The following is a 72,089-nucleotide window of genomic DNA, read 5'->3' on the forward strand; positions in this document are numbered from 1 at the left end:
CCAGGCTCTTTGGCCTGATGCCGGCTAACACGCTATGGTTCTGGTATGCTAGAGTGGCCCTCTCCTGAAACTTCTTGACTTGCACTAATAGCTAAAAGCAAAAGCAACACAAACAAGAGGCTAGCTAGTAGAGCGGCAGCGGTGAGTGAAAGTTCGCTTGTAACAAAAGCTTCCACCCCAGGCATATCTTCCAAAGACGTATCTCGATCCTGTAGTCTTTTAACCTGCCCCAAAACTTGGGGGATCTCTCTGTGGTGCCTTGAAATTCCTGGGTTTTGACTCCAGATGTTCCACATGCCTCCTGAGTCCCCTTCGCCCGCGAAAAAGACATGGAGGCAGTGATCGGGAAATACTACAGCGAGGCTTTACTTCTTGTATAAGCAGAAGCAGAAAAGACGAATAACCCGGAAGAGGCACAACTTAAATACACCCTAGAGTGACGTGTTCACTTCTGATTGGCTGTTCACTCATTACCCATAATACGCCCTGGGATGGGCAGTGATTTGGCGTGCTTTTTGCCTTTTGCACCTACGCAGTCAGTTGTTTACTAGTGGGAGGACAGGATGCCCACGCCATCTTGGAATGACGGAATGTATCACCGCTAACCATGGCTTCCTACACTTGGCTTTAGAATGAATGTCAGCTGAAAACCATCCACTCAGATCTTTTCTCTCAAAGTAAATAGCCAGGATTATCTATGAGACTATAGGTCTTCAACCCCATAAGAAATCCAGAATGACCGAGTTAACTGAAATTTGGGGAGCACTAAGCATAGCTTCTAAAACTTATCCAATTTATAGAGATTACTGCTTTCTTTATATGCTTTCTTCAGCATTTGTTTGTATTCTACTCTAGCAGATATGAAAAGTGCTATACCTGCTTAGTTTGAAACCTATTCTCTCGATAGATTTACTTCCATCCATATGCATCATTTATATATCATGTCCAGACAGGTATACTTCTAGGAGAAAACATCCAGTTAGGTATAGTTTTTCAACCTAGTCCAACAACATATGTGTCATTATTGCTTAATTGTGGTAACAAAAGGTTATTAAGTAATGAAGACACTTGATACCAACAGATCTGAATTCAGTAGCCAAATCCTAAATGACAAAAAGAGAAATCAAGTCCAAGTTGTCCTCTGACCTCCACAAATATGCCATAAATTATGTGCAGTTATAATGTAGACACACACAGAGAGACAAAATCACACATTCACCTCCACACAGAAAAAAAAGCTAACTAATTTACTACAATTAAATAAAAATTAAAAGAATTTATGAAAAGGAGAGAAAGAAGTAGAAGAAAAGGGTACAAAAAGTAAGAACGCCCTGTATATGTTAGAAAAATATTCTATTTCTAGAGTACTCAAAACAAATTGCAGTTTGCTGTCATCATCAAGTCAGTGCAAAGAGAGTTATGTTTGACACTGGGAATTCAGAACTATAAACATAACTCTTTTATATTCAAGCAAATTGTTACAGAATGAAAAGAACTATAATAATGAGTTCTTTTCTGCATTTGCATATACAGGTTTTTTTTTCATAGAAAAATACATAAGGATTTGAACCCTTTATTTTTTCGTGGGCTTTGCAAACATTTTCATGAGTGTTTCAGGTACACTGGCTCTCAGAAGGAAGTGCACAGACCCAGGGCTATGTGTGGTACAGACAGCTGTGAGATCTCAAGGAGGTTTTTGTAGAAGGCTGAAACACTGTGGGAGAACCACTGTAGACTTGTTGACAATAATAATCTGCCAGGTCTTCAGCCTGCACACTGCTGATGGTGAGAGTGAAATCTGTCCCAGATCCACTGCCTATGAAGCGATCAGGGACCCCTGATTCCCTAGTGGATGCCCAGTAGATCAGCAGTTTAGGAGACTTCCCTGGTTTCTGCTGGTACCAAGCCAAGTAGTTCTTACCACTAGATAAAAGGCTCTGACTGGACTTGCAGCTCATAGTGACCTTCTCTCCTGCTGACACAGCCAGGGAGGATGGAGACTGAGTCATCACAATGTCCCCACAAGTACCTGAAATAATGAATAGACTGTGAATATGAATACATACAGAAGCATAGATTATAATAAGAGTTGAAATTTTGTCAAGGATCCTTGTAATGTCATATTGTCAGTTTGTCCTTATGTATGAAATATTACACACTTGCTTACATTGTAAATTTCTTATATAAAAAATTGTGACTTTGAAATGATAATAATACTTTTAAATTTCTTACCAGACACCAAGAGCAGCAGCAACATGAGGACCTGGGCCTGCGAATCCATCTTGCTTCCCCTGCCTCTCTGATGCTGCTCAGTTCTCACTGGCTTATAAATTCTGTACAGCTAGGTGAGGGTTGAGGTGCCCATGCAAATCAGTCAGCAATACAAAAGCAAAACCTCAGGCAGTGTGTGCAAGAGTAGCTGTTGTCAATCAACAGCCAAAAATACCATCACAGAGAGTATGAGTGACCACTAAATGATACTAATTAATAGATCAACAAAAATGTACTAGGTGCTAAGATAGCAATATTGGATTAAAACACAGGAAAGATTTTTTTTCAATCATTTGACATTTGTAAAAACTTTAGAAGAGCTATCTCATAATGACAGCCCCAGGAAAATAATAAGATTTGCTCAGAAAATCACAACAACAAAAGAAACATATGGTAAATTAAGGGTGGAGGGTAGAGACACAGAAATGAAATGCAAAAAACTGAGGTAATTGGTGCTAAATTTGTTCATTATCTCCCACCTACAAAGCCTCTTAGGTCAATGAACAGTACCTTGGCTTCTGTTTCAAGGCTAAACATGGGACAGAGATAAAAAGAGAAGCTCAGATTTCATTCTGTCAAAATCCTGGGAGACATTAATCTAGTCTAGGGACATGAGAAGATTTAAGTTTGAAGCAAAGGTTAAACCCAGCAAAAAATGTTATGTTTTTTCCCAACTTCATGAAACTGAAAAAGGGCTCTAAATTGGGAGAATGCACACTGAGTGAAACATCCAGATTTCTCCATGAAATCATAGATGTAGACCACAAAGCCAAGAGTGTTTATTTCAGAAATGCATATACTAGGATAACTTTGAAAATAGCAGTATTGAAACTGACTAATGATGATCTTGCTGACAAGGTAAACAGGTTAAAAAATGAAATAAACACACTAAAAGGAGGCACAGCTTTCTTATAACAAGAAATAATTTTACAAAAATCAGTAGAGCACAACATCAGAGACCTTTGTCACCCAAAGTAAAAAAGAAAAAAGTTTGAGAATGAATGAAAATACATCGCAATAACAGAAATTATATATTTAATATATATGTATATATACACACATATATGTATATATACATACATATATATATATATATATATATATATATATATATATATATATATATATCACCAACCCTGACCACAACCTGTACTCCAGAGCAATAGTAGTGAAAACTGCTTAGTATCAGTAAAGCGAGACAGGTAGATCAATGGAATAGAATTAAAGACTCAGAAGTAAAACCACAAAACTATCAACACTTGACCTTTGACAAAGAAACCAAAACCATGCAGTTAAAAAGGAAAACATTTTTCAATAAATGGTGCTGGTTCAACTGGCAGTCTGCTTGTAGAAAACTGCAAATTGATCCATTTTTGTCTTCTTGTACAGAGCTCAAGTTCAAGTGGATCAAGGACCTCTACATAAAATCAGATATGCTGAATCTAACAGAAGAGAAAGTAGGGAAGAGCCTTAAATACATCTGCACTGGGGAAATTTTCTTGAACAGGATACCACTAGCTCTGGATGTAAGATCAACAATTGATAAATAAGACATCATAAAACTGGAAATCTTCTGTACGGCAAAGGACAGTGTCAGTAGGACAAAATGGCAACCACAGATTTGGAAAAGATCTTTACCCACCCTATATATGATAGAGGGCTAATATCAAAAATATTCAAAGAACTCAAGAAGTTAGACTCTAAATAACCCAATTTTTAAAAATGGGGTACTGAATTAAACAAATAATTCTCAACTGAAGAATTTAAAATGGCCAAGAAGCACCTAAAGCAAAGTTCTTAGTCATCAAGAAAATGCAAATCAAAATGACCCTGAGATTCTATCATACACCAATGGCTAAGAGCAACTTCTCAGGTGACAGCAGATGCTGGCAAGGATGTGGAGAATGAGGAACATTCCTTCATTTCTGGTGGGATTTGAAGCTGTTATAATCGCTTTGGAAATCAATGTGGTCATTTCTCAGAAAATTGGAAATAGTTCTACCTGAAGACACAGCTTTACCACTCATGAGCATATACCCAAAAGACGCTTCAGCATATAACAAGGATACCTAATCCACTATGTTCATAGCAGTCTTATTTATAATAGCCAAAAGCTGAAAGAACTTAGATGTCCCTCAAGGGAAGAGTGGTTATAGAATATGTGGTACATTTACACACTGGAATACTACATAGCTATTAAAAATGAAGACTTCATGAGTTTTGTAGACAAATACATAGAACTACAAAATATCATTCTTAGGTAACCCAGGCCCAAACAGACATACATGGTATATTCTCACTGGTTAGTGAACACTAGCTCAGAATATATATGATGCAATTCACAGACCATATGAAACTTAAAAACAACAACAAAAAAGGTCAAAGTGTGGATGCTTCAATCCCACAAAAAGCAGGAACAAAATAATCATGGGAGGTAGAAGGAGAAATCTGGGTGGGAAAGGAGAGAGGGAGTGAAAAAAGGGAGTCGGGATCAGGTTTAAGAAGAGACAGGAAAGAAACCCTGAGGGCCTGGAGAATGAATAAAAATATGTAACATTGGGGGTGGGGAATCTGGCCAAACCACTAGAAAGTTCCAGGTGCCAGGGATATGACAGGCTCGCAAGACCCAGTGGAAATGACATTATCCAAAATATACAACAGAGGGGATTTAGAACCTAAAGAGACCACCTCCAGTAGATAAGCATGGCCCCCAGTTCAGGGATGAGACCATCCACCCAACTCAAAAATTTTAACCCAGAATTGTTTCTGTCTAAAGGAAGTACAGGGGCAAAAAATGGAGCAGAGACTGAAGGAAAGTCCATCCAGAGACAGGCCTGTCTTGGGTTCCATCCCATCCTCAGATAACAAACCTCATCAGTATTGCTAATGCCAAAAAGTGCTTGCAGACAGGAACCTAGTATGGCAGAATCCAACTAAGACAGATGCACATACTCACAGCCAACCATTGGACTGAGCCTGTGAACCACAATGGGAGAGTTAGGGGAAGAACTGAAGGAGCTGAAAGGGATTGCAACTCAATAGGAAGAAAAACAATATCTAAATATCAGACCCATCAGAGCTTCCAGGGACTAAACTACCAATCAAAAAGTATGCATGAGTTGGCCCATGGCTTCTGCTACACGTGTATCAGAGCATTGCCTTATCTGGCATCAGTGGGATGGTTAGGTAGAAGCTTGTTGCCCAGAAAAGGTGGGTGCTAGAGGGATGAGGTGGGAGTGGGTGCCTGGGTGAGTGGGAGAGCATCCTGTTAAAGGCAAAGGGGAATGTGAATGGAATGGGGAGTTTGCAGTGGGGAGACCAGGAAGAAGGACAACACCTGAAATGTAAATAAATAAAATAATCAATAAAAAAAAGTTGCATTTGGGTCCGCCAACAACTAGAGCCTGACTGTGTAATCCATTCCCCAACAGGGCTGACTTGTCTGGTCTCAGTGGGAGAATATGCAGGTAATCATGCAAAGACTTGAAGTGCCAGAGTAAAAGGATACCTAAGAGGACCCCACTGTATCAGAGGAGAAGTGGAAATGGGGAAGGGACTCTGTGATGGAGGGCTAGGAGGAAGAGCAGAATTTGGGATATCAATCAATCAATCAATAAATAAATAAATCAGAGGATCCTCTAGCTAATTCTGCTACACTTTCATGCTGAGAGCTTTTGGTGCCACTTCTAGTAATTTGGCATTTGTTAATGGACTTAAACAAGGAAGTAAGCTCAGATAAGAATATTAGAAACAGTTACCATACAGCTTTGTTTACTACTTTGCTGAATTACTACCTTCTATGTTCTCTTTGCTTACTATATTACTGAATTATTACTTTGTGTGATCCCTTTACTTACTACATTATTTTATTACTATCTTGTGTGATCACTTGTTTACTACTTCACTTGCTTATCTTGTCTTTTACCTAAGAACTAACCATGTTTCATGGATATACCTAAGTTGATATAAAAGCAGACTGTAAGGAAATCAAGCAACTTCAGTCTTAGTAGGGGCTGGAGTCATGTTGTACTTTTGTCTGTTTGTTGTTGTTCAATTCCCACTCCTCTTGAGACTCTGTTGACTAAACCTAAATTAATTTTATTCCTAAATTTTGTTCCTAAATTAATTTTATAATGCCAATCTAATTTTTTCTGACTCCTCTCAAAAGCTATCAAACAGACTCCAACTAAGTATTGTACCAACCAATGGCCCAAAATTTCCTGCCTGTTGCCTATTTGTACAGGTGGGATCTCTTCCCATTACTCTGGTAATGGGGCTCCTCTTCCAAAACACCAAAACCATGAATCTAAAAGTTTCAAATGTACATACAAGACAGAATTTTTTTTCTTAACTCCTTACCTTTGCTTCTGTTCCTACTCTATCTGATCCAGTAAAGTTCAAATAGACCACAGACTACACATGCAATTCTTGTGCAGTCCCAGATGTTTCGTCAGGACCTACACCCTGGTCCAGCCCCACAGACTACCATTCCCTAGCCTTAGATAGACCCATAGAACCTGGACATCTTCTGACATTGTCTGTTATTCATGCACTTGACCAACAACCCAGCTTCACCGTGTCCCTCAACAATGATGCCCCAATGCCAGCAGGAAGCATACAGAATTATGATTCCCACATACTCAACACCCAATGACCCAATAATAAAATGAAAAGGTGAGAATGAAGGGAAACCAGCCTACTAGAGAATAACAGATGTTGCTCTTTTCTCTTCATTATTCTCTCACCCCTTACTACCTGTGGTAGTTGGGAGAGTTGGCCCCAGGGTTGTGAAAGTAGGAAAGGTGCTCTACACCTCAATTGCTGCATCATTCTGGAAATAAGGACCTAAACCTCCCCTTGGCAGAACAGTGGAGCCTGCTCTGAGGAACGATGCAGATGAGCCAGACCCAAAGGTGTGAAAGAAGGAGAGCTGGCCCAGCTTCTTGTCAGCTGTAGCAGTCTGGAAAGTGGACCCTGCACCTCAACTGCCATTGTACTAGAGCTGACTTTGATGACATCCATGCAGGTGTCATGGCATGAAAGCAAGAGAGCTCATCCTGATCCTTGCAGGCTGTATCATTTACTATGCCAGTTGAAGCAATACTGGAGAACTCATACTGGTGGTGTGGGTGCATGAGAGCTGGAAGACTGACAGTCTCAGCTACCATGAAAGTCCAAATTTAGGGCTTTGAGTTGACCAGCTCTAGCATCTATCTTATGTATGAACTGGTGGAGCTTGTGAAAGAGTTAGTCCTGTAGATACAAAGCTGCAGGATCTTCATGACACAGAGCAACACAGGATAACAGGGAGCCAGATGACGATCCAATGTTGATGGTATCACAGAAACTAAAGATCTTGAACCAGACAAGTGAATCATTGCAATGTAAAACTGCAAGTAAAGATTTATAGACAAAAGGATATATACTGTGGGATACACTGTAACAAACTACATCTTCTTGAATGAGATTATTTTATGCCTTGTTTTGTTTATTTGTTTATTTTTAATTTTCTTTTGAAGGAAGTTGCAACTGTATAGGGCAGATTCAGAGAAACACAAAGATGAGTGAAATTTGAGACTGTGATGTAAAATCAGATAGAATCAATAACAAATTAAAAAGAAAAAAGTGTGGCAAAATTTTGAAGAGTATTCATAATTCATGAACATCACTTTTAGAATTACAGTTTTATTGTAAACTTAAAATATTTTACAAGAATAAATGAAAATGATTTTTACTCTCTTCTCAGAAATAAATTGTATTACAAAATGAGGTGCTATACTTCATAACCTTTGCTCATGAGTTCATTAGACTTGCTCACCTGTCTCTTATGAAACGTTCTACTTTGAAAGCTCACACAGGAAAGAGTTGTGAGAGATTAGGAGAGAAACTTGAAAGGAAAATGGCTTTACCTATTATTTACTACTAGTTCACACATTTGTGGTCAACTTTAAAATCTGGGATTATAAAAATAATCTAGCTATTTCTATGCAAATATTTTTGTTTTTAATAATCATAAAATTTGTTTTTTATAGAAAAAGTAAAAATTCTCATATTGTTTATAACATTAGAGCTGCCAAAAATGAGGCATGTCATTTACTAGAAATGGTTAAGATAGCATATACATCAAACTGTGCCATTAAAAGTCACTTATTTCAGGTTTAAAATGGCTAAGAGAGCTTCTCATTTCCCTGTACAGAGGTAACAACTGTCATCTAAATTACTGAAGCTGCTCTATAGCTCAGTTGACACATGGTGAGATTGTTCCTAACAGGAGACCCACATTCCTCTACCAAATTTATGAAAAAGTAGCTGGTGTGTTTTAGGTAATTAATTTATTACTTTATTACTTTATTTATTACTTTATTTATTTATTTAATTTATTTATTTATTTATTTATTTATATTCTAAATCTTGCCCTTCCTGGTTTCCCCTCTGAAAGTTCTTCATGTCATCCTGCCTCCCCTTTGACACTGAGAGGGTACTCCCATCTACCTCCCCTACTGGGCATCCTCCTTCTCAGCAGCATCAAGTCCCTACAAGATTAGGCACATCCTCTCCCACTGAGATCAGACAAGGCAGTTCTATACTACATATGTACATGGAGCAACAGATCAGCTCATATATGCTCTTTGGTTGGTGACCTATTCTCTGGAATCTCGCAGGGGTCCAGGTTATTTGGCATTATTGGTCTTCCTGTGGAATTGCCAACCCCTTCCACTCCTTCAATATTTCTACTACAATTTCATAGTGGACCCTGAACACAGGCAAATGGTTGGATTTAAGTTTTTGCATCTGGCTCAGTCACCTGCTGATAGAGCCTCTCGGAGGACAGCCATGCTAGACTACTGTCTGAAATCACAACATAGCATTAGTAATAGAGTCAGGGTTTGGTGCAACTCATAGGATGGATCCCCAGTTGGGCTGGTAACTGGATGTCCTGTCCTTTACACTCTGCTCCATTTTTTCACAGCATTTCTTTTAGACAGAAACAATTCTGGGTAAAAAATGTGAAGGTGGGTTGGTGACCCCATTTCTCCTCTGGGGCCCTGTCTATCTTCTGGAGGCTGTCTCTTTAGGTTCCATCTTCCCACTGTTGAGTATTTTGCCTAAGGTCATCCCTATTGAGTCCTGGGAGCCTCTTGCATCCCAGGACTCTGGGATTTTCTAGATGTTTCTCCTGCCTCCCACTCCTAACAGCTGCATGTTGCCATCCATTTCTGGCCATTTGTCATTCTGTCCTGTCTTCCTTCATACTTGACCCTTCCCCCCCTTCTTTTCTTCCTCTCCTCTTCCATCTAGGAGTGTTCCTCCATCTTCTCCCCAGCCCCATGATTATTTTGTTAACACTTCTTTGTGGGATTGATGTATATTCACTCAGATTTTCCTTCTTGTTTAACTTCTTAGAAACTATGGGATGTATCATGGACATTTTGTACCTTTTGGCTAATATCCACTTATCAGTGAGTACATGCCATGCATGTCCATTTGGGTCTGGATTAACTCACACAGTATGATATTTTCTAATTCCACCAATTTGCCTGCAAAATTCATGCTACCCTTGCTTTTAATAGCTGAATAGTATTGCATTGTATGAATGAACCACATTTTTCTATCCATTCTTCAATTGAGACACATCAAGATTGCTTCCAGTTTTTATTACAAATAAGGCTGCTAAGAACATAGTAGAGCACACGTTCTTGTGCTATGGTGGAAAACACTTTTGTATATGTGCCCAGAAACACTATATTTTGGTCTTCAGGTAGAACAATTTCCAGTTTTCTGAGAAAGGGCCAGATTGATTTCCAGAGTAGTTGTAACAGTTTGCAATACCACCAACAATGGAGGGGAGTTCCTCTTTCACTGCATCCCCACCAGAATTTGCTGTCACTTGAGTTTTTTGATCTATGACATTCTAATTCCATTTTGAACTGCATTTCCCTGATGACTAAGCATGTTGAACACCCTTTCTTTAAATAAGTCTCTGTTTAGCTCTGTATCCCATTTTGAATTGGGTTATTTAGTTTTTTGGTGTGTAACTTCTCTTTATATATTTTGGATATTAGCCCTCTATCAGATGTAGGTAAAGATATTTTTTCAATCTGTATGTTGTCATTTTGTCCTACTGACAGTGTCATTTACCTAAAAGAAGCTTTTCAATAAAAAAAATACAAAGAATTAAAAAAAAAAAACAAGTTGTGTTTCTATGAGAAAATCAATCTAGTTATCATCTGGATTTCATCTGAGTCTTTTGCTAGCTTGTCTCTTCAGTCTCCAATCTTAACTTAGGTATGCTTCTCTTTCTCTAGGTTAATTTTCATGCTACCATTCATCTATTTTTTTAATAAACTAAGCTTTGAATAATTTTTATTGTTATTTGAATCTCCATTTCTTTAATTTCTTCCCTAATAATCACCTCTTGCCATTGGCTACCTTTGATATTTTCCTTAGACCTTGTGTGTCATGATTAGATCCTTATTTCAGGTTGCTCTGAATTTGATCATTTATTTATTGTTGTATAATGTAGGCATTCAATGTCATATACATTCCCCTTAGCATCACATAGCTGCACCCCAAAGATACAGAAATGATGTGTTGTCATTTTTTATTTCATTCTAGAAATTTTGTTTATTTTTTACTGACATTTCAATAAACCTAAGCTAACTTGAGAGTCTACTGGGCAATCTCCAATCAGTTACTTGCCTCAAGTAATTTGTCTTTATACTGGTTTGTAGTTTCATTTAGATTATGGTTTTCTTGTTAAGACTTATAGAATGGCTTAAAATTATGTCTACTTTTTAGAAGTTTGAGAAGATGTTAAGTATCATGTATTGTAGACATGTATACATGAGAGGTGGGATACATTTTTGATGTGTGTTGTGTTTATTCACTTCTCATGTAGTTTAATTCTAAAGTTTGTCTGGTTTTCAGTTTGAGTCTACAGATGAGAGTAGTATATGGAAAGTGCTCACTGCTATGATACCAGAATATACATGACCTTTTTATGCCCAGTTCATACAGCTTTTAAAAAATTAAATTAAGAAAACAAAGATTAGTGCCTATACATTAAAAATTGTTATGTACTTTAGTGATTCATTTAATATATTACTTTTTTATCATAGTTATTCAGTGTTTATTTAGATCTTCTGTGCTAGGTGTAAGAAGAGCTCTAGGAGCTTGGTTTGGGCCCCCAAGGTCTTCGTAGATTTTCTTTCATCACTCGACTTGTGTATGTAATTTTCTTTCTTGGAGTAAGCAGACAGTTTTAAGTACAGTTTTTTTTTACCCTAATCCAACAACATATAAACCTTTTTTTTCTGAATTGGGCTCACATAAGGTTATTAAGAAATGTTGCTTTAATTTTTATAACTTTGGTGTCTGGGTTCTTGGTAGATTAAATTGTTTGATTCTTTTTCTCCATACTACTCAAATATATTGGAGTTTTATAACTTACAGTGTTGAGAATCCTGAGAAGATTTTTTATGGTAAACATTTATCTATTCCTCTCATGAAGAATTTATTAACATTTTCAGGGTTCTTATAATTCAAACATTCTTTTTCTTTTTTTCTTATGTACCTACTATTTTTATAGTATATTTTGGAGTCTTATCCATGGTCATGAACTGCCTTAGTTTGTGATTTTTTTTGTAATGTCTTTATTATACACTTAATTTAAAATACATTTGTTCTGGAAATAGCTAATTTATTTGGCAATTATCTACTATCAAGAACTGAAATATATAGATCCATGCTTCTCTTTTCTTTAAGGTTTTGAATGAGAGTTCAGGTGTAAGTCTGATGTGTTTACCTTTGAAGTTGAGTTGGCATTCACCCATTATATCTTCAGACATTGATTCTTCACACTGTATTATTTGCATTATTCACACAATCTATGACATGGACAAGTTTTCTCAGATAACGTCTATTTATGGAACTGAACTACTTTTTGTGATACCCATGATACAACTCATAGACAGTATGAAGCTTAACAAGAGAGAAGGCCCAAGTGTGGATGCTTCAAACTCACTTTGAGATGGGAACAAAATAATCATGAGAGACAGAGGATAGAGATACCTGGGTGAAAGAGTGAAGGGAGAGAAAAAAAGAGGAGAGGTATAAGGTTTCAGCATGGCAACAGGGGAGAAGCATAGAGAGCAAGGAGAATGAATAGAAATATGCAGCAGTATGGGGTGGGGAACAGAAGTAAATATTAGAAAGTCCAAGATTCTAGGGGTATAGGTAGCACCCAAGACACAATGGGGATGACCTTATCTGAAATGCCCAACACCAGGGAAATAGAACCTGAGGAGACCATCCCTAGTAGATTGGCCCTCAGGGAAAGGATACTTTGAAATTCTAACCTCCAACATTTCAGTTGTTTTTTTCTTGCTCACTTTTTCTGCCATGTGACAGATTGTTTTATCAATCTTGCTTACATTCACCTGTATATTATCACTAGGTTCCATCCTTATAGCTTTGACTGAATAAATTATCTGTATCTTTTGTGGTAATTTGTCATATTGGGGAGAATGTTTTTGAAATATTTGCCCAATATTTTGCAAGTAACTTTGAATTGAATCATTGAAGAAATTATGATCCTTTAAAGGCATCATTTTTACTTGACTTTTCATGGTCATTTTTCTGTTATGATTCATATCTGTTGGTTTAAGTACCTTTTTATTTACTTGAGGGTTTTCAAAATGCAGTGAAGTACTCTCAAATGTTCACTGCATATAAAACCACTAGAAACCCATACAGCTTTATTATGCAGCTGTAACACAGTTTTCTGCCATTCATTCGAATTAGGTGCTCAGTAAGATTCTTAATCAGTTTATGTCATAAAGGATTAGCATATTGTTTACACAGGAGGCCACAATGTTCCCATTTAAAACATTAAAGCTTTAATTGACATTAGATGTAAACACTGAAAGACAACACCTTCTGACACACAATTATATGCACCACTAGAATGGAGGGAGGTTTCTACACTTGAAAATCAGGTATAGAGACTTTGGAGGGGCACGTGGCTCTAGAAACAAAAACAACAAGTATCATATATATATATATATATATATATATATATATATATATATATATATATATAAAGTTTGTGTGTGTGTTTCTGTATGAGTGCATGTGTGTATGAATATTTGAGTTTCTTGTGCATGTATGTGAATATGTGTGCATCCACATTTGTATATGTGTGGTGTGTTTGTGTATATGTACAAATATTTGTGAGCATATACAATATGTGTACATAAATGAAAGTAGGTCTCTCCCTCTGTGTGTGTGTGTGTGAAAGAGCTAAAAAAAGTAGAAGAGGGTCTAGAAGAAGAGATAGCAGAAAAAGAAGGCAAAATAGGGAAGATTAGTGCATATGATCAAGATGCAGTATATATTGAAAAAAAAAAAACTTCCTTTCATGATAATTCTGCCCAATGACTTTACATCAATCATAGATGTTAAGGGGCAGTAAGAAAAGTCATATGGCAAAGATGCTTGCTACCATGCTTGATTTTAAACCTGAGTTTCACCCAGAAACTAAGTGTCAAAGAAGAAATTCATGTTCAAGTTGTAATCTGAATCCACAAACATGATGTGCCATATGTATACTACAAACATAAGCACACATAAACACAGACAAATTAATGGACACTCATATGCATAAGAAGCTAACATTAATTAGAAGAATTTATAAAGAGAAAAAAACAGGAGAAAGGGGCATCAGTAAGGAAGAAGATAACTTCAACCCAGAGTCTTATGTTGGATAGCAGAAATCCAGCACTGTAGAAAAAATAAATCTCTCATATTCAAGCAGGAGAGTTTGTGGTAATGTGTTACAAAAAGAATAAACAGGCAATACTGAGTTCTTTTTTACATATTCATACAAAGGTTTGTTCATATGAAAAGACATAAGAGGCATTAAAAACATTTTACTGGGCTCATCAATTTTTCAGGAAAAGTAGCTCTCCGGATGAAGAGGGAAGTGTGCAAGACCAGGGTTGTCTGTGGTGTAGGCAGCTAGTGAGACTCTGAAGGAGGTTTGTGTAGCAGGCTGAAGCACTGTAGGTGGATAGCTGTAATACTGCTGACAGTAATAAATGGCTGGGACTTCAGCCTGTACAATGCTGATGTTGAGAGTGAAATCTGTCCCAGATACACTGCCTCTGAAGTGATCAGGGACCCTAGTGGATGCATAGTACATAGTACATAGTACATAGTGGATGCATAGAGTGGATGCATAGTACACCAGAAGTTTAGGATATTGCCCTGGTTTCTTCTCTTACCAAGCCAAGTAGTTTAACTTGTATTTGTGTGAACAGAGGCTTTCACTGACAATGAAGCTGATGATAACCTTTTAACCTGCTATCAAGCAAAGGAAGTTGGAGACTGAGTCATCATGATGTCCGCATGGGCAAATAATAAAAATAGACAACAAATATACATACATATAGAAACACAGAATATAATAGAAGTTAAAATTTGCTTTTTTTATTGTATATTTTATTTACATTTCAGATGTAATCCAATTTTCCCACAACCTAGGAACCCCCTATTCCATCCCCCCTCCTCCTGCTTCTATGAGGATATGCCCCCCACCCATCCTCCCACCTCCCCACCCACAAATTCCCCCACACTGGGAAATCTAGCAGTAACTGGATCAGGGGCTTCCTCACCAATTTAGGCCCAACAGTGTCACCCTCCCCTTCATATACAGTTGGAGCCATGGGTTCCTCCTATGTGCTCCCAGGCTGATGGTTTAGACCCTGGGAGCTCTGGTTGGTTGGTATTGTTGCTCTCCTCATGGGGCTGCAAAACATTTCAGCTCCTTCAGTCAGCTCAATGGTTAGCTGTGAGCATCTGCCTTTATATATTTCAGGGTCTGGCAGACCTCTAAGGAGATAGCTATATCAGGCTTCTGTCAGCATGCACTTCCTAACATCCACATCAATGTCTACATATAATGACTGCACAAGGGATGGATACCAAGGTAAAGTAGTCTCTGGACAGCCCCTCCTTCAGTTTCTGTCCCACTCTTTGTCTCCATATTTGCACCTATGAGTATTTTGTTATCTCTTCTAAAACGGGCCAAAACACCCACACTTTGGTCTTCCTTGATCACGAGCTTCATGTGGTCTCTGAGTTGTATCTTGGATATTGTGAGCTTTTGGGCTAATATCCAATAATCAGTGGGTGCATACCATGTGTGTTCTTTTTTGATTGGGTTACCTCACTCAGGATGATATTTTCTAGTTCCATTCATTTACCTAAGAATTTCTCAAATTCATTGTTTTTAATAGATGAGTAATATTCCATTGTATAAATGTACCACATTTTCTATATCCATTCCTCTGTTAAAGGACATCTGGGTCCTTTCCAGCTTCTGGCTATTATAAACAAGGCTGCTATGAACATACTGGAACATATGTCCTTTTTATATGTTGGATCATCTTCTGGGTATAAGCCCAGGAATGGTATAGCTGGGTCCTTAGGTAATGCTATGTCCAATTTTTTGAGGAATATCAGACTGATTTCCAGAGTGGTTGTACCAGTTTACAATCCCCCCCAACAATGGAGGAGTGTTCCTGTTTCTCCACATGCTCACCAGCATCTGCTATCACCTGAGTTTTTGTTCTTGGCCATTCTGAATGGTGTTACTAAGAATCTCAGGGTTGTTTTGATTTGCATTTTCCTGATGACTAAGAATATTAAATTTTTCTGCCGTTTGAGCTTCATCAGTTGAGAATTCTTTGTTTATCTCTATACCCCATTTTAAAAACAGGTTATTTGGTTGTCTGGAGTCCAATATCTTGAGTTCTTTGTATGTATTGGATATTAGCCCTTTGTTGGATGTAGGATTGGTAAAGATCTTTTCCCAATCCATTGGTTGCTGTTTTGTCCTATTGACAATTTCCTTTGCCTTACAGAAGCTTTGCAATTTTATGAGGTTCCATTGGTCAATTATTAACCTTAAAGCATAAACCATTGGTGTTCAGTTCAGGAACTTTTCCCTTGTACCTAGGTATTCAAACTCGAATATCTGAATGAAATGCACAATTTTCTAGACAGATACCAGGTACCAAAGTTAAATTAGGAGCAGATAAATCACCTAAACAGTCCCATAACCCCTAAAGAAATAGAAGCAGTCATTAACAGTCTTCTCACCAAAAGAATTCCAGAACCAGATAGTTTTAGTGCAGAATTCTATCAGACCTTCCAAAAAGACCTAATACCAATTCTCTTCAAACTATTTCACAAAATAGAAACAGAAAGAACACCACCCAAATCATTCTATGAAGCTACAATTACACCCATACCTAAACCACACAAAGACAGAACAAAAAAAGAGAACTACAAACCAATCTCTCTTATGAATATCAAGGCAAAAATACTCAAGAAAATTCTGGGAAACAATATCCAAGAACACATAAAAACAATCATCCATCATGACCAGGCAGAATTTATCCCAGGAATGCAGGGATGTTCAATATTTTGAAATCCATCAATGTAATCCACGATATAAACAAACTCAAAGAAAAACACATGATGATTTCAGTAGATGCTGAGAAAGCATTTGACAAAATTCAACATCCCTTCATGGTAAAAGTCCTGGAAAGATCAGGAATTAAAGGCACATACCTAAACATAGTAAAAACAATATACAGCAAGCCAGTAGCCAACATCAAACTACATTGAGAGAAACTTGAAGCAATCCCACTAAGATCAGGGACTAGACAAGGCAGCCCACTCTCACCCTACCTATTCAATATAGTACTGGAAATCCTAGACAGAGCAATTAGACAACAAAAGGAAGTCAAAGGGATACAAATAGAAAAGGAAGAAGTCAAAATTTCACTATTTGCAGATGACATGATAGTATACTTAAGTGAACCTAAAACTTCCACCAGAGAAATCCTAAACCTGATAAACAACTTTAGCAAAGTGGATGGATATAAAATCAACTGAAACAAATCAGTAGCCTTCCTCTACTCAAAGGAAAAACAGACTGAGAAAGAAATTAGGGAAATGACACCCTCCACAATAGTCACAAATAATATAAACTATCTTGGAGGAAATGTAACCAAGCAAATGAAAGATCTGTATGACAAGAACTTCAAGTCTCTGAAGAAAGAAATAGAAGAAGATCTCAGAAGATAAAAAGATCTCCCATGCTCCTGGATTGGCAGGATTAATTTAGTAAAAATGGCCATCTTGCCAAAAGCAATCTACAGATTCAATGCAATCCCCATCAAAATTCCAAATCAATTCTTCAAAGAGATAGAAACAGCAATTTGCAAATTCATTTGGAATAAGAAAAAAAACCTAGGATAGCGAGAACTATTCTCAACAATAAAAGGACTTCTGGGGGAATCTCCATCCCTGACCTCAACCTGTATTACAGAGCAATAGTGATAAAAATGGCATGTTATTGGTACAGAGACAGGCAGGAAAATAAATAGAATAGAATTGAAGATCCAGAAATGAACCCACACACCTATGGTTACTTGATCTTTGACAAAGGAGCTAAAACCATACAGTGGAAAAGGGACAGCATTTTCAACATATGGTGCTCATTCAACTGGAGGTCAGCATGTAGAAGAATGCAGACAAATCCATTCTTGTACAAAGCTCAAGTCCAAGTGGATAAAGGGACCTTCACATAAAAGTAGATACACTGAAACTAATAGAAGAGAAGGTGGGAAGACCCTCAAATACCTAGGCACAGGGAAATAATTTACTCTAATGTCTTTGCAACATCATGCTGTCATAGTATTATTGTATAAGACAAATTATAGCTTGACACATATTATAAATTTCATGCATAGAAAGATGTAGCTCTGAAAAGATTATAATAATTTTGAATGTCTTACCAGACACCTAGAGCAGCAAACAGCAGTGCCAGGTTCTGGAACTCAATCTTGCTCCTCCTGCTTCTTGAGACTGCTCAGTTTTCACTGCAAAGGCCTAGTATATATTCTGAGAAGCTGAGCTTGGCTGGACAGGCCTATGTAAAGCAGTCAACAAATACAAAACCAAATGCTGGGGCAGTGTGTCTAAGCAGAGCTGTTGTCAACCAACAGCCAAAAATAACATCACAGAGAAAATGAGCAGTCACTGAAAGAGATCACCTAAAATGCCTTTAACAGAAATGCACTAATTACTCTAGTTGCAACTTCTGTGCTAAAATCCAAGTCATACTTAAGTCAATTGATTTCTGCAGAAACATAAGGAGGCTTATATGAGATAGTCATAGTGAAGTAATAGGATATGTTCAAAAATATCACAACAACAAAAGCTATAGTGGAAAAAAGAAGAATGGAGGTAAAAAGATGGAAGACAAATGAGACTAAATTTGTTTAATACTACTAATTTCCAAAGTCATTCTTATACTTAAGATAAAGATTAATACCTGAAAATTTAGGCTCCAGTTCCTGGGCTAACCATGTATAGCAATCCAAAAAGCATCCCAGAATTAGCTCTGTGGAAATTTTAGTGAACATTTAGTTAAGACTGATAGGAGAAACTTTATCTCAAACCAAAAGAAACCCAGTAGAAACTATTAAGTACCGTCCCCAAAACTTCAGGAAACTAAAAAAAAAAAAAAAAAGTCTAAATTTGATGAAACAAATGGGTGATAAAATCAGATTTCCTCATGAAGTTATGGCTGCTGACAAACACTGTCTGAGGTTTTATTTCAGAAATACAAATGTTAGTGTAATATAGAAATTATCAGCATTGAATCTGGGTTTATTATGATGGTCTTTCTGATTCATGAATAGTTTAAACATCTCTGCACAAGGAAGCACAGCAATCATAATATAAGTAAAGATTTTAAAGAGACAAATAGACAACTGCATCTTAGAATCTTGCCAATCAAAAAAATTGAGTATGAATGAAAATAAAAAACAGCAGAAACATAAATATTAAACCTGCCAGAATTTCAAATTAGTGAACTCAAAAAGCATATATAAGAAGTAAATTATATAATAACAGCAAATAAATAAAATATCATGGCAAAGAGTGGAGATTCACATCTGTAAACCCAGAATTGGAGAAACAAAAGCAGGAGAATTATGTGAGCATCGCCAGCCTTAGGTATATAAAATATTCTAAGCCAGGCTAATCTATGCATGAAGATGAGCTTTCAAAACTATGTATTATCAATCAACTTTGTTACAAGGCAACTAATGGTATTATCTATCAAAAGCATATTATTTACCTGATGTTAACATTTTACCACTAATCCAAGAATATTATTGAATATTAAACATGCACTTAAAAATAGGCATTTCCTTTTATTTTATACACCTACTTTTCAGGTATAAAATGTTAAATAAATTTTTATACACTTATTCCGATTTTCTCTGAAACTGCTAGCACCCCTCATATCAGAGAGTCATGCAGTACATGGATTTAGGAAGTTCCCAACATTAAGTTCAAGAATATGACATATGAGTAGCTATTCATCAGTGTCTAACAAGTTGTCATGTGCTCTCAATCCTCATTAAACATTGTACTTTTCTTTCTGACAGCTACAGTGAGCTCAGACTATGCTTCCATGTCATTTACTAATGCTTATTCAGATTGGACACATGGATATAGCAGCCTTACAAATCCAAAGATTCCTGTTTCTCACAGAGTAAGATGAGAGCATGGACACTAAAAACATAAAAATTCTAAGTTATATTATGTATAATATGAAGAAACCTACAGAACTTAGATACTTATCAAGTTTCCACAGTAAGTCCTAGGGCATTGATTTCTGTTGTCTTTGATTGAACTATAAACCTGCTGGCTGAAAACAATACTAATTAATTTACTCTCAGTTTTGGAATCAGGAAGTTTGGTGATCTGGAGCTCTTGGAACACAGCAGTCTCTTCCATGGACAACAGTGTAGAATGAGGCCACAGTAATATGTATCTGAGATCCAAATTATCTGGAGGCACTACAAAGCTTAACTCAGCTTTTCTGTTCCAGCATATAGAATCATTTTTCTTTGAATGAGTGGTTTTGGCTGCAAAACCTGTGACAAAATCTGTGACAGAAAATAGTAAACATAGGAAGGTTTTCTAGAGTCAACATATCATTCTTTGACAATATGAAGGTACCTGAAAATAGAACAAGTTTTTTTTTACTGCATTCAAGGCACAAGTGAATATACAGAGTGACAGCCATGAACAAAAAACTTGACTGTAAGGAGACTAGAGCCCACAGGTAGTGCTTCTCTCAGGAGGGCCTGTGTAATTTGAATTTTTAAAACCTTATTTTTAATGATGATTCTTAAATGATTTAACATCTCTTTAACCCACTATCCACCAGAGGTAGTTGAAAAGAAAGGATATTAAAAGTTGGGAAAGGGTGGAGTAAGTCGACCCATTTAGAATTTTTTTTTTTATGCAACTTCCATTTATGTTGTTTGGAACTTGGCAGTTCAGTTCATAGGTTAGAAGACAGCAGTAGCTCTACAATCTAGTTCTATAGTCAGGCTAGCAACAATGGTGACAAGAACTAACAAAGACAGCCAGATCTCAGCCTTGTTTCATGTCAGCAGGAAAGAATAACAGGAACAGGAGAAGTTATAGGCTGTGCATCTCTCAGGGAAGCAAAGATGTGAGACCCACAAGTGTTAAACAGCTAGCTTTACCAGTAAGCCAAGCTCTATTTCTGTCACTCTGTAGAGTCCTATTTATACTCTCCAAACATGTGTCTTCCATGTGCCTTGACTCAGCATGTGTCTTGCCTCAGTATGTATCTTGCTTCAGCACAGGTCTTGCCTTGGCCCATGCACCCATTCAGCCTGAATCTGACGAGTACTGACAAATACAGCTCAACTACACAATGTATGGTGGACAAATACATGTGTGTCATTAGCAAAGAATCTGTCATTATGTGTCCTTTCATTTGCTTGCTTTGGCAGAATATCCTTTTTCCTTTGTCTGCTTCAGTCAAATGTTCCTTCACAAGCCTTTCTTAGTTTTTCACACCTGTGTCCACTTTAACAAAGCATTCCTTCTCATGTTGCCCCAGTGAAACAACATCCAACTGACTTTCCAAAAAAACCCTTATGTTGCCACTTCAGGCCTGTACAGATTCTCTGAGTGTGAGTGTGAGAATGAGGACAGAGCATAAAGCAGCTGTCAGGCCGTCATAGCTGAGGTATCTTTGACGCCTCTTCCTGAATGTACTTAAGATAAAACCATTAGTGGCCTATCAGCTTCAACAACTGTGGGTGGCATAATGGCACAGAAATAGATATTCTGCAATTGTTTCCTTTTAAATTTTTTATGTATATAACTGTTTTTCACTTGATGCATGTCTGCTCAATGTGCATTCCTGGTACCTGCAGAAGCCAATTGTGGGAGTCAGATTCCCTGAAACTGTAGTTATATGTCATTTTGAGCTACCATGTGTGTGCATGGAACTGAACCTAGATCCTCTGAAGAACAACCAGGGTTCATAAACAATGAGACATATCTCTAGCATCATGAATGCTGTGTGAGTAAATAGAAATGATAAAGATCAAGGAAGATAAATCAAAAATTAAAAACATGTGTTCTGCTAAATACTCTGACTCAGAAAGAGAATGGTACTGGAAAAAGGAGACTGTGTAAACACTTCTAAAATTTGCTTGTGCTCCGTAAATCTGTTCTTCCTTGAAACCAGGTAGAAAGAAAATTACTCATACAGGAAAATGAGATGATTTGATAAAAGTAGTAAGAGAATATTATGGGAAGAATTTAGTGTTTGTATTTAATCATGCTCTTCTCTCTTCTTAGGTTATGATTAAATGAGGATATCATGATGGTGCAAAATACAATCTTCCTCTCCATTTTACCTGTAAAGCTGTACTCCATGTCCAGAATAACCATGTCAGTGAAGTACCCACTTCCAGGCTTATAGGAACATAAATTAATCTCTTTGTTGCTGTGATAAAATTCACTGACAAAAGCAAGATAAGGGATCTTTCTTGCTTACTTGGGAATATGGACTCTTTGGCAACAGAGTTCAAGCATTCAAATATTACATTCTGAAAGAATAAGTGGAATGAGCATTCTACAATTTTTGTTTCATAGATCAGGAGCTTAGGAACTTTTCTCTAGTTTCTGCCCATACAAAGATAACATAGTATCAATGTCTTCACTAGCCTGGTAATTGACAGTGAGTATGTCTCCTACAGAGGCCTACAGGGTGGTAGAAGTCTCCATCATTTTGATGTTACATCTGCCACCTACAGTTAAAGACAAAACATAGTCACTGAGTAATCACGTGACAAGACAAATTACTTGACAAATCAGACAGGAATGAGTACATTAGGCTAAGCAAATTGTGCTTTTTGTGCTAATTTTCCTGAGAATTAGAGAAGCAGTAACACTAAGACCTGAGTGGCAAACCTTATGTCCATGCCATGTCCTGGTAAGAACTGAATCCAGCAAGAGCTGAGAAAATCTTATAAAAAAGTCCTCAGAACACTGGCTGTTCTCTGAGCCCACAAAAATTACCATGGGCTGGGCAAAACTACAGGGCTGGCTTAGGTCAGTGACTCAGCAAGGGATCACAGTCCCCAAGGACCTCATGCTAGACATGGGATGGATATATTTTTATAGAAAATGGGCATTTCTCTGGGAAACAAAAGAACAAAGTGAGTCTTGAGTCCTGAAAGTAGCATGTTATTTTAAAGACTCCTAATATCAGCATATTCTTTTGTTCATACAGGTCAATCATGAACAGGGATAATTCATAATGGCAAAATCTTAGAGGTACAAGAAGGCTGGGAGACTCATTTTTTCCTAGAATCTGTCAGGATTATGAATGGTGAGATTTATTTCTTTTAAAGATAAAGTGTGAGAGTGGGTCAGCAGGGCTGTGGGTGTCAGAAATACTTTTGCAAGGGAAGTATAGGAACTAATTATACCTATACACTTGTTTTAATTGTTCAATTGCAAGACTGAACAAATACATAAATTAATGAATGAAAATATGATTAATCATAAATAATAAGAAAATGCATTTTTATTTTTTCAAAATATGATACATGAAAGCATATTTATATCACTTTCACCCCTCCTTCTTTACCACTCTTCTTATGTGACCCCAAGCCCCTTCAATTTAGGACTTCTTGTTTATTATTCACACACAGACACAATTGATTTCTCTTAGTGTTGTTCCTATATAGGTTTATGTACTGCTTATTATTATGTACTTATTATTGGGGAGTGGATAACACACTAGAAACTCATCTCTGGAAAAATTAATTCTCCTTTTCTCAGAAGTAAGTTGTTACAGCTAGCTCTTCAGCTTGGAGAAACATCTTGTGAAATTCCACATTCATGTTGTTGTGTGTCAACTGCTGTTCTTGTTTAGGCAACTGTCTTAGTCAGGGTTTCTATTCCTGCACAAACATCATGACCAAGAAGCAAGTTGGGCAGGAAAGGGTTTATTCAGCTTACACATTTCTGTTCATCACCAAAGGAAGTCAGGACTGAATTCAAGGAGGTCAGGAACCAGGAGCTGATTCAGAGGCCATGGAGGGATGGTACTTACTGGCTTGCATTCCCTGCCTTGCTCAGCTTGCTTTCTTATATAACCCAAGACTACCACCCCAGGGATGGCACCAATCACAATGGGCCCTCCCCGCTTAATCAATAATTGAGAAAATGCCTTACAGCTAGATCTTATGGAGAAATTTCCTCAACTGCAGCTCCTTTCTCTGTGATAACTCCAGCTTGTGTCAAGTTGACACAAAGCCAGCCTGTACAGGTGACCAAAAATATGAGGTTTCGTGGGTGCAGCTTACCTGGAATGTATATAAGTATGTAGACAAGATGTTCTGGTTCTCAGGCTCATGGCTTGAGGTCTCGCTTACTTCATATTCTCTGAGCTTTAGGTGGAGGCATTGAGTTGTAATTTTATGAACAGAGGCTTGTAGTGTTAGTGGTTGGAGCTGGAAACTCATAGTCATTCTCTGCATTTTGAAACTATAGATTTCTGCAATACTTTCTTTTCTGTTGTAAAGAGAAGCTTCTTTGATGAAGAATGAGAGCTACAGTTAACTATGGGAACAAGCATAGTTATTTAGTACACACTTAGTACTTGTATTGGCTTAGAAAAATGGTAGCATTTGCATTTCTTCTAAGGTATGAACACTTCAGGCACAGATAGTGGCTTAACTTTATAGTATCAACCATTAGTACCCTCACAATGAGTAAAACTTAAGTTCAAATAAGTTAGTACTGGTTACTACAAAAATTAACGGCCATCATTGAAATATTGAAGATATCTTCCTGAGTCAGTCATTATAATTTACACTTTATAAGCTTTATACTCAGAAAGAACTGTTGCTTTTTTTCCTCTTGGCAGTTTGCATAGTACCTTCCAATACCAGGAGAGATATCTTTCATGGAGGAGACTTCCAATTCTGTTCCATGTGGATTCCTGCAATTTGTATTACAAATACGTGTAGTATCTTCAGAAATAATGTGTTATTAACACTCCAAGTCTTGCAAGCAAAGACAGCTGCAGGAGCCTATGTAGATTTGGAAATCTCTCTTGAAATTCTCAGACAAATAGACAAACAAGGAGACCTTCCATGCACAGCAATGGGATTTTTGATCTTTTACAGCTCCTCTCTAACTTGGGCATTCTGGATTTTTATAGATACATTGAAATGTTTTGAATGGGTGTGTGTGTTTCAATGTGCAGAGCATATGTATATGTTAAATAAAATATAATGGACAGTAGGGGAAAGAAGGAGGGTAGTTAATAGGAATGAGTTGGGGAGCAGGAAACCAGGTGGAAGAATATTTTCAAAAGAGATGATATACTTTTTCAAATTTGTTTTATGAAACCCAACATTATATATGCCAATAAGTAAGTTTTATAGAAAGGAATTTGAGAAAACATAAAATAAGCCCGAGAGTGAGGGAGAGTTAAGGAGTTCAGAAAAGCAAAGGATGAACCAGTTAAACAACTGGGATAAACAACTGGGAAAGAAAACTGTCAGATTCTTGACTACAGTCTACAGTGTCATGAATTCAGCTTCTGCATTCCTGAACTATAATATAATGATTTAACCAAGTTCAACCCACAGAATTTTGCTAAATTGTTTCTGAAGAAATGAGAAACTCATACAAATGTCTTCCTTTTTTCAAAAGAATCCTCCAATTTCTAAGTACCCATCTGCTCAATGAATTTCTCTTGAGCTTTCTATTAATGAATCAAGCATAGCTGCTCTCAGGCAGAAGGGGAAGTGTGCAAAGCCACAGCTGTATGTAGAAAGAGCAGCTGTGAGACTCTCAAGGAGGTTTGTGTAGGAGGATGAATCACTGTGGGAGGATACGTGTACTCCTGCTGACAGAAATAATCTACCAGGTCTTCATCCTGCACACTGCTGATGGTAAGAGTGAAATCTGTCCCAGATCCACTGCCCGTGAAGCGATCAGGGACTCCAGTGTATCGATTGGATGCATCATAGATTAGCAGTTTAGGAGACTGCCCTGGCTTCTGTTGGTACCAGGCTACATCATTACTCACACTCTGACTGGCCTTGCAGCTCATGGTAACTCTGTCTCCTACTGATGCAGGCAAGGATTCAGGAGACTGAGTCATCACAATGCTTCCATGAGTACCTGCAATCACAGATAAATAATGAGTATACACATATGCATACAAAGAGTTCATGATACAACATTGAAAATTAAATTTTTTCCTAATGGCATTATGATGGCCTGCTATTAGCTTCTTATAGGAAATAGCTATTATATCCTATATATATTTAAACTAGGATTATTTGTCTACACATGAATTACTTTGAAGATATTATAATAATTTTAAATTTCTCACCAGATACACAGAACAGCAGGACTATGAAGACCTGGGTCTGCGACTTCATCTTGATGCCCCTGCCTGTCTGACTTATTTCAGTTCTTACAGCAAAGACCTGCTTTATAAAACATGGGCAGCTGGGCTGAGCAGTAAAGACCTATGCAAAGCAGTCATGAAATAAGGAAGTAAGTGCCTGGGCACTGGGTTGTGAGAGTTTCCAGCCTAAATAAATATCCAAACATACCATCAACAAGAATAGGCAATCACTGTGAAGGAAGCTCAATGAGTAACTTAGAGCTCTCAAACCACAAATGTCTATATGATTTCATGACAAACTTCTGTTCACGATCAAAGACATGTATAAACATTTGAGTTTCATAGTAGTAGAAATACCATTGATTGACAATCTTAAATAGACAATAAAAATGCTGATTAACAAAAGTTGAGTAAGAAATAAGGTAGTGAATAGAATGAAAGAAAGGGAAAGAAACAGAAGAAGAGAGAAAAGGATGGAGAAGAGGAGACAGAAGTTTGGATTGGGAGAAAAATAAAATTTGGGAGGAAACAAGCAACATAGAAGTAAAAGAAAGAGGACCATTAGAAAGAACATTTGTGGCTTCAGAGACATCTTGCAGGTTTAGAACACCTGTTGGTCTTACAGAGGACTGAGCATTGATTCTAAGTTCTTACATGATGATTCTCAGCCATCCTTACCTCCAGTTAGGATTCACACATGTTATCTATATATACAGACATACATACTTACATAAAACATATACATAGATATGTACATACATACATACATACATACATATATGCATACATAGAGATCTAGTTGTGAGCTCACAGAGTCTGCTCCAGCTCACATATTTCCTGCTTGCTACCTCCATTCTGTCATCATGTACTCTTACTGAAAGCAGAAATGAACCTTTATTTACAAGGTGTCTTGGTCACGATGTTTTATTACAACAGAAGATTAACTAATAAAATGGGACAATCCATCAAGAGAATATTATAATTGTAATGGGACACATACTGAACATCACCAATTGTATGTGGCCCATAAGACTGTCATTCTCTGCTGTATTCATTTCCTCTAAAGCTAGTTGACCAATTTGTTTCTAGGGAATACATAAATTGTTTTAGAATATTGTTTACATGGTGCCTTGTTTTTTCCCTTTCATAAACCTTTAATTTACTCATTAAAAAAAAGAGATATAAATGCAGGAAGATAGAGTCTATCAACACAAAATCGTGTCCTTTGTTATTATAGAGTGAGATTTCTGGATCTTCACCTATTGGTGTTTGTGTGTGTTTGTGTGTGTGTGTGTGTGTGTGTCTGTGTGTCTGTGTGTCTGTGTGTCTGTATGTCTGTGTGCCTGTGTCAGTCTCTGTGTTTATGTCTCTTTTTCTGTGTGTGTAAAAGGGAAATTATTGGAGGGAAGGAAACTTGTGTCAGAAGAAACATGGAACAGAGAGAAAGAGGAGAATAAGTATCTTAGTTAAGGTTATAATTGTTGTGTTGAAAGATCATGAACAAAAGCAGCTTGAGAGGAAATGGTTTGTTCTGCTCACACTTCCAGAAAACATCCCATCACTGATACACAGTACTGGAGGCAATAACTCAAACAGGGCAGTAACCCAGGAGCAAGAACTCATGTAGAAGTCATGGAAGAGTTCTGCTTCTAGCTGATCCTTCTCACCTGCTAAGCCTGACTTCTTTTATATTTCAGGGCCACAAGCCTAGGTGTGGTCTTCTCCACACTGGACTCACTGAGCCTTGTCCTATTGATCACTAATTAATAAAATATCCTACAGGCATAGACCAATCAAATGAATCCATTTTCTCACTTGAGGTATCCTCCTAAGATGACTCTAGCTTGTGTCAAGTTAACCTAAAAACTAGTCAAGAGGGGGTGTAGGTATAATTTATAGATCATATATGTGAAAAAAGGTGATTTTATGAAACTCAACATTGTATATAATAAATATACATGAATAAATATAATTTTAAAAGAAAAATTTTGGAAAGAGACCACCAGCTAGAGAGTTTAGAATATCTATAGGAGTTCAAGAAACCAAAAGACATGACTCCTTCTACATCCACCAAATAGGATTGTAAGCTTCCTATATCAGCCCTTCGAATCCAATGTTTGAATTCTGATCTCCAGAACCATAAAATAATGAACTTCTTATGATTAAGCACGGGTATTTTTAGTAAGTGATTGCAGAAGAAATATAAAACTACTATGGAGACAATTGCATCATTTTGCTATAAAGACCTTTTATATCAATTGATATGAAGGACTATGGTGGTTTGAAGAAAATGGCCCCCATAGATTTTTAGAGAGTGATACTATTAGAAGAGATAGCCTCGCTGGTGTAGGTGTAATTTGTTGGAAGTAGTATATCATTGCATGTGGACTTTAAGTTCATAGATTTCCAATCTAGGCTCAGTGTCTCATTCTCTTCCTGCTGCCTGCAAACCTGATTAGAAATCTCAGCTTTCTTTCCAGCACGAGGATTTTCTAAATTCAGCGATAATTTTTTCCACCTTTATGATAAAGAACTAAGCCTCTGAACTGTAAACCATATCCAATGAATTGTTTCTGTATAAGGGTTACTGTCTTTATGGTGATGCTTTCTAGCAATAAAAACACTAAGGCAGAGACATCCACTAATTTCCATTGAGCTCTGCACCTTCTCATAATTTAACCAGGCATTTTGGACTCTTTTAGTAGATGGAGTTAAAGTGCAGTTCCAGGGCTGGGTTCTACAGGAAGCTGGTGAAAACCTCAGAAGAGGTTTGTATTGAAGGCTGAAGCACTGTTGAGGGAAGGTGACTGTTCCCAAGAACCCAACTTTATTGTAGGGAACATGCATGTCTTCCTCTCTTGCAGGCCCATTGGAAACCCTGAGGTTTACTTTTTGAACTCTAATACATCTTGTTATAATTCTTTGTGTTAATGTTCTTAAATTCTTTTATTGAGGCTTCATCCGGCAGGGGGTGGAGGCAGATGTACAGACCCACACTCAAATATCAGGCAGACCTCATAGATCTTTGTGAAACAGTCAGGGACAGACTGGAACAAACTGGAGTAGTCAAGTACACCATAGGAATACCTACAGAGCCAACTACATTGGGCCCATGGTGGCTCAGAGACTGAACAACCAACTAAAGAGTGTGAAAGGGGCTGGACATAGAACACTTACACAGTTGAAGCAGATGTGCAACTTGGTCTTCACATGGGTCTTCTAACAATTTTAGAAGAAGCTGTCTGGCTCTTTTGTCTTCCATTGGATCCCTTCTTGTAGCTGTTCTGCCTGGGTGTGCCTCAGTAGGAAAAAACTACAATTTGATATTTCAGGGCATGGTGGTACACAAGGAGACTTCTTCTTTCAGAAAAAGGCAGGTAATATGAGGAGGAAATTTTAAAGGTGAGACTGGGAGGAAAGAAGTGAGACTGGGCTCTAATCAGTGTATAAGTGAATAAAAAATAAATTAATGCAAGAGAAAAATAGAAACTAATTTTAACAATAGGATGCCATATCATGGTCTGCCTGGTTATCCAAGATTTCCAGTCAAACTTATCTCCTCTTTTTTAGTTTTATATTTGACATCAAAAGAACCACAACAAATTGTAAAATAATTTTAAAGATAATTTTTCAGGACCAATGAACTACTTGGCATTAGCAATTCTTGGCATCTAGAACAAAAAGGCTAACTTGAATGTGAGTAAAATGTTACTAATTATTAATAATAGAAATGAATGGATACACAAAGGTTTATGATTGGGGATTACCAAACTACGTGTATGATGTAAATTATAATGTTACATGCAAAGTATGGGAAACAGAAAATTAAATAAAACACACCTTAAGGGATGGGGATGTACATTTATAATGCCAGAACAGAGGGAAAAGAAGCAGGAGAAGCATGAAAGAAGGCACTCATTCTTGTCCAGTCAGTCCCTGGCTCAGTCCTACCTATATCATGTGGAAGGTACTCAAAAAGATATCCAGTAACCAGAATGTGAGCCAACTGGTGTTTTATTACCAAAGCAAGGCAATTAACTGATCTTGAATTTTAATTCTGTATTTAAATCAATGTGCTACCCTCCTTTGTCTATATTACTAAACAAATAATTATCTATATTTATTTCAGGCATAAAATATTACATTATTTCTAAGAAATACTTCAAATCTGACTAACAATCTGCTAAAATACAATCATATGAGAGAGTCGAACTATGTGGATTTAGGAATTTCCCAATATCAAGGTCAAGTATATGGCAGATGAGTAATTATCTCAGAGTCTACCAAGCTGTCATGTGTACTCAATCTTCAATATGCGTTCCATACAGTATAGTGACAACTGCAGTGAGTTGAGTGTGCTTTCATATCATAGAATGTTGCTTATTAATTTTGCACAGATGGAGAGCAAAGGCCCCAAAGATTAAAATGACTCATACAGCTGAACACATGTGTTCCTCACCATATGTAGGGCGAGAAAATGGAGACATTGGAGTGGATGATCCTCTCATTATAAGTATGATTCTTAAAAAGCAAAATAGATGTGCTTGAGAAAAACTCACAGTAGTTGACAGTGCTCTTCCAGTGGACCAGGATTCAGTTAGCAGGACCCACATGGAGGTTCATCACTATATGTGACTGTGACTGTAGTCCCAGAGGATACAATGTTCTCTTCTGGCCTCAAGGCACACTTCATGTAAATGGCCCATAGATGTACAGACAGAATATATATATATATATATATATATATATATATATATATATATATATATATATATATATCAAAAAGTGAAATCTCAAAGACTTTTGTATAAAGGGCAAAACCACCTAAGTTACTGCTTTCCACAATTTGTATTAGCACAGTATATAGAAGATGTATTAGATTGTTCAGGTTGCCATTAAAAATGGACCACAAACTTGGGGCTGAAAGCAACTTAAATTAACTTACAGCTTTGGAGTCAGAAAATCAGAATTTGATGACTTGAGATTCTTATCCTTTCATAATCACCAAAGTGTATGGACACCAGGGAATGTCAATATCGCATACAAATCAGCCTGAGAGTTTACAGGGCTGAACTCATCCTTTTTTAATCTTTTCTTTTCTAATTTTTCTTTTATTTGGTTCTGACTTCTTTTTTTATTAGTAACTTTTAAAAAATGTTAATCAAAGGATTTATAAGTTTGGTAATGCTCAATAACAAGATGCCCATACATTCAGAAATGTAACCCAATACCCAACGTAGATATACAAACTATCTTTGACTTTGACTGGTGGAGACACTCAAACATTCACCTCCATGTTTCTCTCTCTCTCTCTCTCTCTCTCTCTCTCTCTCTCTCTCTCTCTCGTCTCCTAGCTCCTTCTCTCCTTCTCCTCCTCCTCCTCTACTTACTCTTCCTCTTTCTCTCCTGGTTTTGAGACTATAAGCCTTCAGTCCCATCAGAAATCCAGAATGACTGAGTTAACTGAAATTATGGGAAGCACAAAGCATAGCTTCTAAAACATAGCCTATTTATAGAGACTGCTGAACACCTGGACAGTCCCTAAACCTCAAAACATTGGAGCATCCAATCTTCAGCCTTCTAGCCTAGGATCATCTAACAGACCTAGTGATGCAGAATTATTAAGGGCTGATTACTCTGTGTTGGCAGATATAGTCAGTTGACCATTCTGCAAGTATGTCCTTTTCTAGACAGTAATTTTTCTGTAGATGAAAAGAGGCAATTCTAGCCTAGTGGCTGTCTAACCACAACTGAAATAACTCCAATAATGCTTAATTTCTTCTTAGAATACAAGACAGGAAGGTGTCAGGAGCAGACAACTCTCTAATCAAAATGAACATTAATACAGAAATGTTTGTAATATCAATTCTGTGGACTTCTGATGTTTTGAAACCCAAATATCCCTGTAGGGCAATCTGGACTGTTGCCTGCTAACTTCGCTCAGCTATTTCTAAATAAAATATAGAAAACACACTAACAATAAACTCAGCCATAAATTTGCTACAGGCCTTTAAATCACAGGCTAACCATCTCAAATCAGTTTAAAAAGTTAAAGAGGGACTGAGTCTAAGCCATGTATTCCTAAATGTGTTATATAATCACAATGCCTATGAGACTAACAATATTAATCTCACTTTTATATCAATAAAAAACTAGTATCAATGAAAACCTTAAAGTTGAAATCAAATTAAATTTTGTACCATTTAAGAAATTATAACTTCATCTTAATAACAATTATACAGATTTCTACCAATAGGTTGTAGCTATTCAATAAATCCTAGCTGTTCCTTCTTGTTCCAACAAAACATGTATTTTCCCTAGAAAGATGGACAAATATCAACCACTTCAATCTCCAATGCCAGGGAATTGAGGTGCCAACTCTTCATTAATTTATTCAAACTGATTATGGGCATTGAGATATGAGAAGCAGGCAGGGGAAGAACAAATTGATAAGCCTCTGTCACTGTGTCTTCACTGCATCTAGCTGGAATTCTAAGACATCAGAAGTTCGAGCAGGTCTACTCAGCTTGCTTGATGAGTAGATACACCAAGTCTGTGTATTCTGCAATATACAATTCTCAAAACAAATTATAGTTTCAAGATAATTTTTTCTTTGAATTCTGGAATCTAGTCTTCTCGTGGCCTGCCTCTGTCATGTCTAATCAACATAATTCTGGGAGTTTCTATGAGGGTGTGATCCCACCCTCCTCCCATTCCTGCCTCCCTGCTCTTGAATTACCCAACACTAGGGAATCCAAACCTTCAGGCACCAAGGCCCCCTACTTCCACTGATGCCTGACAAGGCTACCCTCAACTACCTATACAGGTAGAGCTATGAGTCCCTCCCTTTGTGTTCTCAGACTGGAGGTTTTAGAATGGCTGCTCCAGGTTATTTCCTAGGACCATTTGCTTGAAAAAATGTTTTCCAGCCTTTTACTCTAAGGTAGTGTCTTTTTCACTGAGATGGGTTTCCTGTATAGAGCAAAATGCTGTATAAAGCAAAATTTATTGGTCCTGTTTACATATCCAGTCCATTATCCTATGTATTTTAATTGGAAAATTGAATCCATTGATGTTGAGAGATATTAAGAAACAGTGATTGTGAACCCCTCCCCACTCCTCTCTGGATCCATCCCAGTAGTGGGGTGCAGACACTCAGTGAGGTCTGTGCCCTTGGGGAAACTGTATCCTGAGCCATCCCTGGAAGCTCAGTGCCCTCAGGGAGACAGGTAAGGCCAGTGGTGCACTGCCCTATGTACCAGACCCACAGCTGGGAGTAGGAAGCTCGCAGGACCCCTCCAAAGGTACACAACCCCATCCCAGTGGAACTCCATCCCCCTTCTGCTCCTCTCTGGATTGTATCCTGAGACATCCCTGGGAGGCCAGTGTCCTAAAGGAGGCAGACACCAAGAGGGTCTACACCCTTGTGGAAACTGTATCCTGAGACATCTCTGAGAGGCCAGTGTCCTCAGGGAGGCAGGTAGGCCCAGCTGAGCATCGCCCTACACACCAGAGCCACAGCTGGAAGTAGGAAGCTCTCAAGACCACCCCCCAGGTACTGAAACCCTGCCCTTGTGGAATTCCAATCCCCTTCTACCCCCTTGGATTCCAGTGGCGGGAACAGGCATCCAGCCAGTCTGTTCCCTTGTGGAAACTGCATCCCGACTCAGCCCAGAGCAGTCAGTGTCCTCAGAGAGGCAGACACCTAGTGGGTCTGCACCCTGGTGGAAACTGTATTCTGAGACATCCTGGAGAGGCCACCGACCTCAGAGCAGGGGACACCATACCCAAAGTCATCCTAGAGGAGCCACGGAACCCAGAGCAGAAGTCACCTTACCCTGAGACATCCTAGAGGAGACACTGCACTCAGAGCAGCTGGAGCTCAGGATCACAGGATCACAGAGACACCTGGACCCTGAGGAGTTCTAACATAAGTAAGATAACTGGAAAGACAGGCCCAGTCAGAACCAGTGAGAGAGGATAGCACTAGAGCTAACCAAATGGAGAAAGGCAAGCACAGAAACAAAAACAACAGAAGCTAAAGTTACTTGGCATCACCAGAACCCAGTTCCCCCACCATAGCAAGTCCTGAACACCCTATCACACCAGAAAAGCAGGACTAAGAACGAAAATCACTTCTAATGATGATGATGGAGGACTTTAAAAAGGACATAAACAACGCTCTCAAAGAATCTGAGGAGAATGCAGGTAAACAGGTAGAAGCCCTTAAAGAAATGCAAGAAAACACAACCAACAGGTGAAGGAATTATACAAAACCGTCCAGGATCTAAAAATGTAAGTAGAAACAATAAAGTAATCTCAAAGGGAGACTACCCTGGAGATAGAAAACCTAGGCAAAAGATCAGGAGTCATAGATGCAAGCATCACCAACAGAATTCAAGAGATAGAAAAGAGAATCTCATGCACAGAAGATACCATGGAAAACATAGACAAAACGGTCAAAGAAAATGTGAAATGTAAAAAGCTCCTAACACAAAACATCGAGGAAATCCAGGACACAATGAGAAGACCAAACCTAAGGATATTATTTATAGATGAAGGTGAAGATTCCCAACTTAAAAGGCCAGTAAATATCTTCAACAAAATTATAGAGGAAAACTTCCCTAACCTAAAGAAAGAGAAGTCCTTAAATATACAAGAAGCCTACAGAACCCCAAATAGACTAGACCAAAAAAGAAATACCTCCCATCACATAATAATCAAAGCATCAAATATACAAAACAAAGAGAAGATACTAAAAGTAGTAAGGGGAAAAGGCAAAGTAACATATAAAGGCAGACCTATAAGAATTACACCAGATTTCTCACCAGAGACTATAAAAGCCAGAAGATCCTGGACTGATATTATACAGGCCCTAGGAGAACACAAATTCCAACCCAGACTACTATACCCAGTAAAACTCTCAATCAACATTGATGGAGAAACCAAAACATTCCGTGACAAATCCAAATTTACACAATATCTTGCCATAAATCCAGCACTTCAAAGGATAATTGGAGGAAAACTCCAACATAAAGAGGGAAACTACAACCTAGAAAAAGCAAGAAAGTAATCCTCTAACAACCCTAAAAGAAGGTAGCTATACAAACATAACTCCACTGCCAATAACAAAAATAACAGGAAACAACATTCATTTGTCCTTAATATCTCTTAATATCAATGGACTCAATTCTCCACTAAAAGACATAGACTATCAGATTGGATACATAAACAGGACCCAACATTTTGTTTCATATAGGAAATGTACCTTTGTAAAAAAAAAAAAAAAAAAAAAAAAGACAGAAACCACGTCAGAGTAAAAGGTTGGAAAAGAATCTTCCAAGCAAATGTCCCCAGGAAACAGGCTGGAGTAGCAATTCTAATATTAAATAAAATTGTTTTTCAACCAAAAGTAATCAAAAAAGATGAAGAAGGACACTTCATATTCATCAAAGGAAAAATGTACCAAGAGAAACTTGCAATTTTCAACATCTATGCTCCAAATGCAAGGGCACCCACATATATAAAAGAAACTTTACTAAATCTTAAAGCATACATTGTACCTCACACAATAATAGTGGGAGATTTCAACATCCCACTCTCAGCTATGGACAGATCATGGAAACAGAAACTGAACCAAGACACAATGAAACTAACAGAAGTTATGAACCAGTTGGACTTAACTGATATCTATAGAACATTTCATCCTAAAACTAAAAAATATAACTTTCTCTCAGCACCTCATGTTACCTTCTCCAAAATAGACCATATAATTGGTCACAAAACAGGCCTCAACAGATACAAAAAGACTGAAATAATTTCTTGTACCCTATCAGACCACCATGGACTAAGACTTGTCTTTGACTTGGAAAAAAATCAACGGAAAGCCCACATACACGTGCAAACTGAACAATGCTCTACTCAATGATAACTTGGTCAAGGAAGAAATAAAGAAAGAAATTAAAGACTTTTTAGAATTAAATGAAAATGAAAACACATCATATCAAAATTTGTGGGACTCCATGAAAGCAGTACTAAGAGGAAAAATCATGGCTCTAAGTGCCCACAAAAAGAAAATGGAAAAAACATACATTAGTAACTTGACAGCACACCTGAAAGTGTTAGAACAAAAAGAAGCTAATATACCCAAGAGGAGTGGATGGAAGGAAATAATCAAACTCAGGGCTGAAATCAACAAAGTTGAAACGGAAAGGATTATACAAAATATCAACAAAACCAGGAGCTGGTTCCTTGAGAAAATCAACAAGATAGACAAACCCTTAGCCAGAATAATCAAAGGGTGCAGAGACAGTACTCAAATTAATAAAATAAGAACTTAAAAGGGAGACATAACAACAGAAAGAGAGGAAATTAAAAAAAATGTCAGATCCTACTACAAAGCCTGATACTCAATAAAATTGGAATATCTGGATGAAATGGACAATTTTCTAGACAGATACCAGGTACCAAAGTTAACCGAGGAGCAGATAAACCATCTAAGCAGTGTCTTAACCCCTAAAGAAATAGAAGCAGTCATTAAAAATCTCCCCACCAAAAAAAGTCCAGGGCCAGATGGTTTTAGTGCAGAATTCTATCATACCTTCCAGGAAGACCTAATACCAATTCTCTTCAAACTATTCCACAGAATAGAAACAAAAGGAATACTACCCAATTTGTTCTATGAAGCTACAATTACACTCATACCTAAGCCTCAAAAAGACCCAACAAAGAAAGAGAACTACAGACCAATCTCTCTTATGAATATTGATGCAAAAATACTCAATAAAATTCTGGGAAACAAAATCCAAGAACATATCAAAGCAATCATCCATCATGATCAAGTAGTCTTTATCCCAGGAATGCAGGGATGGTTCAATATTTGGAAATCCATCAATGTAATCCACTACATAAACCAAATGATCATCCCACTTGATGCTGAGAAAGCATTTGACAAAATTCAACATCCCTTCATGTTAAAAGTCTTGGAAAGATTAGGAATTCAAGGTCCACACCTAAACATAGTAAAAACAATATACTTCATGTCAGTAGCAAACATCAAACTACATGGAGAGAAACTTGAAGCAATCCCACTAAGATCAGGGACTAGACAAGGCTGCCCACTCTCACCCTACCTATTCAATGTAGTACTGGAAGTCCTAGCTAGAGCAATTAGACAACAAAAGGAAGTCAAAGGGATACAAATAGGAAAGGAAGAAGTCAAAATTTCACTATTCGCATATGATATGATAGTATTATTAAGTGACCCTAAAACTTCTACTAGAGAACTCCTAAACCTGATGAACAACTTCAGTAAAGTGACTGGATATAAAATCAACTCAAACAAATCAGTAGCCTTCCTCTACTCAAAAGATAAACAGGCTGAGAAAGAAATTATGGAAAAGACACCCTTCACAACAGTTACAAATAATATAAATTATCTTGGAGTGAATCTAACAAAGCAAGTGAAAGATCTGTATGACAAGAACTTCAAGTCTCTGAAGAAAAAAATTGAAGAAGATCTCAGAAGATGGAAAGATCTCCCATGCTCCTGGATTGGCAGGATTAATATAGTAAAAATGGCCATCTTGTCAAAAGCAATCTATTTATTCAATGCAATCCCCATCAAAATTCCAAATCAATTCTTCATAGAGATAGAAAGAGCAATTTGCAAATTCATTTGGAATAACAAAAAACCTAGGATAGCAAGAACTATTCTCAACACCAAAGAACATCTGGGGGAAGCACTGTCGCTGACCTCAAAATATACTACAGGGCTATAGTAATAAAAACTGCATGTTATTGGTACAGAGACAGGCAGGAAGATCAATGGAATAGAATTGAAGATCCAGAAATGAGCCCACATACCTATGGTCACTTGATCTTTTACAAAGGAGCTAAAACCATCCAGTGGAAAACAGACAGCATTTTCAGAAAATGGTGCTGGTTCAGTTGGAGGTCAACATGTAGAAGGATACAAATCAATCCATTCATATTTCCTTGTACAAATCTCAAATCCAAGTGGATAAAAGACCTTAACTTAAAACCAGATACACTGAAACTAATAGAAGAGAAGGTGGGAAAGACCCTCGAATACCTAGGCACAGGCGAAAAGTTCCTGAACAGAACACCAATGGCTTATGCTCTAAGATCAAGAATTGACAAATGGGACCTCATAAAATTGCAAAGCTTCTGTAAGGCAAAGGACATTTTCAGTAAGACAAAACGGCAACCAACAGATTGGGAAAAGATCTTAACCAATCCTACATCCGATAGAGGGCTAATATCCAAGATATACAAAGAACTCAAGAAATCATACTGCAGACAACCATATAACTGTATTAAAATGGGGTACAGAGCTAAACAAAGAATTCTCAACAGAGGAAACTCGAATGGCTGAGAAGCACCTTAAGAAATGCTCAACATCCTTAGTCATCAGGGAAATGCAAATCGTAACAACCCTGAGATACCACCTCACATCAATCAGAATGGCTAAGATCAAAAACTCAGGTGATAGTAGATGCTGGCAAGGAAAGCAGAGAAAGGGAAACACTCCTCCATTGTTGGTGGGATTGCAAGCTGGTACAACCACTCTGGAAATCACTCTGGCGGTTCCTCAGAAAACTGGACATAACATTACCTGAGGATCCAGCTATACCACTCCTGGGCATATACCCAGAAGATGCTCCAACATATAATAAGGACATATGCTCCACTATGTTCATAGCATCCTTATTTATAATAGCCAGAAGCTGGAAAGAATCAACATGTTCCTCAACAGAGGAATGGATACAAATAATGTGGTACATCTACACAATGGAGTATTACTCAGCTATTAAAAATAATAAATTCGAGAAATTTTTAGGCAAATGGATGGATCTAGAAATTATCATCCTGAGTGAGTTAACTCAATCACAAAAGAACACACATGGCATTTACTAACTCTTAAGCAGATGTTAGCCCAAAAGCTTGGCATAGCAAAGACTCAGCCCCCCGCAGACCACAAGAAGCACATGAAGAAAGAAGACCAAAAGTGGATGCCTCAATTCTACTTAGAATGAGTAACCAAAATACTCAAGGGAGCAAATATAAAAATAAAACATGGAACAGAAACTGAAGGAGGGGCCACCCGGTGACCATTCCACCTGGGTATTCATCCCATGTACAGTCAGTCACCTAAGCTAGACACTGATGTGGACGGCTGGAAGAGCGTGCTGTCAAGAACATGGTATAGCTGTCTCCTTAGAGGTCTGCCAAAAACTAACACATTCAGAGGACTATCCTCACAGTTAACCACTGATATGATCAAGGGTTTCCCAATGGAGAACTTAGAGAGAAGACTGAAAGAGCAGAAAGGGTTTGTGACCCCAGGAGGAAAGCAACAATACCAAACAACCAGAGTCCCCCAGGGTCTAAACCACCAGCCTGGGAGCACATAGGGAGGGACCCATGACCCCAGCAGTATATGTAGGGGAGGATGGCCTTGTGGGGCATAGGTGGGAGAGGAGTTTCTTGGTCCCATAAAAAACGAACACAGAGTGGGGGGGGGAATGTGAGGGTGGGGAGGGGGTAGTTGGGGGTAGGTGCGGGCAATGTCTCATAGAAGCATGAGGAGGGGGTTGGGATAGGAGGTTTCTGGGTGGTGGTGGGAAGTGGGGTAAGGGGATAAAATCTGAAAGGTAAATATAATACCCAATTTAAAAAAAAAAGATGAAAAAATAGAAAAAACGGAGAAAAAAGAAAAAAAGAAAGAAAAATAGGAGATTTAATAACACAAATGGAAGGACTTAGAAATTTAGGAGGCAGTTTATGTTAATGGAAAGGGCATCATAGAAACTGGTAAATCACACCCTCATAAAAGCACAAGGAGGGCTGGGTGGGATAAGGGGTTCCTGGGTGGTAGGGAGAATGGGATAATGGGATAATGGGATAGAATTTGAAATGTAAATATTATAACCAATTAAAAAAAGGGAAAAATGAAAAGTTGTTAGAACCAACATCTTTAATAAAATGTCAGCCCTCTAGGAATTTTTTTTTCTTGATACTAAAACTTTTTCTGAGAATTGTATATTGCAGAATACACAGCCTCAGTATATCTACTCATCAAGCAAACTGAGCAGACCTGCTCAAACCTCCGATGTCCTGGAATGCCATCTGGATGCAGTGAAGACACACCTTCAGAAGCTTATCAATTTACTCTTCCCCCACCCCTCTTCTAGTATCTCAATGCCTATAATCAGCTTGAAGAAGTTGAAGAAGAAAAAGTGCCCCTATTCCCTGGGCTTGGGGATTAAGGTAGTTAATATTGGTCTGTCTTTCTAGGGGAAAGTAGTGGTTTTGTTGGAACAGGGAGGATTAGCTAGGAGTTATTGCATAGCCATAACCTATTGGTAGAAATCTGTATAATTAGTATCAAGATGAAGTTATAATTTCTTAAATGGTACAAAATTTACTTTTATTTCAAATTTAAGGTTTTCATTGGTACGAGCTTCTTATTGATATAAAAATGAGATGAATATTGATACTCTCATGGGCATTGTGCTTGTGTAACACATTTAGGAATATGAGGCTTAGACCCAGTCCTTCTTTAACTTTTTTAACCGATTTGAGATGGTTAGCCTGTGAGTTAAGGGACTATAGCAAATTCATGGCTTGGAGTTTATTGTTAGAGTGTTCTCTAAGTTTTATTTAGAAATAGCTGAGTTGAGTTAACAGACAACAGTCCAGAATATGTTACATGGATAGTTGGTTTTCAAAACATCAGAAGTCCACAGAATTGATGTGACAAACATTCTGTATTAATGTTCATTTTGTTTAGAGACCTGTCTGCTTTTGACAGCTTCCTGTATTGAATTCTAAGAAGAAATTGAGCATCTTTGGAGTTATTCCAGTTGTGGTGAGACAGCCACTAGGCAAGAATTGCCTCTTTCCATCTACAGACAAATTACTGTCCAGAAAAGGACACACTTGCAGAATAGTCGACTGATTATATCTGCTTAGACAGAGTAAGCAGCCCTTAATAACTCTGTATCACTAAGGCCTGTCAGATGATTCTGGGCCAGAAGGCTGAAGATTTGATGCTGCAGTGTTCTGTAGTATAGGGGCTTTCCAGGTGTTCAGCGGTCTCTATAAATTGGCTAAGTTTTTAAAGCTATGCTTTGTGCTTCCCATAATTTCAGTTAACTCAGTCATTCTGGATTTCTGACAGGGTTGAAGACCTATAGTCTCATAGCCAGTCCTGGCTATTTAATTTGAGAGAAAAGATCTGAGTGGATGGTTTTCAGCTGGCATTCATTCTAAGCCAAGAAAAAAGCCAGGTTCAAAACTAACTGTTTTAGTTAGGAGAGATGACAGAGGTTTTGGTTAGTCAACAAAATGATGGACTGGGTATTAGGACTATTTTATACCTCACTGGTACAAATTGGCACAATTATGCTCTAATTGTATTTTGAGAGAAAAGTTTTATTTTAACAGGAAGGGTGGTATGTAGGAGCAGCTAAGGTGGGGTGCATACTGAGAGGAAGAGAAGGAGTAAGGAGAGGAGGAGAAGAAGGAGAGGAGAAGCTAGGTGATGAGAGAGAGAAAGAGAGAAAAAGACAGTCGGGGCATGGAGGCAAATGTTCACATGTCTCCACCAGTCAAAGACAGTTTATATATCTAGGTTGGGTTTTGGGTTACACTTCTGATTGAGCATTACCAAATGTATAACGCCTTTGACTAACATTTAAAAAAATTGTATAAAAGCAAAAAGGAAAAGGGGGCATGGGATAGGGGTTTTCTACGGAGGGGAAATGGGGAAAGGGGATGGCATCTGAAATGTAAATAAAATATAAAATAAAAAAAATTGATAGGCATCATTTTGTTCAGCTGTCTCACTCATATGTGAAGGAACTGGAAGCCCAGGGAAGGTCACACACAAAAGTGGAGTATTTCCCACTGGTCCTTTCCCTTGTCTATCCTCACACCTGGTCTCCCCTTCATTCTATTCACCCTCCCTACTCCTTCCCAGTTACCATTCCTCCTCAGAATCCTATGACTATTTTATTCCCCCTTCTGAGTGAGATTCAAGCATATTTGCTTGGGACTTCCTTCTTCTTTAACTTCTTTGGGTCTGTGGACTGTATCATGGGTATCCTATACTTTATAGCTAATATCCACTTATGCATGAGTACATATCACGCATGTATTTTTGGGTCTGGGTTATCTAATACAGGATGATATTTTCTAGTTATATCTATTTTCCTGCAAAATTTATGTTGACCTTGCGTTTAATAGCTAAATAGCATAATAGTGACACAATTCCATTGTGGAAATAAACCACATTTTCTGTATCCAGATGGCCATAAACATAAAAGAAGCCTGCAGAACCCCAAGTAGATTGGACTCAAAAAGACATTACTCCTGTCACATAGTAATCAAAACTCTAAGAGCACAGAACAAATGATATTAAAAGGAGTAAGGGAAAATACCCAAGTAACATATAAAGGCAGACCTATCAGAATTACACAAGACTTCTCAACAAAGAATCAAATGCCAGCCAAGGCTATTACACCCAGCAAAACTTTCAATTACCATAGATGAAGAAACCAAGATATTCCATGACAAATCCAAATTTAAACAACGTATTTCCACTGACCCAGCCATACACTTGATAAGAGAAGGAAAACTCAAACACAGGAGGCAAACTATTCCCCCCACAAAAAGCAAGAAAGTAATCATCTCACAACAAACTCAAAAGAAAAGAACCACACAAACAATACTACCTCTAACAACAAAATAACAAGAACCAACAATCATTGGTCTTTAATATCTCTCAACATCAGTGCACTCAATTCTTCAATAAAAAGACATAGGGTAACAGACTGGATACTTGAAAAGAACCCAACATTTTAGTGAATACAGGAAACACACCTCAGTGACAGAAGCGATTCTATCTCAGAGTAAAATGATGGGAAAAAGAATGACAAGAAAATGATGCCAAGAAACAACCTGGAGTATGTATTCTAATATCCAGTAAAGTAGACTTTCAACCAAAATTTATCAAAAAAAGGGGGAAGGATACTATGTACTCATCAAAGGGAAAAATCTACCAAGATGAACTCTCAATTCTGAACATCTATGCCCCAAATGCAAAGACACACATTTGTAAAAGAAATATTACTAAAGATCAAAACACATATTGAAATTTACACAATAGGAGTGGAAGACTTAAATACACCATTCTCACATTTGGACAGATCTTGGAAAAAGAAACAAAACAAAGAAACATTTAAACTAACAGACATTATGAACCAAATAGATTTAACAAATACCTACAGAACATTTCACCCTAAAACAAAATATACCTTCTACTCAGCACCTCATGGTACCTTCTTCAAAATTGACCATGTGATCAGACACAAAACAAACTTCAACACACACAAGAACATTGAATTAATCCCATGTATTCTATCTGACCACCATGGAATAAGGCTGGTCATCAACAATAAGAAAAACAACAGAAAACTTACATACACATGGAAGCTGAATAACTCTTTATTCAGTGATAACTTGGACTGGGAAGAAATTAAAAACTTGCCAGAATTTAATAAAAATGGAGGCACAGCATACCCAAATTTATGGGACAAAAATGAAAGAAGTGCTAAGAGGAAAATTCATAGCACTGAATGCATTCATAAAGAAATTGGAGAGATCCTACATTAATAACTTAACATCACATCTGAAAGCTCTAGAACAAAAAGAAGGAAAAAACACCCAAGAGGAGTAGTCAGTAGGAAATAATCACATCCAAGGCTGAAATCAACCAATTAGAAACAAAGGGAACTATGCAAACAATCAACAAAACTAAGAATTGGTTCTTTGAGAAAACCAACAAGATAGATAAAACTATACCTAAACTAACTAAAGGGCACAGAGACAGTATCCAAATTAACAAATTTAGAAATGAAACTGGAGACACAACCAAAGAAACTGAGAAAATTCAAATGGTGAAATGGATAATTTCCTAGCTAGATACCAGGTACCAATCAGAATCAGATAAACTATCTAAACAGTCCCATAACACTTAAGGAAACAGAAGCAGTCATTAGAAGTCTCTCAACGATTAAAATTTTATAAAAGCAAAACAGAGGAGGGGGATGGGATAGGGTGTTTCTAGGGAGGGGAAATAGGAAAGTGGGAAATCATCTGAAATGTAAATAAATAAATAAATAAATAAATAGTCTCTAACCTCCCCCCCCAAATGCCAGGATCAGATGGTATTAGTGCAGAAATTCATCAGACCTTCAAAGAAGACCTAATACCAATACTTCTCAAACTATTCCAGAAAATAGAAACAGAAGGAACACTACCTAATTCTTCCAGAAAGCCACAGTTATGTTAATGCCTAAACCACACACACACACACACACACACACACACACACACACACACACACACAGAGTTTAGAACACTAATTAATCTCATAATTATAAACTGCAGGTATTTGAACCAGCTCCCAACCAGGTTCTTATACTGGAGAATGTGTCCATGACACCCCCTCTAGGAAGACCATGACAATCAGTCATGTAGAGACAATTCTGAAAATCCTTCCACATATCATTAGAGCATCACTAACATCTCAGACTGAACCAATGAGAAGATTTACCCTTAGATCCCACCATACTCAAAAAATGTTTATAAAGTCCCTGTCTACAAGGAATAAAGAGCACTAGTTATTTCAACCAAGATCCTCTAAAGGTGCCAGTTTTATTGAGCTGTAATTCTCCATGAAAGAGTTTCCTCTCCTGAAACCCTTGTGACTAGACCTCAGCTCTGCCTAACAACTCAGGTGCTTGACTGCAGCCACACCCCACTCAGTGGCTCCAGCTAGGGCTCTCAGCTGCCTGAAGTGGCTTGCTACCAACCACAGGACAGCAACAGCAATGGAAGAGGTCCAGCAACCTGCCCTGCTCTCATCATGCCAGAGCCCTGAGACCTTTTGCTCCAGGTAGCTGGGCTAACGATTCCCCCACTGGCTGTGCCTTGGTCCACAGAATGACAACCCCTTGAAATAACCCCTCCAAAAAAGACTATTCTGTTACAACAAAAGCCTCTTAGGTTATATTCTCCCCAACACAAGCAGACGCTGCTTTCAGAAAACAGTCATTCCTGAATTAACTTTATAATGCCAATCTATTTTTTTTTCTGGCTCCTCTCAAGGGCTATCAAACAGACTTCAGATAAGTACTTCTACCAACCAACAGCCTAAGATTTCCTGCCTGTTGCCTATTTGTGCAGGTGAGATCTCTTCCCAATTCCCTGGTAATGGGGCTTCTCTTCCCAACCACCACAACCATGAATCTAAAAGTTTCAAATGTAGATTCAAGATGGAATTTATTTTTCTAAACTGCTTAAGTTTGCTTCTGTTTCTAGTCTATCTGTTCCAATAGACTTCAAATAGACCACAGACTACTCCAGCAATTCCTGTGCAGTCCCAGATCTTCCTCAGATTCTACACCCTGGTCCAGCCTCATAGACTACAACTCCCTTGCCTTAAGATGGACCCATAGAGCCTGGACATCTTCTGACATGACCTGCTATTCATGCACTTGACCAACAACCCAGCGTCACCAGGTCCCCCAACAATGATTGCCCAATGTCAGCAGGAAGCAGACAGAACTTCCAATTCCCACATACCCAACACCCAGTGACCTAATAATAAAATGAAAAGCTGAGAATGAAGGGACACCAGCCAACTAGAGCATGTGACCCTAACAGGTATTGCTCTTCTCTCTTTATTATTCTCTCACCAGTTGCCACCTGTGGCAGTTGGAAAGCTTATCCCATGGTTGTGAGCATAGGAAAGCAGCCCCTACTCCTCAATGGCTGCATCACTCTCAAAAGCAGGAGACTGCCCCTGAAGAAAGATGCAAATGAGCCAGCCCCAAAGTGAGAAGAGGAGAGTTGACCCAGATCCTTGTCAGTGGTAGCAGTCTGCAAAGTAAGCCCTGTACATCAACTGCCATTGTAGTAGGGCTGACAGTGTTGGCATCCATGTAAGTGAGCTTGCCCTGAATACATAATAGCAGCAGAGCTCATCCTGCTCATTGCAGGGTGTAGCATTGCCTGAGCCAGCTGGAGCAGTACTAGAGAACTCACCCTGGTGGTATGGGTGCAGGAAAGCTGGCAGAATGACAAAATCAGCTGCCATGAAAGTCCAGATTCAGGCCTTTGAGTTGACCAACTCCAACATCTACATCATCTATGAACTGGTAGACCTCAAGATAGAGTTAGTTCTGCAGATCCAAAGTTGCAGGATCTTCATGACACAGGGCAACACAGGATAACAGGGAGAAGACGATATGAGGATCCAATATTGATGGTATTACAGAAACCAAAGAACTTGAACCAGACCAGTGAATCATTTCAAACGTAAAGATGCAAGTACAGATTTGTAGATAAAAGTGTACATACTTTGGGAAACACTGTGAAATACTACAGATCCTTAGATGTATCATGGACATTCTGTACATTACAGCTAATATCCACTTATCATTGAGTACATACTATGCATGTCCTTTTGGGTATTTTCTAGTTCCATCCATTTGCCTACAAAATTCATGATGTCTTTGTTTTTAATAGCTGAATAGTATTTCATTGTGTGAATGAACCACATTTTCTATATGCATTCTTCAATTGAGGGGCATCTTGGTTGCTTCACATCTTATTATTAGTAAAGCTTCTAGGGACATAGCAGTTGCTGTCACTTGAGTTTTTGATCTTAGCCACTCTGATTGGTACAATGTCATTTTGAATTGCATTTCCCTGATGACTAAGGATGTTGAACATTTCTTTAAGTGCTTCTCAATCATTTGAGATTACTCTGTTGATAATTCTTTGTTTAGCTCTGTACCCCATTTTTAATTCTGTTATTTGGTTTTTTTTTTTTTTTTTTGGTGGGTAATTTCTTGAGTTCTTTTTATATTTTTTATATTAGCCCTCTATCAGGTGTAGGATTAGTAAAGTACTTTTTCCAATCTGTAGGTTGTCCTTTTTGTCCTATTGACAGTGTCCTTTAACTTAAAGAAGCTTTTCAGTGAAAGAAACAAAGAATCAACAAAACCAAAAGCTGGTTCTTTGAGAAAATCAATCTAGTTATTATCTGAATTTCATTTGAATCCTTTGCAAACCATTCTCTTCAATCTCTGATCTTAATTTAAGTATGCTTCTCTTTCTCTAGACTAGTTTGCATGCTGCTATCCACCTATTTTTTCAATGAACTGACTCTTTAAATAATTTTATTTATTGTTATTTGAATCTCCATTCCATTACATTTCTTCCCTAATGTTAATCAACTCTTGCCATTGGCTACCTTTGATATTTTCTTAGAACTTGGGGGTATCATTAAGTCTGTATTATAGATTGCTCTGAATTTTTCATTTAATTTATTGTATTTTAATGTAGGCATTCAAAGCCATATACATTCCTCTCAGCATCACATAGCTGCATCCCAAAGATGCAGAGAAGATGGGTTGTCATTTTTATTTGATTCAAGAAATTTTATTTTTCTTTCTGATGTCTCAATAAGCCAAAGCTAATTTGAGAGGCCACTGTGCAATCTCCAATTAAGTATGTGCTTCATGTAATATCTCTTTGTACTGGTTTGTTTATTCATTTAGATTGTTTTCCTTGTTAAGACTAACATTATAACTTAAAATTAAGTCTATTTTGTAAAAGGTTGATGAGATGTTAAGAATGATGTAATGTAGAAATCTATACATGAGAGTTGGGATTCATTTTAGATATATGCTGTGTCTATTCAGTTCTCATGCAGTCTAATTCTAAACTTTGTCTGGTTTTCAGTTTGAATCTAAAGATGAGAGTAGTATATTCAAAATGCTCACTGCTAGGGTATCAGAATATATCTGACTTTTACATCCATTCTATACAGTTTTTTTAAAAAAATAAATGTTGGAGCCCAAAGGTTGGTACCTACACATTTAGAATTGATATTTAGTTTTGGTGATTCATTTTATATATTGCTTCTTTATCAAATTTATCCAGTAGTTATTTAGATCTACTCTGCTAGGTATAAAAAGAGCTCTGAATGCTTGGTTTGGGCCCCCAAGGTTTTGGTAGATTTCCTTCCATCATGCGACTTGTTTATTGGAGTAAGCAGTTTACATATAGTTTTTTTTTTAACATAGTCCTAGTGTATATCATCTTGTTTCTTGGAGTAAGCAGACAGTTTAAGTGTAGTTTTTTAACCTAGTCAAACAACATATGAATCTTTATTTCTGAATTGGAATCGCAAAAGGTTATTAAGAAATGAGTTAGTTTTTATAACTTTGGTGGTGGGTTCTTGGTAGATTAAATTGTTGTTTGATTCCTTTTTCCCCTACTATTCAACTATATTGGAGTTTTATGATTTGCATTGTTAAAAATTCTAATAAGTTTTTTCCTTGTGACCATTAATTTATTTATTCCTCTCATGATATCAACATTTTACTGTGTTGTCATGATTGAAACATTCTTTTTCTTCTTTTTACATGTGCCTACTATTTTTATAGTATCTTCTGTAGTGTTGTTCATGGTCATGAACTGCCTTAGTTTGTAAATTTTTGTAATTTACATTGTTGAGTTGACATTTACCCATTATATCTTTGGACATTGATTCTTTACTTTGTATTATTTGCATTATTCACACAATCTATGAGATGGCCAAATTCTTCTCTGATGATGTCTATTTATGGTACTAAATGCCTTTTTGTGATGCTCAAAAATACCCATGATACAACTCACAGACCATATGAATATGAAGCTTAACAAGAAAGAAGGCCCAAGTATGGATGCTACAATCCCACTTCAGAAAGGTACAAAATAATCATGGGAGAGAGAGAGAGAGAGAGAGAGAGAGAGAGAGAGAGAGACAGAGAGAGACAGAGAGAGACAGAGAGAGACAGAGAGAGACAGAGAGAGAGAGAGAAAGAGAGCTGGGAGAGACAGGGTAATGAGAGATAAAAAGAGGGGAAGGATCAGATATCAGGATGGCAGCAAGAGAGAAGCCTAAAGAGCAAGGAGAATGAATATAAATATACAGCAGTGTGGGGTGGGAAATGAGGGTAACCACTACAAAGTCCCAGACACCAGAAAAGTGAGAAGCTTCTAGTACACAATGAGGATGACCTTAGCTGAAATATCCAACAGCAGGGAGATAGAACCTGAGGAGACCACCCCTAGTAGATAGACATAATCCCCCAGTGGAGGGACACTTTGAAATTCTAACCCCCAACATTTCAGTTGTTTTTCCTTTGCTCACTTTTTGTGCTATGTGACAGATTATTTTATCAATCTTACTTATATTGGCCTGTACATCATCACTAGGTTCCATATACTGCAACTTTGACTTTTTATTTAAATTTGAGTTTTGAAATTTTATTTGTATTTTTTTGATATTTTGTCATATTGGGGAACATGTTTTTGCAATCATTGACCAACATTTTACCAGTAACTTTGAGTTGAATCCTTAAGGAAATTATGGCCCTTTGGAGGTATCATTTTTGACTTGATTTTTCATGATCTTTTATTTCTCTGTTATTATTCATATCTGCTGATTTAAGTACCTTTTTGTTTACTTGAAGCTTTTCAAAATGCAGTGAACTACTCTCAAAGGTTTACTGCACATAACACCACTAGAAATCCATGCAGCTTTATTATGTAGCCTGTAACTCATTTGTTTCCTACCATACATCCAAATTAGGTGTTTCATCAAAATTTTAATCAGAATACAGACATGATGTGTTAGCATATTGTTTACACAGGAGGACACAATGTTCCCCTGTTAAATATCAAATACTTTAATTGACATTAGATTTAGACACTGAAAGGCAGCACCTTCTGACACAAAATTATATGCACCACTAAAATTGGAGAGAAGTTTCTCAGTCTTTATACTTGGAAATCAAGTATGGAGACTTTGGAGGGGCATTTGGCTCCAGAAACAAAAACAACAAATATCACATATGTAAAGTTCATGTGTGTATTTCTGTATGAGTACAAGTGTGTGTATATGTGTATGTGGGTTTATTGTGTGTGTGTGTGTGTGTATAGGTGAACCCACAGGTGTGTATGTGTGAGTTGTATGTGTATATGCACAAATATCTGTGTGCATATGTAATATGTATATGTAAGTGGTAGCAGATCTGTGTGTGTGTGTGTGTGTGTGTGTGTGTGTGTGTGTGTAAGAGAGAGCCAAAGCAGGAAATGTAGAAGAGGGTCTAGAAAAAGAGAGTGGGAAAGAGAAGGTAAAATGGGGAAATTTAGTGCATATGATCAAAATACAAGATATATTGGAAAAAATCTTTCTTTCTTGATAATTATGTCCAGTGACTTTACATCAATAAAAGATGTTAAGTGACAACAAGAAAAGTCAGATGACAAAGACACATGCTATGATTCTTGATGTCAAACCTGAGTTTCATCTCAAGAAACCAAATGTCAAAGAAGAAATTCATGTCCAAGTTGTCCTCTGACCTCGACAAACATGGCATGTAATGTATGCACTACAAACATCAGCACACATGCACACAAATAGACACTCATATGCACACAATTAATATTAATTAGAAGAATTTAGAAAAATATAAAGAAAAGACAAGAGAAAAAGGAAGGAAGTAATAATCCCATCTGTAGTCTAAAAAATAGAGAAAACTTCCTACTTCCTAGAGGCTCAAAATTGGAATACAGATTCATATATTCATCATATACACAAATTCTTCATAACTTCAGCCCAAACAGTCATAGGTTTGATAACATGACTATAAATAAATAAATAAATAAATAAATAAATAAATAAACGTCTCATATTCAAGCAGAAGAGTTTGTGATAATGTGTTACAAAAAGAATAATCAGACAATACTGAGTCCTTTTCCGCACTTTCATAAAAAGGTTTTTCATATAAAAAGACATAAGAGACATTAAGCACATTTTACTGGCTCATCAATTTTTCAATCACACCAGCTCTCAGTCAGAAGGGGGAAGTGAGCAAGACCAGGGCTGTGTGTGGTAGAGGCAGCTGGTGATACTGAAGGAGGTTTGTGTAGGAAGCTGAAGCGCTGTGGGAGGAGAGTTATAATGACTTGCACAGTAATAATCTGCCAGGTCTTCAGCCTGCACACTGCTGATGGTGAGAGTGAAATCTGTCCCAGATCCACTGCCTGTGAAGCGATCAGGAACCCCAGTGTACCGAGTGGATGCATAGTAGACCAGCAGTTTAGGAGATTTCCCTGGCTTCTTCTGGTACCAAGCCAAGTAGTTCGCTTTGTATGTACTTGAATAAAGGCTCTGACTGGACGTGCATCTGATGGTGACCTTCTCACCTGCTGATGCAGCAAGGGAAGTTGGAGACTGGGTCATCACTATGTTGGCATAGGCACCTACAATAAGAAATAGACACTGAACATACATACATACATACATACATACACAAATACAGAATATAATAGCAGTAAAAATTTGTCATGTAATGTCCTTGCAATATAATGCTGTCAGAACATCATTATATAAAAAATACTATACTATGACACATACTATATCTTTATTGAATACAAAGGTATGGCGATGAAAAGATTAAAATAATTTTGAATTTCTCACCAGACACCCAGAGCAGCAGGGACAAGAGTACCGGGGTCTGGAACTCCATCTTGCTCCCCCTGCTGCTTGACACTGCTCAGTTTATACTACAAAGGCCTAGTTTATATATTCTGAAGAGCTGTGCTTGGCTGGATAGACCTATGCAAAGCAGTCAACAAATAAAAATCAAATGCTTGGGCAGTGTGTCCAAGAGTGACTGATGTCAATCAACAGCCAAAACTACCATCACAGAAAGCATGAGTAGGCATTGAAAGATATCAGCTAAAAGATGATCTTCAACAGAAATGCACTAAGTACTGTAGTAGCAACATCTGTGTTAAAATCCAAAACATATTTAAATCAATTGACATCTTCAGAAACATTAGAAGACTTACTCAAGTTAGATAGTCCTGGAGAAGTAATAGGGTATGTTAAAAAAATATCACAACAACAAAAGAAACAGAGTAAAAAAGGAAGGATGGGGGGGAAAGATGAAAGACAAAAGAGACTATATTTGTTTAATATTACTAATTTCCAAAGCCATTTTTATACTGAAGATGAATATTAATGCCTCAAAAATTTGGGATCCAGTTCCTGGGCTAACCATGAATAGAAATGCAGAGAGCATTCCCAGAATTAGCTCTGTGGAAAGTTTAGTGAATATTAAGACTGATCAGAGAAACTTTATCTCAAAGCAAAATAAACCCAGTAAAAACTAGTAAGTACCCTTCCCACAACTTCAGAGAACTAAAAAAGAGGTCTAAATTTGAGGAAATGAAAGGGTGATAAAAACAGATTTCTTCATGAAGTCATGGCTGCTGACCAACACCAGCATGAGGGTTTATTCGAGAAATACAAATGTTAGTGTCATCTAGAAATTAGCAGCACTGAATATTCATTAAGATGGTCTTTCTGACATCATGAGTAGTTTAAAGATCTCTGCATAAGGAAGCACAGCCATCCTAATCCAAATAAAGATTTTACAGGGAACAAGACCAATAGAACATTGCATCTGAGACTATTGCCAATCAAAAAAAATTAGTATGAATGAAAATCAATAACAGAACCATAAATACTAAACCTGACAGGACTTCAGATTAGTGAATTCTAAAAGTGTATATAAGAAGTAAATTATGAAATAAAGGTAAATAAAAAATATTATGGCAAGGAGTGGAGATTTACATCTGTAAACCCAGAACTGGGGAAACAAAAGCAGGAGAATTATGAGAGTATGGCCAGCCTTGGGTACATAAAAAAATCTAGGCCAGAATAATCTATTCATGGAGATGATCTTTCAAAACTATGTGTTATCTATCAACTTGTTACAAGGCAACTAATGGCATTATCTATCCAAAGCAAATAATTTATCTGATGTTAACATTTTACCACTAACTCAAGAATATTATTGAAAATTAAATTTTCATGTAAGTAATGTGCATTTTCTTTTATTTTATACATCTACTTTTCAGGTATAATATGTCAAATAATTTCTGATAAGATTATTGATATATCCTCTGAAACTGTTAGCACCCCTCATATCAGAGAGTCATATAATACATGGAATTAGGAAGCCCAAACATTAAGCTCAAGAATATGACATATGAATAGCTATCCACCAGTGTCTAACAAGTTGCCACATGCTCTCAATCCTCATTAAGCTTTATACTTTGCTTTCTGACAGATGCAGTGAGCTCAGACTGTCATTTACTAATTCTCATTCATATTGGACACATAGATACAACAACCTTACAAATCCAAAGATTCCTGTTTCTCATGGAATAAGATGACAGCATGGAAAGAAAAAACAAAAATTTCTAGTTACATTATGTATAATACAAATAGCCCTACAGGCCTTAATTATTATAAGTATTCATTTCTGTTGTCTTTGTACTATAAACTTGTTGGCTGAAAACACTACTGATTAATTTGCTCTTAGCTTTGGAATCAGTAAGTCTGATGATCGAGCTCTTAGAACACAGCACCCTCTTCTATGGATACTACTGTGGACAGAGGCCACAGTAATATATATCTGACACCCAAATTATCCAGAGGCACTACAAGGCTGAACTCAGCTTTTCTGTTCCAGCATATAGATTCATTATTTCTCTGGATGAGTGTCTGTGGCTAGCCAATATCGGTGAAAGAAAATAGTAAACATAGGAAGATTTTCTAGAACCAACCTATCATTCTCTGTGATAATATCAAAGTGCCTGAGGATATACAAGTTTATTCCTGCATTCCAGATTCAAGTGAATATACATAGTGACAGCCATGAACAAAAAACTTGACTGCTTAAGGAGCCTAGAGCACAGAGGTAGTGCTTCTCTGAGGAGGGCCTGTGTAATTTAATTTTTTAAAACCTTATTTTTAATGATGGTTCTTAAATGCTTTAACCTCCCTTTAGCTTACTACCCACCAAAGGTAGTTGAAAAGAAAGGATACAGGGGTGCTTGGTGGATGGAAAGTGAACCTTTTTAGAAAAGTTTTTTTGGGGATTGTTTGTTTGTTTGTTTGTTTTTGAAGTAACTTCCATCTATGTTGTCTGGAAATTGGCAGCTCAGTTCTTAGGTTAGAAGGCAGCAGTAGCTCCACAGTACAGTTCTGTAGAGTCACGTTAGCAACAATGGTGTCAAGACTTAATAAAGATAGCCAAACCTCAGCCTTGTTTCAAGTCAGCAGGAGGGACCAACAGGAACAACAGGAGAAGTTCTAGACTGTGCATCTCTCAGGGAAGCAAAGATCAGCAAAAAGACCCACAAGTGTTAAAAAGCTAGCTTTACCAGTAAGCCAAGCTCCATCTCTGTCACTCTATAGAGTCCTATTTATACCCTCCAAACAACATGTGTTTTCCATGTGCCTTGCCTCAGACTGTATCTTGCCTCAGCACAAGTCTTGCCGCAGCACATACATCCATTCAGCCTTAATCTGAGGACTGCTGACAAATACAGCTCAACTACACAATGTAAGGTGGACCAATACATGTATGCCATTAACAAAAAATCTGTCATCACTTATCCTTGGATGTGCTTGCTTTGGCAGAATATCCACTCTCCTGTGTCTGCTTCAGTGAAATGTTCTTTCATAAGCCTGCCTTATTTTTTCACACCTGTGTCCACTTTAACAAAGCATTCCTTCTCATGTTTGCCCCAGCCAAACAACATCCAGCTGACTTTCTAAAGAACCCTTAAGCTGCCATTTCAGGCCTATACAGATACTCATACTGAGAGTGTGAGAATTAGGACAGAGCATAAAGCAGCTGTCATAGCTGAGGTATCTTTGACACATGTTCCTGAATGTACTTAAGATAAAACCATTACTGATCTATTGGCTTCAGCAACTGTGGGTGGCATAATGGCTTACAAATAGAGATGCTGCAACTGTCTCTTTTTAAATTGTTTTATGTCTATGACTGTTTTGGTTTGATGCATGTCTGCTCAAAGTGCATTCCTGGTGCCTGCAGAAGTCAGTTGAATGAGTCAGATCCCCTGAAACTGTAGTTATATATCATTGTGAGCTACCATGTGTGTGCTTAGAACTGAACCTAGACCGTCTGAAGAACAGCCAGGGCTCATAAACAATGAGACATATCTCTAGAATTACAAATGCCTTATGAGAATATAGATATGATAAACAACAAGAAAGATACATGAAAAAGATAAAAACTGGTGCTCTGCTAAAGACTCTGACTCAGAAAGAGGATGGCACTGGAAAACAGAGAATGTGTGAATATTTCTACAGTTTACTTGTGCCTTGTAAATCTGTTCTTCCTTGAAATTGAGATGGAAAGAAAATTACACAGTAAAATGACATCATTTCATTCAAGTAGTAAGAGAATATCATGGGAACAATTTCAGTGTTTGTATTTAATCATGCTCTCCTCTCTTAGTTTAGAGTTCAATGGGGTTATCATGATAATACAAAATCCAATATTTCTCACCATTTACCTGTAGAGCTGTATTCCACTTCCAGAAAAACTAATGTCAGTAAAGAAACCATGTCCAGGCTCATAGGACTAATCTCTCTTTGTTTCTGTGACAAAGCTCACTGACAAAAGCAAAATAAATGATCTTTCTGCCTTACTTGAGAAGATGGGCTGTTTGGGAACAGAATTCAAGTATTCAAATACTATAGTGTGAAAGACAAATTGTAAGGAGCATTCTAAAATATTTGTACCATAGATCAATAGCTTAGAAATTTTTCTTTGGTTTATGCCAATAACAAGATAAAATAGTATAAATGTCCTCACTAGCCTGGTAATTGATGGTGACTGTGTCTCCCAGAGATGCATACAGTGTGGAAGAAGTCTGCATCATTTTGATGATACATATGCCACCTGCAGTCAAAGACACAAAATACAGCCCCTAAGTAATCACATGACAAAAAAAATTACTTGACAAATTAATCAAGAATGAGTACATTAGGCTAAATAAACTGCCATTCTTATGCTAACATTTCTTGGAATCAGAGGAGCCATAAGAACCTTCCAATTTCTAAGTGGCCATCTTCTCAATGAATTTCTGCTGAATTTTCCACTAATGAATCAAGCATAGCTGCTCTCAGGCAAAGGATGACATTTGCAAAGCCACAGCTGTATGTGGGACAGGCAACTGTGAGACTCTCAAAAAGGTTTGTGTAGGAGGATGAATCACTGTGGGAGGATAGCTGTAATGATGCTGACAGAAATAATCTGCCATGTCTTCATCTTGCACACTGCTGATGATAAGAGTGAAATCTGTCTCAGATCCACTGCCTGTGAAGCAATCAGGGACTCCAGTGTATCGATTTGATGCACCATAGATTAGCAGTTTAGGAGACTGCCCTGGCTTCTGTTGATACCAGGCTACATTAGTACTCACACTCTGACTGGCTTTGCAGCTCATGGCAACTCTGTTTCCTACTGATGCAGGCAGGGATTCAGGAGACTGGGTCATCACAATGCTTCCATGAGCACCTGCAATCAGAGATAAATAATGGGTATACACATATACACACAAAGAGTTCCATATATATATGAATATGTATATATATATATATATATATATATATATATATATACATATACATATATATATGTATTTAAACTATGATAATTTCTGTAGAAATAAATTACTTTGAAGATATTACAATACTTCAAAATTTCTCACCAGACACACAGAGAATCAGGACTATGAAAACCTGGGACTGGGACTTCATCTTTATGCCCCTGCTTGTCTGATGTATTTCAGTTCTTACATTAAAGGCCTGGTTTATAAAACATGGGCAGCTGGGCTGACCTGTAAGGACCTATGCAAAGCAGTAATCAAACAAGGAAGTAATTGCCTGGGCACTGGAGTGTGAGAGTTTCTATCTTAAATAAATATCCAAAACTACCAGCAAAGAGAATAAGCAGTTACTGTGAGGGAAACTCAATGTCAAACCACAAATGTCCATATGATTTCATGACAAGCTTCTGCTCATGATCAAATACATGTATAAACAGTTGAGTTTCATAGTAGTACAAATACTATTGATTGATAATCCTAATAAGATAATTTAAATATCGGGCACCAAAAGCAGAGTAAGAAATAGGATAGTGAAAAGGATGAAAGAATAGAAAGAAAAAAGGAACAGAAGAAGAAAGGAGGGGGAGGTGATAGAATGGAAATAAAAGACAGCATGGAGAATAGGACATAGAAGTTTGGATTGGGAGGGAAATAAAATGGGGGAGAAAACAGTCAACATAGAAGTAAAAGAAAGAGAAACAGTAAAAACAAAATTTGTGGCTTCAGAGACATCTTGCAGGTTTAGAACACCTGTTGGTCTTACAGAGGACTGAGCATTGATTCTAAGCACTCACATGATGAGTCTCAGCCATCCCTACCTCCAGTTAGTATTCACACATGGTATCTATACATACAGACATACATACTTACATACTACACACACACATACATATATACAAACATACAGGTCTAGTTGTGAGACCCAGGGTCTGCTCCAGCTAATATGTCTCCTGCTTACTACCTCCATTCTGTCATCATGTCCTCTTACTGAAAACAGAAATGAACCTTTATTGATAAGGTGCCTAGGTCATGGTGTTTTATTACAACAGAAGAATTACTTATAAAATGGAACAATCAATCAAGATGATATTAAAATTGTAAAGAGACACACTGAACATGAACAATTTAAATCTTTCTCCAAAAGGATTCAGAAGCTATAAAGACAGAAGCTGACCCCCAGAGTAGCAGGTTATCAGACAGGATATGACCTAATCACAGAACCCCTTAAAATATGCATTTAGAGCAAAAGAAAAATAAATCAAAATGACTCATGACATAAACAGTACTTGATGTTATTAAAGGAGTTTTCACTACCAACTGCCAGGATAAAGGAGCCATGATGCAAAAAATAATAATAATAGGAAGAATATTAGAAGATTGATTACTAGATAAATAGATAGATATAGCTAGATATCTAGATAGATATATAGACAGATGATAGATAGGTAGATTGATAGATGATAGATAGATAGATAGATAGATAGATAGATAGATAGATAGATAGATAGATAGATAGATTATGCCTAACAGCCTTTCAGATAAACTTTAAGATGTTCTGAACAGAGATCCCTGCAATGCCATTTCTACTTATGTAGGGTAGCAGGCATTAGAATTGAACTTCTAATTAATACACTCAAGAATAATTGTTGAATTACATTCTGTTATGGTATTCAGCAACTTATATGATATAATCTCAGAGAGCTCATGGCCTGAGATGTTTCTGATATCCTAGGCTTGGGCATCAGTGCATTATCATGTTTTGTTCCCACCACCATCACCTGCCTAACCAAGACAAAAAGCAGTTTATACCTTTTGGTCACCTAATAGGCTGACCACCTTCCCATTGGTTGTTGCCATATCAATTTGCACAATAGGCAATTTGCTCATATCTCCCCATGGAGGACTTTCCCTTGAAAGACTGAAGAAAACTCAGTTCTGCTTTTTTCTCCAGTGTTTGAGTTCTGAGAATGAGGTTACTTCTACATAGTCTGGTTGCTAATGCTGTTGATCCCAGGTAATATTGGAGATGAGGAAGACATTGTATTAAATCTAGGTCTCTCCTGTTTTCCTTGTGTCTTCTGTTCACATATGAAAGGAACAAGATTTATTCTGTAAGTGTTATGAAGTCAAATCATCTAGGAGAGGATCAGAGAGATCAAAGTCTCTATTTAAATTATGATTAGCCAAATTTTTATTTTTAGATTATTTTCCATTTGTTGAAAATAGATTTTTTTCATACAGGACATATTGATTATGGTTGTCCCTCTCTCTACTCCACCCAGGTCCTCCCCATATGTCCTCCCCTCCAAGTCTACTCCCCTTCTGTCTCTCATCAGAAAAGAGCAGACTTCTAAGAGATAATAGCCAAACTTGACAAAAAAATCTCAAAGCTGTAAGATTTTATATATATATATATATATATATATATATATATATATATATATATATATATATATATATATAATCTGGTGAAGACTCTTGTAGGCCCTGCGCTTGTTCTTTTAGTCTATATGATCTCATCTGAACATTGTTTAGTTGATTCACAAGCCCTGTTCTCCTGGTGTCTTTCACCCCTCTGGCTTCTGCCTTTTATAATGTCTTTCCGATTCCCTGAACTCTGATAGAAGGGATTTGATGAAGACCTTTCATTTAGACTGTCTCTCCTCATAATATCTGGCTGTATTTGTATGTGCTCCCATCTACTACCAGAAAATATCTCTCTGATGATGAGTGGATAAGGCACTAATCAATGAGTATAGCAGAATATAATTAGTAGTCAATTTATAAATACTTTTTAGCAATAGTGTTTGTTTTACCCTAGTTTTCTGGGGTATGTACTCTCTGGTCTGGGTTACTTTAGCAGTGTCAGGTATGGGTCATTTCTAGTGGAGTGGGCCATAAGTCACATGAGATACTGGTTGGCTACACTACTCCCACAAGTTCTGTGTCATTATTTCCCTAGTGTATTTTGCAAGCAGAAAAGATTGTATGTCAAAAGTTTTATGACTGGTTTGGTGTGCATGTTTGTCTTTTGGTACCTTACAGAGTCCCTCCCTATACTAAAGATACTGGAATATAGGGGTGAAGGTTCCATGAAAAATACAGCTTGACTTCTGCATGTTGGCTGAGTTGTGTGGGTGCTGTGCTGTGTTCAACAATGGAACCTGCTCTGTTTGTGAAATACAATCTTCAGTCCTATCATCCGATTGGGTTGTTGAGAGTCTCCACAGGACCTCTTTGGCCTACAAATGAATTGACTGCAATTCAGTCATGCAATTGGAAACATTTACTGGCAACAAGATATGGCCAGTTGAGACTCCAATCTCTTATTCAGGAGCCCTCAATAGTCATCTTTATAGGTTCCATGCAGTTTCACTTGCACTGGGTTCCATACCAACTCCCCAGAGCCTACATATTCCATATGTCTTTCCTGAATTCTCTTGTTCCACCTCATCTCCCCTTTCTTTGTCCCCTCACTCCCATTTGCATTCACTCACAGTGCAAAATTTATTTTACCCTTCCCCCTCTTAGGGAGGTCTGTATGTCCCTCCTTGGTTCTGCTACTGAAATTTTTTAGATAAAAAGGTTAAAATCACTTTCTATTTTGTAGGCTGCTGCTTTCTTTGACTGATGGTGTTCTTTGCTTTAACAAGATTTTTTAAATTATTGTTTAAATTATTTATTTACTTTACTTCTTTATTACAGCTTGTTCCTTCATTCTTCCTAGTCCCTCCCTCTCACTTTTCTTCTCTACCCCCTCTACCTCTTCTCTCCTTCTCCTCTGAAATAGAGGGGCCTCTTAGGGATACCTAACCTTGGCATTTTAAGTTGAGGGCATATCTGGGATGAGCTAAAACAGAGGATGGTGGAAATTCCCAAAATCTATGAGGTTAACTCTAGCTTTTCTGTTTCTTAGAGTTACATTTATTCTTTGATTGTAGTGCCTGCCCTACCAGTGTTCTATTCAGAAATTCATCTCCTGTAGCAGTATTTTAAAAGCTATTCCAATTTCTCTACCAGGTTCAGTGTGTTTGGTTTTATGTTGAGGTCTTTGATTCACTGGACCTTGAGCTTGGGAAATGGCAATAATTATAGATCTATTTGCATTCTTCTACCTACAGACATCCCAGGTTAACAAACACCATTTGTGGAATATGCTTTCTGTTTTCCAGTGTATATCTCTGTCTTCTTTAGCAAAAATTAGGTATCCATATGTGTGTGGATCTATGTTTGAGTTTTTATTTGATTTCACTGATAAAATGTCAGTTTTGATGCAATATTTATGCAGTTTTTTTTTTTACTATAGCTCTGTTGTACAATTTGAAATCAGAAATGGTGAGACCTCCAGCAATTGTTTTATTGGTCAAGATTGCCTTAGCTATCCTGTGGTGTTTTTGTTGTTGTTGGGTGATTGGTTTGTTTTTCTGTTTGAAGTTGAGAATTTTTCATTAAATGTCTGTAAAAAATTATATTGGAATTTTGATGGGGATTGTATTGAATTTGTAAATTGCTTTAGGTAGGATGGCTATCTTACTATGTTAAACCTACAGATGCATGAGCATAAAACATTTTTATATCTTGTATGATTGATTTATTTCTTTAGTGACTTCAAATTTTTCTCATATATATCTTTTACTTATTTGGTTAGAGTTACTCCCAATATCATTTGAGAGCATTTTGAAGGGTTTTCTTTCTCTGGTTTATAATTTTATTAATTCATTTGGTTTTGTACATAGGACAGCAACTATTTTTTTGAAGTTAATCTTGTGTCTAGCCACTTCACTGATAGTGTTTATGAACTGTAGAAGGTCACTGGTGGAACTTTTAGGGCCACTAATACATACTATAGCATCTGAAAAAAATGCAGTGTGACTTCTACCCTTCCGAATTGTACTCCCTTAATCTTCAGTTGTCATATTGATCATAAAATAACTTAGGCAATGTGCCTTCTCTTTCTGTTTTGTGGAGTAATTTTAAGCATACTGGTTGTCATAGTTTAAATATGTTTGGCCAAGGGAGTAGCAATATTTGGGGGTATGACCTTGTTGAATAGGTGTGTCATTGTGGGTGTGGTCTTTAAGACCCTCATCTTTGCTGCTTGGAAGTCAGTCTTCCATTAGCAGCCTTCAAATGAAGATGTAGAACTCTCAGATCTGTCTGCATCAACCCTGCCTAAATGCCACCCTGCTCCCATCTTGATGATGATGGACTGAATCTCTGAACCTGTAAACCAGAACAATTAAATGTTATTTATAAGACTTGCCTTGGACATGTTGTCTGCTTTAGCAGTAAAATCCTAACTAAGACAGAAGCATTAACTCTTCTCTGAAAGCCTGAAAGAATTCTGAACTAATTGGGAGGGTCTTTTCTTTTCTCTTTTTTTTTTTTCTTTTTTTTTTTCCTTTTTGGTTAATTTATTGATTTACATTTCAAATGTTCCCTTTTCTGGTTTCCTGTCCCCAAACTCCACCCCCCATTCCATCTCCCCTCCCCTTTGTCTCAATGAGGGTGCTCTTTTACCCACCTACCCACTCCTACTGAACCACTCTAGCATACCCTTATGCTGGAACATCAAGCCTCCACAGGACCAAGGACCTCCCTTCCCATTGATAACAAATAAGACAATCCTCTGCCACATATGTATTTGGATCCAAGGACCTATCCATCCATAGATAGATAGATAGATAGATAGATAGATAGATAGATAGATATAGATATAGATATAGATATAGATATAGATATAGATATAGATATAGATATAGATATAGATATAGATATAGATATTCTTTGGTTGGTAGTTTAGTCCCTAGGAGCTCTGGGGGGTTTGGTTAGATGGCATTGTTTTTCTTCCCATGGAGTTTCAATTCCCTTCATCTCCTTCAGTTCTTCCACTAACTCTTCCATTAGGATCTCTGGGCTCAGTCCAATGGTTAGCTGTGAGTATCTGCATCTGTATTAGTCAGGTGCTAGCAGAGCCTCTCAGGAAACAGCTATACCAGACTTCTGCCAGCAAGCCCTTCTTGGTATCAGCAATAGTGTCTGGGTTTGGTTCTGCAGATGGGATGGATCTTTAGATGGGACTGTCTCTAGATGGCCTTTCCTTCCATCTCTGCTCTATTTTTTGGTCACTGTTTTCTTTATATAGGAACAATTCTGAGTTAAAAATTTTGAGATGGGTGGGTAGCCCCATCCATCAGCTGAGGGCCCATGCTTATCTACTGCAGGTGTTCTCTACAGGTTCTACCACCCCTTTGTTGAATATTTCACCTAATGTCATCCACATTAGGTCCTGGAAACCTCTTGCTTCCCTAGTATCTGGAATATTTTAGTGGCTACCTCAAGCTTCCTACACCCCCCAACAATGCTACATATTGGTGTTAACTCTCCTCTGAAAGTCTGAAAGAATTCTGAAATAACCATCCAGCCCCAAGCTTTTTTTAGTTGGGAGTTTTTAAATAATTGCTTCTACTTCACTGCAGTTCTAGATCTATTTTAATTGTTTATATGATCTTGATTTAACTTTGGTAATTATACTAACCATGAAACTTGTCCTTTTCTTTTAGGTTTTATAATTTGGAGGGCTACAGTTTTTAAAATTATGCCCTTATGATTCTCTGGATTTCCTTGATATCTGTTGTTATAACCTCATTTTAATTTTTTGGATTTTGTTAATCCATATGTTCTTTCTGCACCTTTTGGTTACTTTGGATAAGGATTTTGCTATTTTGTTGATTTTTGCAAATATCCTTTTTTTCATTGGCTCTTTCTATTGTTCTTGTTTCTGTTTTACTTATTTCACTCCTCTGTTTGATTATTTTAAACCATATATTTCCTTGGGTGTAATTACTTATTTTTGTTCTAGATCTCTCAGGTGTGCTGTTAAGATGCTATTATGAGATCTGTCTGATTTTTTAATTGTTAATTGGTTATTTTATTGAATTAGATTTCAAATGTTATCCCCCTTCCAAGTTTCCCCTCCATGAGCCCCCTATTTCCTCCTCCATCAACTCCCTCTATGACCATGCTTCCCCAGCCACCCACCCACTCCTGTATCAGCGGCCTAGTGTTCCCCTATCCTGGGTCATCAAGCCTACACAAGACCAAGAGGCTCCCCTCCCAGTGATGCTAGATAAGACAATCCTATCCATATCCACCTGGAGCCATGGGTACTCCCTGTGTACTCTTTGGTTGGTGGTTCAGTCCCTGGGAGCTCTGGAGTGTCTGCTTGGTTGATATTGTTGTTCTTTCTATGAGGTTGCAAACTCCTTCATCTCCTATAGTACTTGCCCTAACTTCCACACTGGGTTCCCCATGCAAATTCCAATGTTTGGCTGTGTATATCCACATCTGTATTGGTCCAGCTCTGGCAGAGCCTCTCAGGGGACAGCTACACCAGGCGATTTTATTATGTAGACACCTGATGGTATGAACAGTCTACTTATTACTGCTTTCAATGTGTTCCATAAGTTTCAGTCTGCTGTGTATTCATTTTCATTGAATCCTAAAAAGTTTTTAATTTCTTTATTTTTGTTTTAACCCATTCTTCATTCAGTCAGATGTTGTGTTTTTTACAATTTTGTCAGCTTTCTATTGTTTCTGTTGGTGTTGATATCTATATTTAATCCATGGCATTCTGATAGGATGCAGGAACTTATTTCAATTTTCTTATATCTGAGAATGAGATCAATTTCGAAGAAAATGCCCTGAGTTACAGAGAAAAGGTTATATTCTTTTGTGTTTTAGTGAAATGTTCTCTAGACATCTATTAGGTCTATTTGGTTTATAGTATCTATTAGCTCCAGTATTTCTCTGGTTGATTTTTGTTGAATGACCTGTCTGTAAATAAAATTGAGGTATTGAAGTATCCCACTATGAATGTGAGAGTCAATATGTGAGTTAAGCTGAACTAGTTTTTTTGTTTCGTTTTATTGGTTTTATTTTGAAGTCTATTTCATTGGATATTTAAATGGCTACACCAGCTTGTTTTTTAGGTTAATTTTGCTTGGAATATCTTTTTCCAGTCCTTAGTCTGAGATTATGTTTATCCTGGATGTTGAACTGTGATTTTTGGATGCATTAGAAGAATGAATTCTGGTTTTGCATATATTGTGTATATTTTAACTTGGAAGAAGAGGTCTTTGATGGTCAGAGATATCTATAACCAATGATAGTTAATTCTTATTATTTTTTTTATTCCTAATGTTAGGGTGGCAGTGACAGTGGTGATGGTAGTGGTGGTGGTTTTAGTGTCAATGTGTGTATGTGTATGTATGTGTCTCCGTGTGTTTGTTTCCCTTCTTTTGATTTTTCTGGTATGAGATTACTCATTGTCTTTGTTTTTATGGGTGTAATTAACCTCTTTAGGTTGGAATTTTCCTACTAGCACATTCTGAAGGCCTAGATTTGTAGGTAGATATTGTTTAAATATTTTTAATCCATCTGCATTGATTGCAACTTTTATTGGGTAAGAAACCTGGGCTGGCAACTGTGGTCTCTTATCATCTACAGGGCATTTGTGTAGGTATTTCTTGCTTTTAGAATATCACTGAGTAGTCAAGTACAATTGCAATAAGTTTGCTAGATCTTTCTCCCTTTTAGCTTTCAATATTCTTTCTTGGTTCTGCATGTTTGGCAATTTGATTGTTGTGTGGTAAAGACAATTTCTTTTCTGATCCAATATATTTGGTGCTTGTAAACTTCTTGTACCATTGTATTCTTCTTCTTTAAGTTATGAACGTTGTCTTCTATGATTTTGAAAAAAATAATTTTTCAGCTTTTGAGCCATGAATCTACTTTTTCCTGTATTCCTATTGTTCCTGAATTTGGTCTTTTCATACAGTTCCAGATGATTTGTGTTAAGAGTGTTTTTTAGATTTAACATTTTTGTTGACTAATGTATCAGTGTCTTCTAGCATATCGTCAATGACTAAGATTCTCTCTTCCATGTCTTATATTCTGTTGTTGAAGCTTTTTCCTCTCTTCTTTCTGCTCTAATTCCTATCATTTTTTTTCATTTCCAAAATTCTTTCCATTTGTTTTATTTATCAATTTTCTTTCCATTTTCAAATCTTGATCAGTTTTAATCATTTACTTCAGCTGCTGTGTTTTCTAAGATACACAATTTAAGGTATTTATTCATTTCTCTCAGTTTTTATTTGTGTTTTCCTTGCATTCTTTGTCAGATTTATTGATTTCTGTATTAAGGACCTCTATCATCTATGCTGGAGTACTCAGGGCCTGATCTGGTAGAAATTCCAGGCTCTAGTGGGGACACTGTGCTCTGGCTATTATTGTTCTGGTGTTGTTTGTTTGTTGTTTGTTTGTCTTGTTTTGTTTTTCTTTGGTATTTATTAATCAGGGTTTGGGGTGATTATAGGTCTAGGTGCTGACTTCTAGGTTTTTCTTTCTTTTGTGGGTGTTTTGTTCATTAGTTTCCTCACAGGATTATCTAAGAATGTGATTGCTGTTTGTTGCAATGCTTTTTTTCTCAGCTCAGATGGTGTGTTCACAAGAAACTCCTGTTGATGTTTAAGGCTGAGAATGAAACAAGTTGTGCAAAGGAAAGTTGGAGGAAAAGGTCTTGGCAATCTTTTTGGAATGTGATCAGAGAGAAAACAAAAGCAACAGCAGTTTTTCTGCTACAGAGCTGAGAATGAAACTGGGAGAATTGTACCTCAGGGGTAGAAGGATAGTTGTAGGTCTGCCTTCAGCCTACTTATGGGCCTTTGGGTTAACAAGGGATGCCTATTGGGTTTGGTTTCTGGGGCCCAGCAACAAGTGGGAAGAGCAGTGCTAGAAAGGGAAGATTGATGAGATCCACAGAAGATGAGAAGTAGCAGGGAAGATTGCCAAAGGTGTTGTGTTGCAATTGTGGAAATGAGACTGTCAGCTTTTATCTCAGGAAACAGAGAAAAACAATGGCTACATGTATCCTACTTAATTTTCTGACAGGCATAGCCTGCAGATTCCCTTGCAGGTTTTGCTGAAATTTGGGGATGTTTCCTTGAACTGCTGCTAGGCTAGTGTTTTTCCAGTTAATGTCTGCTGTTGCTGGAAGATGATTTAATGAAATGTGTTAAGGGAAGGAGCATTGAGGAAGCAGATCTTTGTGTCTCATTGAGGGTGGCATCAGAACAGAAAGGGAGGCTGCAGCTGATTTTCTGCAATGAAGATGAATATGAGACTCCCAAATTTTTGTTTTTAAGCTACACTTGTTCTTACTCCCTGTGGTCAGATTTGGAACTAAAGCCTCCATAAAGAAAAGAATTTCAAAGATGAGTCACAACTACTACATTGCTGTAGGATTTGGAGCTGAGTGAGAAACTGCCTTATTCCCTGGGAACATAGGAATAAGGGGAATTTAAAGAGCATAGTGCAAGCAGATAATGATTTCATAACTGATATGTTTATAAAAGATAAAGAGATATAGAATATGTTCTATGGGGGTGTGGGGAGGTATGGGGGAAAAGGATGTCTCAGGGGGCCCATGCCATGGCATTCCTTCCCCCTGAAGGACCATTCATATGGCAGTATAGTATAGAATAGAGTTTATTCAGGGCATGGGGAGGGGAGTTAAGGGGGTAGTAGAGGAAGAGATAGAGACAGAGAGACAGAGAGAGAGAGAGAGAGAGAGAGAGAGAGAGAGAGGGGAGGGGAGGGGAGGGGAAGGGAAGGGAAGGGAAGGGAAGGGAAGGGAAGAGAAGAGAAGAGAAGAGAAGAGAAGAGAAGAGAAGAGAAGAGAAGAGAAGAGGAGGCCAGCCATGAGTACATGGAGAAAAGGGAAAAGGAAGGGGGAAGGACACAGGGGAAGCAAAAAGGCAAGAAAGCAGGAGATCAAGAGAAAGAGGAGGGGGCAGGTAGCCCCTTTTATAGTGGGCCAGGCCTACCTGGCTGTTGCCAGGTAACTGTGGGGGTGGAGTTTAGACACAATGCTAACAATAACAGTGTTATAATTCTGGAAAGGGTCTGTGTATTCAGAATTGCTGGGGGCTTATATTCTATAAAGTTAGAATTGCTGACTAGCACAAAATGCATTTTTTTTTACAGCTATCACAGACAGATAGGGAAAAATACTGCATTAGTGTGAAAATGAACACACACACACACATAGAGAAAACAAGCAAACAAAAACAGGAAGATAGGCTCTGATAGTAACTTCACATACAGAGTTTTAAAGACTGTAGAAAAGGCCTTTTACTGCATGTATGCAAACTTTGGGTTCAATTTCAAAATACTTAGATATTTTGGCTATATGAAACAAAACCACCAAGTAAATAGTATGACATTTTCAAAAATATTTAAATGGCTAATAATGTCATATGACTTCACAGTTTTGTTTCATTCTTTAAAGATATTCTGAAGATATTGAGATGACTCAAACTCTGTTGTATCTTGCAGTCATCATTTAGAGACCTGATATTCATCTTGTGAAAATCAAATCAGATCCTCCTACAAACTGTGAAAACAATTGTTGAAATGGGTTGTGTGTGAGTTAGGACAGTTGGCACATCTATAAATGTATAAGATTTGAAAGGTGTACTCTAGGGTTCTTGACAATCTCAGTGGAAATGCCAAGGAATATACATGTTTTATGCTCAAAATCAGCAAAAAGGAGGCTGAGGATGTTATGGTTTCCATATATAAGGCATACAATCTTGTACAGTACTGTAACCCAAACAGAAACCTCCCTACTTAGATGAGCCAACTACCATCATGTGTTACTTTTCTTTGGGACATCATAGAAAATTGCCTGAACTCCTGTAATAGGAAGAACAATAGACCATCCAAATACAGCTGAGTTCTATGCCCTATGGGAAACATAGCTTCATGCTGGCAAAGTATTAATCAGACTTTTAGCTTCACCACCATGAAAATACAGAGCAGAAAAATGCACATTATTTAAGTCTCTTCTAAATGAATAGACATCACTATAAATAAAAAAACTCTCAAGGTATTGATAATGTGTGTTCTTTTGAAGATGGTAAATGATTTCTAGATGATATTTTAAGGCTTGCCAATTCTCATTTTTAACAGTGAGATAGTAACTAAATCAAAAACATAAAACTCATTTTACCTGAATAACTAATAGAAAGGAAATAATGAAAATGACTAGAAATAGTGGGGCGACTTATAGAAAACAAATAGGCAGTATATGCTGCTGGAGGGATTGCAACCTAATATGGAAACTGAGAACTACAGTATGGACAGTCCTCAACAAGACATGGAACTACCATATAATTCAGCCCCTCCACCACTAGGTATATTCATGAACAAATGTAAACTTAATAGATATACTCCCACACTAATACTACACTTTTCACAGTAATAAAAATTTAAATAGTGAAAGTGGTATACATTTGCAAGGAATATTATTCAGCAACAGTAAAAATGGAATTCAGACAAATGTGTCAAAATTTGTTCTATGATTCAAAGCATGAATTTGTTTCAGAAAAGTCTCACTGTGCATTTGAGTAGAATACTTAACTTGCTGTGTTTGGGAAAAGAGCTTAGCCAACATCTGGCCCAGACAGATTAGGGGTACACTTGCAATCTTCTATATCCTTGATGATTTCCTTATTGTAAGTCCCATCAGTAACTGTGAAAGCCATTGAACAGGCTGATGAGGCTTCTAATTCTGGCACATGAATGGATGAGTCAGGACACTTGCAAAGTCAAAGTCATCTTGGGAAAATTAATGATACCTTATTTTAAGATTTCAGGAAGATACAAAATGGGAATTTTCTAACAACATCTTTACTAGCATTACAAGGAGAATCTTTTGAGTACCTAGATGAGAACACATCCTTTACAACAGCTTGACTACAGACTACAAGGCTCTGAGGGGTAAACTCCTCTAAGATTAAAGGTGTTGTGGTGTAAGTCATTATATTTGTATTAACTTATTCTGCAGCAATAAGAATCTAATTAAAGACTATAAACATAAAAAGGCAAGATATTAAATCTGAAAATTTTTCTCAGGATCACTGTGTTGTGATTTCATATGATTCATATGAAGAAGCAGAAGCCCAAATTAGACACATGTTGAAGGGGAGGGTGAAGGGACAAGAGGGCTTCAAGCTCTTGCTCACTAGATATGATTTCCAGGTCAGCTTTGTATATGAAGTAAGACTTTGCAATTCCCTGTGAAAGAAGATAGCAAAGAGTGAAGGAAGGCAAGAAGAGATGTGGCCACATTGTAGAAGACAATATTTGAAATAAAGATGTAAGTAGTGAAGAAAGGACAAAAGAACACCCAATGAGTAAAGAGCATGAATGAGCATCTGTGATGAACAGAGGGATGTAGATCAGAAGTGACACAGTGAAAAACAGCTAAAGAGGGTTTAGATGTATGAACTCTTGAAGAGGAATTTGTAAATTCACAAGCAAATAGATGTGAAATATAAAAAGAATTGGGATCTGTTGGGCCTAACACAGAGGTCTAATCTCCATTCCACCTTCACCCTTCAGTCACCTACACAGGTGGAGGACAGAACAGGCCCTAGAGAGATTTACATACTAATGAGGTACCTGAAGGCCAGAGATGGAGCCATTAAACATTCTTCCCCAGCCCCTCTCCCCTTCTCCCCTCCCCTTTTAACTCAGGTCGATCCTGGATTTATGGGGGTATGCATCCAGATCCATCCACCATCTGCCATGTGAATAAACCAGTTTTGGAAACCCAAGGGCTTCCTCGTGTGTTGGGGCTGCGCCACTATGAGGAACCGTGAGGAGCCAGGGAGAGGCTTTTAGTTAATGAGCAGCAGGGCCCAACTTCCAGCTGGAGGAACCCAGAGCTCCCAGCCAACTACCCACAGCATGGCGGGAGGCACCCTGGGATCCCCAGCCTTATATATTTTTTCCCAACAGGGATCAAAATGTCATGTGTCTGCAATACAATTAAACAACCTTGATTTTTAAAAGCTCTGCTTATTCTGAGTGGCTGAAGAATGCTTCTTATAAGTTTAAAATGATGTCTCCTTACTTCATTGAATATAAAAAATGTCTGGAAAATAGTATAAATTAGACCCTTTTTAAATAAGAAAATTGATAAGATATAAATCGTATATACATAATGGGACAAGCAAACATGATTTTAAGAAATCTCTGTTTCACAACTTCACCCTTTTTGGGAACAAATTTAATAAAAATGTATGTTGAGATATCTGCGGAAAGACACAGTTCAGAAACTGAATCTCAGTGAGCTGCAACCCCAGAAGGTTTTTGTTTATGCCTGGAGCACTGTGGGAGGAAGCTCTTTACTCTGCTGACAGTAATAGGTTGCAGCATCATCAGCCTCCACAGGATAAATGGTGAGGGTGAAATCTGTCCTTGACCCACTGCCACTGAACCGGGCAGGGACTCCCGATTCTAGGTTAGATGCAAAAGAGATCAGGAGTTTGGGATGATGGCCTGGTCTCTGTTGGTACCAATGCATGTAATCATTGCCATATTCAGTGACACTCTTGCTGGTCCTGCAGGAGATGGTGGCCTTCTGTCCAAAAGACATGGCCATAGAAGCTGGAGACTGGGTCAGCACAATATCACCAGTGGATCCTAAAATGATAAACACACCTTGCTGTGACAGATGTGCATAAAGCACCCCATAGGAAACCCATCATGTATGTAAAATCTGTAACAACAGACCTGAGTTACAGTATGAGAACTCATAAATAAAAGGGAACCTTAAACCAATTAAATGCCAAAATTTCAATAATTAGGACATCAAAGTTTTAAAATCAGCAATGACCATAGAGGTTGTTTCCAACACGGTCACCCCTCACCTGGAACCCAAAGCAGCAGTACCCACAGCAGAAGAGCAGACCCCTTCTCTGAGAGCTGTACTATAAGCTGCTTCTTGGGCAGTGGTAAGCTGCCTTTAAAGATGTTTTGTAGAATCTGCACTGTGGCTAATGTCTGAGTATGCAAATCAGCTCCGGAAGCTGGGTCCCTGTTCATAGGGACACCTGCTCTTGAGTAATTTTGTGGCCGTTAGGATTAGCAAAGAATTCCCTAGAGTATTTTAAGACTAACCACAGATTAGCTGGATTTGTTGGCTCTTTTATAAGTATTTTCCTTCGTTATAGCACCTGAACTGACTATATTGACATGCAGTGAACATTGTATGCAATGCAAGGGAAAGTCAGATGTTTCTGCTTCCAGAGATTTGACAGGAAGAAAGACTTTAGACCCTGATATCCTAATATAATATCATAATACAGGGGACTGAGTGAAGCTCAATAAACCACTCTCAAGACTGACTGCTGTACATTATAGCTTGACTTCAGAAGGCCCACGGAGCAAAATCTCCAAA

The 72,089-nt window shown here is 37.5% G+C and overlaps 1 pseudogene and 2 gene segments (V, D, J or C); all 3 read right to left on the minus strand.

Moving 5' to 3' along the window:
* Positions 1–1,640: 1,640 nt before the first annotated feature.
* On the minus strand, positions 1,641–2,358 carry LOC117715024 (immunoglobulin kappa variable 4-1-like). The segment is given in 2 exon segments: positions 1,641–2,029; positions 2,233–2,358. Coding segments are annotated over 2 exon segments (423 nt in total).
* A 22,996-nt stretch (positions 2,359–25,354) lies between these two features.
* LOC117715025 (immunoglobulin kappa variable 3-11-like) lies at positions 25,355–26,221 on the minus strand. The segment is given in 2 exon segments: positions 25,355–25,896; positions 26,111–26,221. Coding segments are annotated over 2 exon segments (444 nt in total).
* Positions 26,222–51,128: 24,907 nt separating this feature from the next.
* LOC117715026 (immunoglobulin kappa variable 4-1 pseudogene) lies at positions 51,129–51,824 on the minus strand (annotated as a pseudogene). Its single transcript, XR_013112741.1, has 2 exons — positions 51,759–51,824; positions 51,129–51,541 (listed from the first exon to the last, which is right to left on the minus strand). The product of XR_013112741.1 is annotated as an immunoglobulin kappa variable 4-1 pseudogene (transcript).
* Positions 51,825–72,089: the final 20,265 nt, after the last annotated feature.

Source organism: Arvicanthis niloticus, chromosome 9, assembly GCF_011762505.2.
Source record: "Arvicanthis niloticus isolate mArvNil1 chromosome 9, mArvNil1.pat.X, whole genome shotgun sequence".
Lineage (NCBI taxonomy): Eukaryota > Metazoa > Chordata > Mammalia > Rodentia > Muridae > Arvicanthis > Arvicanthis niloticus.